The following is a 69,426-nucleotide window of genomic DNA, read 5'->3' on the forward strand; positions in this document are numbered from 1 at the left end:
AAGCGAAGGAAACTGTGGCAGGATGTAAGGATGTACCTCAAGCTTTTTTGGAAAACTTCAATGATATTTTAAGTCAAGATGAGAAGGTAGGCATTCATCCACAACCAAGAATTTATTTAGAAACTTTCAGAAGGTTTATAGATGATAATAGTTTAATAGATGTTGATCTTAAAGGCAGTAAATATACATGGTTTAGTAATCCTAAAAGAAATGTTATCACTAGGGAAAGACTAAATACAGTGTTAGTGAATTGGAAGTGGCTGCAAATATACCAGGATGTCACTTTAAAAGCCTCTCCGGCTATGAGTTCAGATCATTGTGCCTTAATTTTAGATATACAGCGGCGAGTTCGGATGAAAAAGGAGTTCAGATTTGAGGCCTATTGGGCAGAAAATGAGGAGTATAAAGAGGTGATCAAGAGGAGCTGGCAAATGGATGAAGGAAATGGAAATTGCTGGAATCAATTCACAAAAAAGAGAAGCAGATGCAAAAAAGAGCGGATGGAATGGAGTAGCAGGAAGTTCAAGAGAGCGGATAAAGAAATAGAAAGGAAGAAAAGAGAGCTACATCTAATTCAAGAGGCTGGTATGACGGAAAAGGAGCAGAGAAGGGAAAGAGATCTGAAAAACCAAATATCAGAACTTTGGAAACAAAAAGAAAAATATTGGGGGCAAAGATCAAGGCTGAAATGGTTAAAGTGGGGTGATAAAAATACAGCTTTCTTTCATGCAACAACTATTCAGATAAGAATTAGGAATAGAATTGATAAGCTGAGAGATGAGACTGGAAAGTGGATACAGGGGGAAGCTAATATTATGAGATTGGTAGAAAAACATTTCACTAAGCTCTTTACTTCGGAAGGAGATAGAAACCTGGAAGAGTGCGTAACAGAAATTCCTAAGAGAGTTACAAGAGAGATGAATGAGGAGTTAATGGCAAACATCACGGATGAGGAGATTAAAGAAGCAGTATTTAGCATGGGGGGTTTAAAAGCTCCAGGCCCAAATGGATTAAATGGATTATTTTTTTAACAACACTGGGATATTTTGAGTAAAGAAGTGTGTGGGGTAGTCAAACAAATTTTTAGAGAAGGCAGCTTACCGGGGGACTTAGGAGAAACAACGGTTGTGTTGATACCTAAAACGAGTTAGCTGGAAAGCCTAAATCAACTTAGACCTATAAGCTGTTGCAGTTTCATGTACAAGATTGTTACAAAGGTCTTGGTGGGGAGGTTAAGAAAAGTATTAGATGCTATTATTTCTCCGGTTCAAAATGCCTTTGTAAAAGAAAGACTCATACAGGATAATATAGTAATAGTACAGGAAGCTTTTCATAAATTAAACAGAAAAGGAAATCATGGAAGCAATGACATGGCCATCAAGTTGGATATGAACAAGGCATATGATAGGCTGGAATGGAATTTCCTACAAAGGGTAATGGAAGAATTCAGATTTAGCAAAGAGTGGGTCAGATTGATGATGAGCTGTGTGAAAAGTGCTAGTTATAGATTCAAAATAAATGGTAAGTTGTCAAACAAGATTTATCCACAAAGAGGGCTCAGGCAGGGAGATACTCTGTTGCCCTATTTATTTATTTTGGCTGCCGAGAATTTTACTATCCTCATGGAAAAGGCGAGGAGGAAAAATCTCATTTCCGGAATTAGGCTTGCTCCAACAGCACGGGTCATCACTCACCTCTTATTCGCTGACGATTGTATTATTTTTGCAGGAGTGCAAGAAGAGGAGATCTATCAACTTATCCAGATTATAAACAAATATACAGAGGCATCAGGTCAGAGAATTAACACGGACAAGTCCGAGCTGATTTTTGGAAGGCTGGTATCAATACAAAGGAGGGTGAACATTGAGGAGATCACTGGAATGAACTCATAGGAGGATCCGGGAAGATACATAGGACTCCCAGCGAGATGGGGAAGATCCAAGAATAAGGCATTGGAGTGGATACAGGAGAAAATGCTAGACAAGATGCAAGGATGGAAGGAGAAGCTTTTAAATCAAGTCGGAAAGGAGGTTTTAATAAAAGCAGTAATACAGGCGATTCCTGTCTATGCCATGAATATCATTAAATTTCCTAAATTCTTTTGCAAGAGAATTGAAGCAGCAATAGCCAGATTCTGGTGGAGGAACAATGGAAAGGAAACAAGCATTCGCTGGAAGAACTGGACAAAAATGACAAGGAGCAAAATAAATAGAGGCTTGGGGTTCAAAGATTCAGAATGCCAAAACATAGCACACTTGGCTAAACAAGCATGGAGGCTGTTTAATGAGGAGGATGCTATATGAGTTCGGACTCTAAAGGCAATTTATTACCCAAATTGCAGCCTATGGGATGCGGGAGTAGGAAAAAACGCATCGTGGATATGGAAAAGCCTACTGGAAGGAAGAGACTTTCTTAGAAGGAAGGGAAGATGGAGTATAGGGAATGGATCGGAGGTAGACATTTGCAAAGATAATTGGGTGGCTGGGACAGGAAAAATAGGAACAGGCGGAGTAGGCGGTATTAGAAGAGTGAGTGAGCTGATAAGAAAAGAGGAGGGTTGGGACAGAAACAAAATCATGGACATATTTTCGAGAGATGTAGCCGATCTAATAACTAAAACTCCCATAAGCCTGATCAATCAAAAGGATTTTTATGTTTGGCCGCACAAAAATGATGGGCAGTACTCTGTTAAAACCGGTTATCATGCAGCGAAGGAAGAGAAAGACTCAAGGGAAGAGGGAAGAATCTGCAAAGCTTTGACTAGTCAGGATTGGAGGGAGGTTTGGGAGGCTATTTGGAAACTACCGGTGCCTCAAAAGATTAGAATGTTTTTATGGAAAGCAGTGCATAGAATTCTGCCAGTAAATATGAACCTATATCAGCGAAAAATTACAAAGACACCCATGTGCAGCATATGCCAGAGAGAGGAAGAAACAATGGAACATGCGCTTTTATTGTGTCCGTGGACTAGAGCAGTGTAGTTCAGATCAAGCATTCAAATGGTGCCTACGGCCTCTAATGTAAGATCATTTGGAGAGTGGATAATGGATAAAATTAGAAGAATAAGAAGTGAAACAGAGAATGAACAAGTGAATATATTATGCAATCTAGGATGTGTGTGTTGGTACATTTGGAAAGGAAGGAATCAGCATATATTCCAACAATAAAAAATCAGCCCACTAAAGGTTATTATTCAATCAGAGGGTCTAACAGCAGAATTTCAGAAAGCAACACAAGAATCCAGTACAAAAAACAAATCAGAAACAGTAAGGAGAGGTGAGAAAAGGAGAATTACCTGGAGAGCTCCGCCTAGGAATAGGTTGAAAGAGAACGTAGACGCAGCTTTTCACAAGGATACAGGTACGGCTGCTCTAGCAGTGGTAGTCAGGGATTGGCAAGGAAAAGTCATCACTGGGACTACTGCAACATTCAAGACAATTTCAGCATTAACAGCTGAAGCTCAGGCATACAGGGAGGCACTCATACTCATAAAAAATCTACAAATACCCAAGTGCATAATTGAAACAGACTGCTTACCTCTGGTTCAGGCAATCAAGTCAAAAATGCCTATAACGGAAGCGGATGCAATCTTCCGTGACATTCTCCAATTGCTGGAAGAGACTCCAGAAGTAGGAGCTACCTGGACTCCAATGGATGGTAACAAGCTAGCTCACCAACTGGCAGTGATGGCAGCGTGGAATGACCTAGGGAGACAGTGGACAATGAATCCGCCTGATCAAGTTAGGAATACAATCAGAACAGAAGCAAGTTTCGCAACAATTTAGCACGTTCAAGGTATACAGCATCAACGTATGCAGATTCAAGTTAACATGGTTCCTGACACAACTACCCACCAAGAACTGCGAAGAAAAACTACCCACTAAGAACTACGAAGGGAGGAGAGATTACCTGGGAGGGCTGAAACAGAAACCCTAAATAAGCCACCAGCGGAAGATAAGGAGCAGAATCAACCCACAGTAGTTCACCAACTAATCAATAACAGCCACACTGAAGCCATTGTTATAGGAGACATGTGTAACGACCCAATTTCTGGTACGTCATGATCATACTAGAAACTGAGCGCTACCAACTTGTCTACCTAATTATTATCTATTATTTATTATATGAGCCTGATTCGTTGTTAAAAGCGTGGTTAATTTGCGAGGTATATTTTTTTTTGTTTGAAAACATTTCGGTTAATAGACGGAATCATACATAATCAATTCACAACTGATAACAGATAATACAGTTATAAACAACTACACATAAATACATCACAAGCAGTCCACAATATTCAGTGATCCAACTTTTATTTAAGTATAAACTTTTAGTTAGAACACCCCTAGATATAGCTAGATAATAACTATATACATATATATACATACAACATCCCAGGTCCTGACCTGTTCAAGAGGTCTCTAAGCTGGCACCCAGGCTAGCCTAGACTCTATGCTCACCTAGTCCCTCTAAACTACTAAAGCGAGGGAAAGTACGTTCTAAGTCTTCAAAACTCAAGTCAGGTGGAACGTCACCAAAAGGTAGAACATCGTCTGCTGCTCCTCTGCAGGATCAGACATTGCCATAGAACGTCTCTTTGGTACCACATCAAGTAGCCACACAACAGGAGTCTTGTATACGGGTTTTAGGTTAAGGTGCGCATACGAACCGGGTGCAGACGTTGGCTGGTCTCACAGTATATACATATAATCAGAGAACGATATTCACCCTATACTCAGAAGACTATCTAGCGTAGGATCCTCTTCGCAGAACCATCATCAACGAACTACGGTAAGGTACTCTTACTTCCATCTGGTTTTGCTGCTCCTAATTCGGTTAAACTTTCAGGTGGTCCTTAAGCACTTTTTCCTCCTTAGAGTTGCTGGAAATTCACGTTTCTTGGCCCTCAAGTCAAGTTAAGCATGATTCCTTATTTCAAGCCTTGATATGTTATATGGTTATGTAGAGGAAGAAGAGAGGATCATTTTGGTGAAATCGGAATTTTGATTTGAGTTTTAGTTCAGAAGAAATCAAGCTTTGAAGATTTATGAACCAAGAACTTTCTCTCCTTTTTCTCTTGGTGATTTTCGGCCACAATGAGCAAATGAGGCAGCCTTGGGGGTTTTGGGGGTGTAGGGTGAGCTGTGATTGGTTGGCTTGGAGGTGGGTTAAAATAATATTAAAATATCTCTGGTGTATAACTACTAAAACTAGGTGTATCGGAACACTTGTAAAAATATCTCTAAAAATTATTTTCTGAGCTACTAGCATAAATGACACTAGTAACATATTTAATATGAGAATAAAACATGAATAATGAGGCCTTAGCATTGCTAAAGTCATTAGAGAGTGCTGGTGCTAAGCTGCACCAGTAAACTGTGAACCCGGTTAAACCGATTTTCTGTTTTTAACTAAAACAGACCAGGTAACCTTATAATATCATTCAATCATCTTCTAATACTAATATAATGATAATATTATACTATTATCTCTCTCCTCTCATGAATCGAGTCCGGTTCGTCAAATAGAGACTATTTACGAAAATCAGAATCAAAACTGCCAACCGATACGATTCAAAAACTAGGTTCTTCGCGATTGCATTATCAAGCTTGCCTCAAAGGAGGTTCTAGCTTAAGGATGACATAATGATAATGAGGATTGAGATATTTGATGATATATCAAAGGTTCTCCTTTTACCGATCCTCCGGAGTTCTCCGTATCTTTAGAAAAGATCTCACGTACTCGAAAATTAGGGTTGTTACAACATGGACCGAGGAGGAGGCTCAGCCGAGCGGGCAGTGTCGCAGATTGCGTCAGAACAACGAAGGGGTAGTTATCGGCAGAATAGGGATGCGCCAGGGGATTCATGACAGTTCCGACGGAAACCCAATGAATGCGAAGCGGCACATGCAAAGGTGTTTGGCGGGAGGAGTGGTGAAGCAGGTCCGGAAGGGGCATCAGCGGAGAGGCGCAGCAAAGGCCAAAATCGAGAGGAATTCCGCAGGATTAGGGATGGCAATGACAGTGGGGTAAGGAGGAGCTTCGATCTAGGGACATGCACCATAGCTGAGAACGAAGATCAGAGAGGTGAAGATCTCTGCGCGAAGGAGGAAGAAGATCAAACTGAGGTGTATCGGGGCGGATCAATTCTGGGGCGGGCTTTGGAATAGGTTGGGGTGGGGAACTAATAGCTTCTATTGCTTTGGGCCGGGTTGGTAGTCTGGCCTAGAGCCAAGTCCAAAAAAAAATTCTTGCGTCAAGTCCGAATATATATACAATTCTATATAATCACAAGAATGTCCTCCTAATTAGTCATGTATATAAAAGAAATGTTTAGATACTTAATAATTTTAGTAGAGAAAAAAATAATTAACTAACATTAATTTAAATATCAGATAAAATAAAAATATTTAGTGCTTAATATTTTTTTATATATAAAAATATTTTTATAAAAAAATCATAAAATTTAAATTTTTAATATATCTATTATGTCTTTATTAAAATAAGAATTTAAAAGTTTTTATTAAGGTAAACTATTAAAATAGTAAAATTTTATATCAAAATTTATTTTACAGACAAAAGTAATTCTTAAAGATGTGAACGATAAATAAATATTTAAATGATCTGGATATTTTATATAAAAATATTTTTTTATTTAATAATTATATTTAAATATAATAATATAAAAATATTTATTATTTATTTATTATATTAAAAATATTTTTAAATATCTTTTTTAAAATTTATAAAAAAAATTGATTTTTTAATATTTTTATTTTTATTATTAGAATTTTATCAAATATATTAAACTATAAAAGTATTTTTTATTATGTTTTTTGAACAAATGAATGATACTTAGACAAGTTCTATATATATTAATACACATGTTTTTATCTTCTAAAACTTCTTTCTATTTTATTTAGACTTAATAATTTAGAAAAATTATCATGCTCGTTTGTATTGCGTAACACCTGGCATTCCTAGTAGGAACAATTTGTCAAGGTTGTATTTGTTTTGTAGTGACCAGTGAGATATACATGGACGAATATGTCCCTGTTGGAGAAATGCTTTTTCTCTCTCGGGGTCGTGAAGTGCTTTTTCTGTAATGAGCTAATGACTAGCTGAGTAAGATGTGTGTTCCTTGGCTTGAAGAGTATATATAATTTTTTTTCGGTCAATTTTGGATGTCAAGAGAAAGCTTGAAGATGCAAATAAGATATAAATACACATATATAAGTAGACATAGACATAATAATATATAATTTTTGGTTTGTTTAGTAAATAATACACTAAACAAACTACACAAATCCTATTTATATTAAAAGACAACATGTTGGTGAGAGTGAAGGATAAGAAGGGAACAGATGGCGGAAGAATGGTAGATTTGAAAAATTTACAAAATATTAGAGGTAAAAATAAATAAAAAATTTGTGTTCAACATAAAAAATTTGTGTATCAACTTCCTGAAAGGACACAAAATATACGTTTGTGCAACGTATACAAAAGTATTTTTTAAATGACTTTTATGAACAATGTGAATAATTGATTTTAAAATTAGTCTAACAAAAAAAAACACATTACACTCTAAATTATCAATCTAAATCTTAATATTAGGATAACTATATGCATATCTAGTAAATTGAACATCCGATATATTCATTGTTTACATTATTTAATATTTTTATTGTCTACCTATACTTTTCTTTATTTTTATTTTTAAGTAGATGATTATTTTTACCAAAGATGAGTGGCGTGTGGCAAGCCAAGCAGCGATGATGAAGTGAGATGATTATTGATGAAGGTGAGGTGGCCGTCGATTGAAAAAGAAGAGAGTACTGGAGTGAAATACTTTGCTAAATTAGGATTTCGGATGGTTATTTTTTTAAAAATAACTAACTGGATTTTTTAAAAATTTAAAATTTGAAATTGAGGATTTAAAATTTGAAATTTGATGTGACTGAATGAGACTTTTTGAATTTAGGTAATCTATGGGCTACATAACCAGCACATTGTACACATTATCAAATATTCTTTGAGTTAAATTTTAAAATGGTCCTTGAGATTGACGTTATGCACTAAAATCGTTCCTGAGATTCCAATTGCACCAATTACGTCCCTGAGATTGAAAAAACTGCACCATATTAGTTCCTGACCTATTTTTCATTAACGACATGATGACATGGCATAATGACGTGGACTGTAAATGACACGTGTCACTACATGATTTGGCCATGTGTAATGGTATGATGATGTGGTGACCAGTGACATGTGGCATGCTGACGTGGATGGTTGTGTCACGTGTCACAATGTTATTTGGTCACGTGTCCGTTTATGTCATGTGTCGTAACAGTATTCATCCATGTGTCATCCATTATGTCATCGTTGTATATACACCAAATTAGTCCCTCACTTTGTATTAAGTGACTCATTTTAGTCCTTGAAATTGAATGTCGTGCACCAAACTAGTCCCTTCACCAATTTTTTCTCATTTTTTTTAAATTTAAAATTTTAATATCTTGGATACACTAATTTCAACTCTATTTTTTCATATATTAAACAAGTACTTTCATAAAAATTTTTAAGATTTTAGTTTTAATTATATAATTTTTTTTAATAATTTAACATTGATAAATTTTGTAATATATAAGTACGTTATTATAAAAAAATAATTATATGATTGATTAGACACATTTTTTCCATAAAAAAATATGTTTTTAACAAGAAATTAATAATTAAAATAAACATTTTTTTCTTATGAAATACATGTTTTCGTTATGTGTAAATGAGTTAGATTGAAGGCACTTCAAGCACCCTCACTATATCTTTGACCTCTGCAGTCTAGACGAAAGAGATCGGAAATGGTAATGAGGGAAGCTTGAAATGCCTTCACGTCAACTCCAAGACGGCGGTTATTAGGGATATCCGCAAGAAAAAAAATATTTTATAAAAGTACTGAAGGAGGTCGGAGATGGTAGTGAAGATGTTTGAAAAGCCTTCACGTAAACTCCAAGTCGGCGGTTAAGGTATTCGCAAGAGAAAAAATATTTTATAAAAACACTTTTATTTGAAGAACATGTGAAAAATAGAATTAAAATTAATGCATTCAAAAATATTGAGAATTTTGAATTTATAGAAAAAAATGAAAAAAAATTGGTGAAGGGACTAGTTTGGTGCACGACATTCAATTTCAGGGACTTAAATGAGTCATTTAATGCAAAGTGAGGGACTAATTTGGTGCATATACAACAATGACATAATGGATAACACGTGGCACAAACAGACACTTGACCAAATAACATTGTGACACGTGGTACAACCATTCACGTCAGCATGCCACGTGTCATTGGTCACCACATCATCATATCATTACACATGGTCAAATCATGAAGTGACACGTGTCACTTACAGTCCACGTTATCATACAATGTCATCACGTCGTTAATGAAAAATGCGTCAGGAACTAATATAGTACACTTTTTTCAATCTCATGGACGTAATTGGTGCAATTGGAATCTCAAGAAACGATTTTAGTGCACGACGCCAATCTCATGAACCATTTTGAGGTTTAACTAAAGATTCTTCATTGTCTCATTATCAGGATTTCAAAAATAATCATTCCCATACTTAATAAATTGAACATCCAACATATCTTAATTATATATAACTAAATCCAATTCAATCAAAATAATCATCTATTTAAAATTAAAATAATTATTTGTATACTTATTAAGATGATCATCCTAAATTAACTATTAAAATAAAAAAGAAAGAGATAAATATATAATTTAATACATGAGTCTTATAATTTAATATAACCATAAAATTAGAGAAATAAAAAAATAACAATTTTGAACAAAAAAAAGAACATACTAATCTTAATTTTTAAAAATTTAAATTTTAAAATTAAATAATTAATAATTTAATTTTTTATTTTAATTTTTGTTAGGATAATTCATTAGGAGAATTATTCAACTCCATGTTTATGATGAGTGTTGCCAACGAAGAAGATGCGTAATCCGCTGTCACTCTAATCTTTGACCAACGCTGATTGAGATTTGAGAGCGTGCAGAAACAGAAGCAGCAGCAGATATGGACGACACCAAACGCAGAGAAGAAGAACAAGTGATGAGCAATGAAGATGATTCGAAGGGTTCAATCTGTGGCTACGACTCACTTCACCGGCTTCTCAAGGATAATCTCAAACCCCATCTCTTCCACGTAATACCCTTACCATTCCTTTCTTTTTCCCTTAGTTAAATCGACCAAATTTGCATTTCTTGTTGGTTCCCTAAATCCATCGTCAATTTGGAAAATTCGATTGATGATTTGTATTTTCTTGCATTTTAATCTTTGTTCATGCTTCTTCGAAATGGACCATACATATACTTGCAGGAAGTGAGCCGTTTGCTTACTGGTCTTAATTGTGGAAAACCACTTGAAACAATTGTTCTCCCTGAATTAGCTTCCACTCTCTCTGCCAAGCATGGATTTGACCTCCAGGTATGAAGTTTCTGCATTCACAGATGAATGGAATGTTGGATTCTTTCATTTATGCAGAATACACAAAATGAGTACATAAGACAATGTTGGATTCTTTCACTTTATCTATCCAGTTTTCACCACTGTCGTGTGTACTCACTCCATGGACTATGAACATGGGAATGACTAGTCTTTTGTTTCTTCTCTGGCTGTTGTGAGATGGTTTTAGATTAATGCTTTAATTAACTACGGCTTCTTTGTCAGAATAGAAAGTAGAGACTCTGTTGGCTATTTCTGCTGTACTAGTGGTTGCTCTGATGATTTTAAGTTGAATCTTTCAGGCTTTCTGCTTTCAAGCTGACAAAGAACTATTAAGAGAACCTCGTGTAGTGAGGGTTGGTTTGATTCAGAACTCCATTGCCCTTCCAACAACTGCTCATTTTGCAGACCAGAAGAAGGCTATCTTTGATAAACTAAGGCCAATAATTGAAGCTGCTGGTTCTTCAGGAGTCAACATATTATGCTTGCAAGTAAGTTTCATGATTATGAATGTTTACTGTTTGATTTATACTGTGATATGAAGTCTTAAATAGTTTTATATACTTTCATTGCAGGAAGCATGGATGATGCCATTTGCCTTCTGTACACGAGAGAAGAGGTGGTGTGAATTTGCAGAACCTGTTGATGGGGAATCAACAGAATTTTTGCAATTCTTTGCCCTCAAATATAACATGGTTATTATAAGTCCAATCCTTGAGAGGGATATTAACCATGGAGAGGTTATTTGGAACACTGCTGTTGTAATTGGAAATCACGGCAATGTAATAGGAAAGCATAGAAAGGTAACTGCATAAACTTTATGTTCCTAATTTTATTGCTAATGCATCTGTTGTGGCTATGTCATGAACACGTAACATCTTGGCAGAACCATATACCAAGAGTTGGAGACTTCAATGAAAGCACATACTATATGGAAGGAAATACTGGCCACCCTGTATTTGAAACAGCATTTGGAAAGATTGCCATTAACATATGCTATGGTAGGCACCATCCATTAAACTGGTTAGCCTTTGGCCTAAATGGTGCAGAGATTGTTTTCAACCCTTCTGCCACTGTGGGTGAACTCAGCGAACCAATGTGGCCAATAGAGGTCAGTTGCTCTATAATTAACTAAACTACTCTAAACCTCTCTGGTTCTTAAATTGAATCTGGCACATTTTTGTGGCATAATGTGGCAATAGCTATGATCTGATGCCAATGCCTATAAGTCAATAATCAGAACGAAATCAGTTCTTAAATGACTAATGAATGAGATAATTAACATACTACAATGATGCTGCTTAACCTTCTATTTTGATTTTGTACTGTTTTTTCAGTAGAGATTTGGTTTAAAAAGGTGTTACTGTTTTTCAGGCACGAAATGCTGCAATAGCAAATAGTTATTTTGTTGCTTCAATCAATCGTGTTGGGACTGAGACATTCCCTAATGCATTTACTTCTGGTGACGGGAAGCCAGCGCACGCCGATTTCGGGCACTTTTATGGATCAAGCCATGTTTCAGCACCAGATTCATCCTGCACGCCATCTCTGTCCCGGAACAGGGATGGCTTATTAATCACAGACATGGATCTCAACTTGTGCAGACAGGTGAAAGACCGGTGGGGCTTTAGAATGACTGCTAGGTACGATATGTATGCCGATACACTAGCTCACTATGTCAAACCAGACTTTGAGCCTCAGATAATCAGTGACCCCTTGTTGCACAAGAAGTCCTTGTAATTGTAATCTATGTAATATGGTCCTAAACTACAAATTATTATGTGTTTCACTGCTTTTTTTAGTTCTTTAGATTGTGGTCTCACGGTCTGCCGTGAGATTGCCAAGTGCGGCAACTCCAAATAAAATTTCTATGTTGCATATTGGAATAATAAAACCAGTTCCCAGAAAGAATTTCAAAAGCATGAAATTGGAAACAGGAAAAGATAGAGAGAAGGAAACAAAAGAATTTCCATTGCTGGCTACGTACAGGGTTTGTTATACGGGGGGGTTTGTGGACCTCGGGGTAATAGTTGTGGACTTTGTGGTCCTTGTTTTGTGTTAACTCAAGTCACACAGCCCAAATCTTAATGTCTACGAGCCTTGCTAAGTTGCTAGAACCTAGAATTGGATATTTTTCATGAGTGAAAATCTTTTTGTTTTTTTATTTTTTTTAAAAAAAAATTGATGTTTTTTATTTTTCAAGCTAATTTTATTCAAAATATTATAATTTGTATTGTATTGATTTGAATTTGTTTTTTTAATTCAATCTAATTTAAACTAGAGTGATTTAGATAATATATAATTTAAATTACAAAATTTCAAAATTTTTAAATTACAAATTATTAATATTTAAAATTTATATAAAATGTAAACCAATTCAATCCAATTCCCAATAATATCAACTGAATTAATTAAAGTCAGGATATTAAGAAAATAGCTAATGATACACTATTTTTGAAGGACTCAAAAACCAAATCTCTTTGTTGTAAAAAAGTAATAGTTGTAAATTATGTTCTATAATGGGTGCAAGAAAAATTTATCAAAATTCACCCTTTTAAATGAATATGAATTATATGATGAGTGTGACAAATAACATAAGGCCTACCTAATCAATGGTCTTGGCACAACTTATATCTGAATACAATATTAATTCCATATTGCCACCTGTTAACCCAAAGATTTCCAATTTAACACACCGAACACTTCAGGGGCCATATGGATTATGGAAAACAAATATGTTTTGGAATTTAGAGAGAGGAAAAACAGCTATCCCAGCAGCAGTTGCAGTTTCATCCTTATCCTAAAACAAATCTTTTCTCATCTATAAACAAAATTTTCACAGTCAGCTTCATAGCCTCATGTTTTGAGTTTCTCCCACAATCACAATTTTTCTCTTTTCCGGTATTAGATATTTCCAATTTTTTCCTCCACTAATATTAATATTATTAAGTGGTTACTCTCAAAACTACTTAAAAGGAGGAAAAAAAAGAAATATCAGAAAATATTCACATTCACATATCCACTGTTATTTCACCCTCAAACTGAAACCAAAGCGAAGCAAAGAAGAAATTTTGTGTCATGGTCATGGCTTCCATGTATGCACCCACAGCTCCGAAGCTGAGTTTCCCAAACCACAAGAAGCAATCTTCAATCCCTTTCACTCTCAGAAGGCCCTCGCTCATTCCTTTTCCTTCTTCCAATTCCCATTCCCTCTGCCGCTGCCTCAACGCCTCCGCTTCCGACGATGCTAACAGCACCTCCGGCGGCGGTGGAAACAACGTCCGATGGGACGCCATGGTCCAGGACTTCGTCAGTAACGCCATCAAGCAGTTCGATTCTCTCATCAGCTCGCTCTTGAAAGACGATGCCGCGATGGCGGCGGTTGAGGGTGGTGGTGAGAAGGAGAAAGAGTGGGATTGGGATCGATGGCGGCAGCATTTCGAGGAGGTCGATGAGCAGGAGCGTCTCCTCACCGTTCTTAAGGTGCCCAAATCAATTTTGATGTGTCTGTCGATTGTTAGAAAAAAGAGGGTGGTTTTGATTTTTAGTGTGGGTTGGGTAAAAACAAATTTTTGTGTTAAAAATATGTTCTTTTGGACTTTTTTATTTAGCTGCGAGGAATGGTCTTGTGTAGAATTAGGGTTAATATGAAAGGAGAGCTGGTTAATAACATGTGCACAAAATCCTAAAGCTAGACTATAGTGTACTAGCATTGCTTATTATTGTATCATTTAAAACTAAAGTATTCTTCAAGGCTTTATATTTGGGTTCCAAGTAATGAATGGAGATGCTTTTTTCTTTAATATGAAACCCTTCTGTGGAATAGAGGTGCAACCAAGTAATGCATTATGCATAGCAGTCAGCTGCTATTGTAAGCTTAGAATAGAGTCAATCATGTCATGACTTTAGTTTGCTAGAGACTGATCAAAATGGGAAATCATTTACTTCTAAGCAATCGTCTATTTAATAACAGTCGTGAAGGATTTTGTTTTGAATGGCAAAGCCATGATGTTCAATGAAGAGGCCTATTATTAATTGTTAGTGCACGAACTCCCATGCAATACTAAAGAGGATTTCTTTGAATCCCCCTTGTAATTCGATCATGTGCTGTCTGGTTTAATAATGTTTCATTGCTACTTTGGTTTGTGCTCCACAGGCTCGGTTAAGAGATGCAGTGTATTTGGAGGATTATGAAGATGCTGCCAGGCTTAAGGTGGCAATTGCAGCTGCCTCAACCAATGACAGTGTTGGAAGAGTGATGTCTTATCTCAATGTAAGAAATTTTAATTCAATGATGCTTTTCTGACAAGTAAAATCTTTATTATAACATATTTTCTAATACACCATTTGTTAAGGTATAACATTTATTTTCTAATCTTTCAGAGTGCCATAAAGGAAGAGAGATACACTGATGCTGCTTTTTTAAGAGACGAAGCTGGTGCTGGACTTGTGAGTTTTCTTGGAATTTGTTTAATGACAACTTGAATACATCTTTACTTCATCATGAGAATAGAATAGAATGTCGATTGTGATTTCAAAGTGTGACCATGTTAATACTAGTAGCTGTTTAAACTGGTGGTAATTTGATTTAAACTTTGTTTTCACCACAAAGCCTTACTTCCCTTGATCCTTTACTGACTATGAATTGTGAGTATATTTGGGTTGCTTATTATTGGTTTCCAATGTTCTAGTGGTGCAATTCTTTTACTACTTGGATCTATTACGTTTCAAATTTTACTCACTTATGAATTGGCGTATTGTCCTTTTTTTCCCCTTCAAATTTTGACTTTTTTTATGTACTGCAATATTTTGCAATGTTATTGTTAGCATCTGATTTTTTCACCAGTAATGTTGTAATGTCTCAAACCTGTAAAATTATTCAAAGTTGATGTATTTTTCTTCACAGGTGGGTTGGTGGGCTGGTAGTTCAAAAGACTTTAATGATCCACATGGTCTAATTATACGCATTACTCCAGAGCACGGAAGATATGTTGCAAGGAGCTATAGTCCTAGGTAGTTTTCTTTATGTTGATGATTATAACCATGTTAGGATTTTTGCTATCTTTCATTGATAAAGAGTATAAAAATAATTTTCTGGCAAAGGAAATGTGTCAAAATATTTGGGGCAGTATTCCTGTACCTCTAACTCTACGCTGCTTCAATTTCATTAGAGCTAGGATGTAAAGAATCATACCCTAGGTAACAGCTGTTATGTGTAATTGACTAACCATACTGTACCTAATCTTCCCACCAGTCTCTTCCTTCCCTTTGTATTATAATATAGACATGGGTGTACTCTATTATCACCGAGTTTCATTCAGAATTTATCAGACTCTATACACTTCCTTTCTGCTCTATTTCTGTCTGCTGTTTTTTCCTCTAACTCCGAGATTTCAACTCCCTCTTTTTCTAATTGTCTTTTAGAATTGAAAATTCATAGTATATGTTGTATTTCTTTGCTAACATTGACTGTTTTGTGAAATTTATAACCTAGTATTATCTAAATTGCTATGAGATTCGGTAGCTATAAGCTTTGACCATTTGGATGAGCCAGCAATTTATTGTCATGATTGTTCATATTAATGAACACTTCAGGTTAGTTACAAAATGATCCAGTTTTGAATGAAGTAATTAACTAGGAAAGGGGATTTCCCTAAATAACATGAAAAACTGTTATTTGGGGAGGGTAGGTTCTGAAATGTGTGAAGCTGATAGATTACGATTCTTATTCCAAGGTTGTAATTGGACAAAGCTGTATTCAGCTGTTCTCTGCGTGTTTTACATCCATTTTCAGTGCCATGTGTTTCACTTATATGAACTCTATCTTAACTTATGCAAATAATCTATTATCTTCGAACAGTTTTCACTTCTTGATGTGTTCTGAGGTGTTGCTTTAAATGGTATATTTTAGGCAGTCGTACTATTATCCGGTGTGTCTTCTAGTGTTGACCCTGTCACATATTTTTCTAGGCAACTTGCAACATCTGGTGCTGGTGTTCCTCTATTTGAATTTTTTCTTACTATGGATAGGAAAGGTGAATTCAAGTCTCAGGTATCACTTCTCAACTTATCACTATAATTTCCATCAATTTCTCCTTGGATCATTATAATGTAAATAGTAGTAAGTCATCCCTTCTCAACTTATCACTATAAATTCAGGGATTTACTTAAGATTGATTTCATGTGATTTTTGAAGAAAAATTTATCTTGACCATATTGCAGTGTTGAAACATCCTAATTTGCTCATTTCACCTCTCAGTTAGATAGAGATCTTGATATCTTGATATGTCTTCTATAGGTATAAACGAATGTAGAGTCCACTTAGTCAGCGGCATCCATAATAAATAAATGGTTCCAATTCATTTTCTTTTGTTAATCACTCAAACCAAATCATCGTTCTCTGTTCTGTTTGGATTTTGCTGTTTTAAGTTTTTGCTGATACCTTGTTTTTTTAAATTTACTGTATTCAAAGGTTATTGTCCATTTGCAGTAATGCAGTAGGGTTTTATTTTAATTTCAGGCTGTGTACTTGAAGAGAAGAGGAGGGGCCTTCCATGGTTCCCCAACAACCTCCCCTAAAGCATTGAGTGCTTCTGAGAGATTGGGTTCTGTGGAGTCAACTGATGATAGAAGTGAACTCTTTGTTGTGAGTACTGAAGATCCAGCTGATGATAGAAATGATGGCTCTGATCCAGCCGAGGGAATGCCTGGATTTCAAAATGTCATGAAAGATATGATTCCTGGCGTAAAGGTGAAGATTTTCAAGGTTACACACCCAGAGAAAGTAGACAAGGATATTATATCTAAGGTGATTGAGCAGATAATTGAGGAAGAAGAGGATGAGGATAACGATGAAGATGATGATGATGAAGAAGGAGAAGATGAAGATGAAGATGAAGATGAAGATGAAGATGAAGATGAGGAGCAAGACAATGATACAGGAAGTCTGGAACTGGCAGATGTTAAGTCTGAAACTGACCAAGAGGGAGATGATGAGATTGAAATAAATGATGATCTGGGAACTTTTGAACATGAAGAACAAAATGAAATTGCAGTCAAAATTGTCGTTCGTGGTCTTGTTCAGAAACTTTCCAGCAGTTTTCCCACCTGGGATTTGCTTCGAGTTCCTGCTAAGTTGGAGATGAAGGGACGTGGTTCATTTTCCTTTACTGTTGAAAAGGAAGTCAATCAGCAGGATGACCATGACAAAGGGAAATCTTTATCAGATAAATCAACCAGGATGCAAGGTCCACGAAAAGTTGATCATGTTATGTTTGACCTTGCTAAATTCATCGGGAAGGGAAAGGTACCTTCAAAGGTAGGTCTAAGTAGTAGAAGTGAAACTGCAATTTCTAATTATTTGACATTTGGTTTCATTGTGTCAGCATTCTGTTGTTAAATTCATCCAAAAGCTTCGTAGACCATAATGCTTCCATTCAATCTTCTAGGTGCTCAAAGAGGTGGGAGATTTGATAAATCTCACTTTAAGTCAGGCACAAAATCATCAGCCATTATCTGGGACAACAACTTTCAATCGTATTGAAATACCAGCTTCTTTGGATCCTCTAAATGGTGATTTACTAGAGCACTTGTCAATTTGATTGTTATGAGGTGCTAAAAATTAGCTGCCAGAAATGGGTTTCTAATCTGTACTGAGGAACAAATATTTTCATTTTGATAAGGTCTTTACATTGGTGCACATGGACCTTTCTCCTCTGAAGTTATTCAACTTAGTCGTAGAGTTGGTCAATGGCAAGAGGAAAGTGGGTCTAAGGAGCCTTCAGATCTTGAATTTTATGAGTATGTTGAGGCCTTGAAACTAACTGGGGATCCTTATGTACCAGCTGGTCAGGTAATATTGGAAATTTTATTTCATTGCATATACAAATTTGAAATTCTTTTGTATATATCTTTTTTTTTTCAATTTTGTGATATTAAAGCTCCTGCATGCGTAGAAAATGTAATGTTTGACTGTCAAGCTGAATGATGAATGTTGGTGCTTTGAAATATGCTGACATCTGAATCTCGGTTTAAACTGTTTCTAAAATATACATTTAGCATTAACAAAATCTAATATTATTCAAGTGTAATGAAGTATTTGCAATCTTATTATAATTACGTTTTTTTTCCTCAATAAATAAGAAACATTCCTTGATAAGTGTAATGTAGTATTGAACTAATTGTGTATAAAATAAATAAATAAGTAAAAATTTCGCACCCTCACTGTGAATTGGTGATGCTGGTGATGATTTGTATAGTAGGAAGATGAGTTCAAACAGCTTCACTTATGTAGCTAACAGGTCCTTTATGCAGCCTGTATTATACATCTGATTGCTTGTGTTCTATGATCACTTTAGGTGGCCTTTCGCGCAAAAGTTGGAAAGAGGTATCAACTTCCTCATAAAGGAATAATTCCTGAAGAGTTTGGAGTGGTACGGTTGTTTCCCGGTTACAAGGGGATCATATTAAGTCTCACTGCTTTCTACACCCCCCAATCCCACAAAACAAAACTCTCCAAAGTTTTTATTTACTTTCCAGTTTTAAAGGAAGAGATAAAATTATTGTTGTTCTGTAGTCTTTTCTCTGATGTTGTTGACACTATAGGTTGCTCGCTATAAAGGCCAAGGGAGGCTGGCTGAGCCAGGGTTTAAGAATCCTCGGTGGGTTGATGGTGAACTTGTAATTCTAGATGGAAAGGTTTGTCTTTATCACAGCTGTGACATTTGTTCAATATTTGTTACTGTAATTCCATTGTGAAATTATTGTTTATTACTTTGATGTAACAAACTTGTATTTGCAACTTGTCTTGCGTTGATTTTTGCAGCACATAAAAGCTGGGCCTGTTGTTGGATTCGTGTATTGGGCCCCTGAATATCATTTTCTGGTATTCTTCAATCGGCTTAGGCTTCAACAATAGGGCTTTGTCATTATGTCAGAGACATGTAAATAATTCTGATTTTTTGGTGTAAGTTCTTTACATTTAAGGTTTATGTGTCATGAAAGCATTCACTGATATCAATTTCATCCTCTGCAACTTTTTCTTTCTCCTTTTTTATTATACTGGTCTATTGAGCCGATGAACTGGTATAACTTAATTTGTGTTTGCTGTCAAAAGTGATTTGGGTTATTAAATACGTTGATTTCCTTGTATCAAAGGCAGATCTTTACTGCTACTTCATATCTATACTGATATTTTTTTAATTTGTTATATTAAAAAGAAACATGAATTTCCATTCCAATATACAAATATCCTTTATTAAATTGTTGTTTCTTATGTTGTTTGACCAGTGATTCACTGGCTAAGCCAGTGACTAAGCTCCTTTTCTGAGTTGCTAACTGGTCCGAGTTTTGCACCACTGTATTCGGGAGTATTGTTGGTGAGATCTTATGCTTTAATGGCGGATATACTGATCAATACAGCGTCTACTGTTAAGGTATCCGGTGTTCAATTATTTAATAGCTATTTCATGGATTTTTCTTTTCTCCAGTGGATACTGGATACCAATTTTATTCAGTGTTGATTTTCTTTCTTTTCCCTTTTCTTACAGGTTTAGAAGATTTTCACTATTAACCTTCCAAGCAGCATTGAAATTTAATTTGGGCATTTGAGGACCTTTCTAGCTCTAACTGCACTAACTCTGGTTATAGTAAGCATGGCTGCTGAACCTTTACTAACTATAGAATGAAAAAGAAGGGGTTCAAAGTATCAGCACTAGTCACTATTCATTCCATGTGTTATGGAAGTGCTGTTTTCACAGGGTATCTTTCATCAACTTTGTATATTAGTTCAAATTTTTCTTAAAAATTATAATATAGCCATGTATCATTAATATATAAATAATCATGCTTAGTTAATGTATGCATGGTTGATATGGTAGTTCTGTTGGGATGATTGAAATCTTTGGTTATCCAAATAGCATTATTTTTACACCTTGGAGAGCATCCATGTCTGTGGAATCAGAGTAACTGGTGTAATTTTAGCTAGCAAGAGCATTGGTACGAGTTTGATTGAGTTTAACCAAGTCAAATCAGACTGTTGATTGCTTCACCAGTTTTCAGTTGTTCTAATTCGGTTTTAATAACTGCTGCTGTATGAGTTTACTTCGATCCATGTCAAGCTTCTTTATATTTCATGCTAAGTGACAATTGAGAAGCCTTCTCATTTCATTATTTTACAGAAATTTATTTGATTTCACAACAAAAGGTCTCAGAAAAGATACTGCCAACATATTTTACATCTCAACCTTAGGGGAGCTTCCTGACTCAACTTCATACTGCTTAAATTACATTACATGTTTTTATAAATCTCACCAACCTTAGATAAGTGTATTTGAGATTTTTATTGAGGAAAAGGCACACACCAAATCATATCTTCTCTGCCACACCAAACAGCAGCTGGTTTGCTATCCTGGCTCCCCTTTCTTTGGCCATATACAGACCCACGTGATGCATAAACTCCTGCCATCAAAATTTAAACTCATGCCCTAGCTTTTACAATTATCATTTCTATTTTCTATTGTTTGTATAATATATACATAAATAATGTTACACATCCAAGTCTTTTTGTTAACCAAGTCCAATCAAATTAATCTAACATAATAAAAATCAGTTATGGCTTGCAGTATTCTAAGTCTTATTATGTAATTTGGTTAGACTTGGTTCATAAAAGGGTTTAGATGTGTAGCATTACTCTATATACAAACCTGAGGATGAGCTAGAGTTCCTTTGGTGTCATGGGCTACTTCAAGTGGGATATCAAAGGTTGCGCAGCCACGCGAATACACCACCACGCTCTCTAGAGGCTCCAGAAAGCCGCGGTTTTTAGCAGACATGGTTGAGCACACGAAATCCAACACGCAGATATCTGTGCATACGCCTAGCACCACCAGCTTCCCAATCCAAGCAACAAAAGAAAATGCATTACATCAGTGGTTATAACTTGTAATGATATGATATAAAAAATCAGCAGTTTACTTTGCCAGGCACAATCACAAATTACTCACTGTGTTGATCTTATTTTTCTTCACCCAATCTACAAAAACATTGGAACCGTCTTCTTCAATCGACCCCAAGTATCCGTCGAAACAATCCTTTCGTCTGATTGTAACGTTGCTTTCATTCTCTAACCATCTTAAAACTGCAATTCAATGCAAAATTATTCAGATCGTGCCATGTCATGTCATTCCTAAATCATTTGGACTATTGAGAGAAAGCTAAACAAGATTTGACAATCGGTAAACCTGGAACAAGATTTGATTCGTCAGTTCCAACAATACAGTGAGGAGGATAAGGGTCCTCTGACTTGTTAGGGTGGTGAGAATCCAGGAAAGCCATGACTGGCAATTTCTTGTCACAGAACAATCTTGCTAGCCTTTCTGATTCATTGATCATCCCTGATATCTGTCTGTTGGCTTCTCTTGGAGCCTGAAAAGCAAGTAATATCAATCACAAACACACATGCAGGGTCTCAAATCTGAATACTAGTTAATAAAGAGTACCAAATTTCCAGAACCAACAGTACAGAATCCATTTATGATGTCCACAAGAACAAGACCATTGACAGTGGCTTCGGTTAATAGCACTGACTCCTGCTCCAGAGGAATCTCATTCTTGAGGAGCTCAACTGTTTGTGACACCATACTCCCCTTTCCCGCACTTGTATTCACTTTACTGTAACACTAACATCAGAATCAGATATGTCTCTTACCGTATTAAAAAAAAAAATCAGATACGTCTCTTTGTATATAACTTTATATATAATAATAGGTGAAAATTTAAGTGGAGTCGACTTCACATAAAATTGATATCTAAGAGTCGTTAGATGAAAATTTAGTCAAATCAGTCAAATCATCTAACGGCTTTCGAATATTAACTTCACGTAAAGTTAACTGCACTGAGTTTTCACCATAATAATATAAAATTGAATCGGATGATTTTTTTGTTTTAAATAATTGAATTAAACCGCACCGCCAGTACCCCGTTAGAGAGTGTCGTGTGGCTTCAAGTCTCCTTCACTCAGTGTAATCCGTGAGACCGTGACCGTGACCGTGACCGTGACTCAATACACGGGAAGAGTCAAAACAAGTTTTCCAACCTTGATAAGGACGATAAATATCTTTCTTTTGATCCGCATTTTCACACTCTTTTTCTTCTTTAGTATCATTATTGGCATAACGTGATTCACACTATCTATATTGCTTTACTCTTTAGTGATATTTAATCATTATATACTTTTTTATATTATGGTACAAAAATAAAAAATTTCATATAGACTAAAACTCATACACTAAATTAACTACAATGTGTTTACGTATATTTATTCAGATTAATTTACATATTTTTTAATTAAATCATTAACTATCAAAATAATTGAAATTATCATAATAAAATAGTCAAATTTATAATAAATGAATAATTAAATTTATTTATAATAATATAATAATTTTTTTGTGAAATGTCAAATACGTAATTCTATATACAGATCCATAGTATTTTTTTGTGCATGTAGTTGAAGAAAATTTATTTAAATATATCTTGTTTACTCAAAAAATTCTTATAAGTTTCAATATTTAAAAAAATGCTTAACAAATCTGATTGCATGGGTGTATATACCGAGAGATTTTATGTTAGCATACTCAGATAAAAGTTAATAAATTCATAATAATGGATGTATCTTAAAATATAAAATAAAAAATTAGTTAGTTTTATTTTATTCTGTTTGAGTATACTTAAAAAGTTATATGTTAAATTTATCATGAGATAATCTCACAAATATATTTGTTAATTTTTTTCTAATAATATTTTGTAGATAACACATTTGTTTAACGTGACTTCTGAAATTACCAAATTAAATAAGGAACCTTTTTTTTTTAATCTCAATGAAATCCATATAAAAACCCCTCACTTTTCATTTTTCACTTTGGATAACAAATTAGTGATAATAAATATACGTAAAAAAAAATCAATGCTTACCAAAAATTAAAAAAAATTAAATTTTGTTTAATTTATTTTTTATAATAAATTTTAAATGTTTAAATATTATTTATTTTTATATTTTTAAATTAAATATTAATTTATACTATTTTTAAGTTAAATACGGTCTTTTAAATACTATAACAATCACTATAAGAAAAATTATTACCCCAATTGTATTATTAATATTTAGTATATATATTAGCAAAAATATTAAACAACCAATTTTTTTTTTAACTAAATCCAACCAAATTAATTTTAAGTACATGCATTTTTTTATATGTTTTTTTTTCTTCTTTTTCTCCTCGTCTTCTTTTTTTTTTCCGATCATTGTCGTCATCATGATAATCATCATTATCACTTACACTTCTTTCATCTTCTTCTCTTTCCCTTTTTATTTCGTATCATCATCACCATCTTCTTTTCTTTCATCATCACCTCTTTTTCCACTCTTCCTCTTCCTTCTCTTCTTCCTTTTTTTTTTCATTTTTTTGTGTGTAATTCTTTTTCGACATTGTCATCATTGTCATTGTCATTGTCATTGTCATTTTCTTTTCTTCTTCTATTTCACGTTTTTTCTTCCTCTTCTTTTTTTTTCTGCGTAATTCATCTTCAACATCATTATCGTCGTCATCTTATTCTTCTTTTTCTATTTTGTGTGGCACAATTAAAAAATTTTGATGTCAAAGTTAAAAAATTTCTATAATGTGAACTCACATTAACAATTTCGATGTTATTTTTTTACTATATATTTTTTCTATCAATTCATTTTTCTCCTTCTTGTTTTCATAGTTTTTGTTTTTCATACTCATGTAATTATCATTATTTTGTTTTCTAAAAAGAATAAAAACAAATAAATAAATAAATAAATAAATAAAATTATGCAATTTTTGGTTTCATTTTTTGGTTTATCCTTTTTATCATGTACAAAAAATTTTAAAAAATGTAATTTTTAAATAAAAACACAAAATTTTGCACGAAGAAAGAAAAAAGAAAAAGAATAAGAAGAAAAAAAAAGTTGTATGTCACGGTAAATTTTAGAAGGTTAGATTTAATAGTGTTTGTATAGTTTTCTAGAGTATTTGAGAATGCTCTAGATGGTTTCGAAACGTTCTAGAATGTCTTAGAAGATCCCTAAATAACCTAGAAGGTTCTAGAAGACTATGGAAGGTTATAGAGTATTCTAGAAGAATGTAGATGTATATAGGAGTATGAAGAGTAGTATGGAAGAATCTAGAAGTATTTAGAGAAATATGAAAGGATAGATATTTGTAATGAAGGTTCTAGATGATTATTCTAGACCGTTGATTAGATTTAATCCTAACCATCCAATGAGGAGGCGGATGGCTATAAATAGGTGAGAGTTAGTGTGAGTTATATGTGAGTCATTTGAAATAAACACTTGAGTAATAAAGTGTTCTTTCCACCAAAGCTTCCCTTCTCTTGTGTTCTCTTGTGTTCTTAGCTTTCTTGCTAAATACTGAGGGTTAGGCTGACTTGGTCTTAACTCAAGAGGTTGAGTAAGTCCGAGTACCGGCACGGTAGCATTAGAGTGTGTCCAAGGCTGTGACAATTTGGCATCAGAGCAAGGTTCGAGAGGGAGCACAAGTGGTTTGTGGGTATGGCTTCTAGTTTAACCATGGAGCATGTTGAGTCTCAAAGGGGAAAGGATATTATTCCTTCTCAATGGGGAAGCAAGAAGGTGCGCTCTTCAAGTGAGTCTAGAGGTAAGAACTCTAACTTCTTAGAAGAGAGAGTTTCTATGTTGGAGAATGTTCTATCTTCTATGGATAAGCGTTTCCAAAGGATAGAACATGATAAGGAGACCCTTGAGGCTCACGTGTTAGGAGAACTAGATGCTTTCAAAGAAAGCATGCTCCAAATCGAAGAGAAACTTGATAATTTCTTGAAGTTATTTGAGGAAGTTCGAGTTTGGCTCAAGGAGGCAAAATCTCGACCAACCATTATAAGAGAGACGACAAAGATTTATCTTCCAAAGCCAAAGGAGTTCAAAGGCGTGAAGGATGCTCGAGAGGTGGAGAACTTCTTATGGCAAATGGAGAGGTACTTTGAAGGCCAAGGGGTGGTCGAAGAAGCAATAAAAGTACGCACTGCATCTCTCTACCTTTCTGATAATGCTACTTTGTGGTGGAGAAAAAAATGCGTAGATATGGAGAAGGGTACTTGCAACATAGCCACATGGAAAGATTTCAAAAGGGAGTTGAAAAGACAATTCTTCCCTGAGAATGTGGTCTATGAAGCAAGGAAGAAGTTGAGGGAGTTAAAGCACAAGAGTACGATTAGCGACTACGTAAAGGAGTTCATTACTCTTATGTTTCAAATTTCTAACTTAGCATCAGAGGATGCATTGTTCCTCTTCATTGATGGACTCCAACCTTGGGCAAAGCAAGAACTACAAAGAAGGAATGTTAAGGATGTCGATAAGGCTATCGTGGTGGCCAAATCACTCACTGAATATCATAGGGAAGACTCTAAACCTAAGTATTCTTCGAAGCCTATTTCTACTAAAGGTGGGGGAGACAAGGGAAAAAGTTTATCAACCAAGAAGAAAGGAAAATACTCTTCAAAGAAAGAGTACGAGAAAAAGAAGAAGGCTTTCGTTCCCAAAGAAGGATGTTTCGTGTGCAAGGAACGATACTAAATAAAGGACTGTCCCAAGGGACTCTGGCATCTATCGCCGAGGAACGAGAGGCTCAAACTCAAGTAATTGAGTATGTTGGATCTATCCAACATATGAATGCTGTGAAGCGCAAAGAGGCAAGCACTGCAGAAAAGAAAGGCTTGATGTATATCAAAACTTTTATCAATGAAAAACCTATCATGGCTATGATCGACACTGGTGCTACACACAACTTCATCATGCCTGATGAAGCAAAGAGGCTTGGGTTGAAGATCATCAAAAAGAATGGTTGGTTCAAACCCGTGAATACCAAGAGTGAACCCCTTAAGGGAGTAGTAAAAGGGGTTGAGATGACTATTGGTTCTTGGAAGGGTCTTGTGGATTTCTCAGTAGCACCCCTGGACGATTTCAAAATAGTCATCAGGCGTGATTTGCAAAGAAAGACAAATATAATACCTATGTTATACTATGACATAGTATGCGTCATGGAGAAAAGGGTCTCCATGCATGGTCTCTACAGTCTCTATATTTGGAGGACCACCGATGCTCTCTGCTATGCAACTTTCAAGAAAGGAGAGATTACATATTTGACTCTATTATACAATAGGAGTCAACACCTGAAAGAGAAGAAGTTCCTCTCGAAATCAAGGAAGTCCTTGAAGAAAATAAGGATGTGATGTCTTCCGAGTTGCCAAAACAACTACCACCTATAAGAAAGGTGGACCACAAGATTGAATTGGAGTCAGGAGCAAAGCCACCTGCCCCAATACCTTATAGGATGGCACTGCCAGAACTTGAGGAGTTGAAGAAGCAACTCAAGGATTTTCTAGATGCTGGGTTCATCCGTCCATAGAAGGCACCTTATGGCACACCAGTCTTGTTCCAAAACAAACATGATGGTTCATTGAGACTATGCATCGACTATCGAGCACTTAACAAGGTAACCATCAAGAACAAATACCATATTCCTTTGATTACCGATTTGTTTGATCAATTTGGTAGAGCCAAGTGGTTCTCAAAATTGGATTTGAGGTCAAGATATCACCAAGTGAGGATTGCTGATGGTGAAGAGCCTAAGACCACGTGTGTCACGAGGTATAGATCGTATGAGTGGTCAGTGATGCCTTTTGGCTTTACCAATGCTCCTGTGACCTTCTGTACCTTGATGAACGAGATCTTTCGATCTTACCTTGATCGGTTTGTAGTGGTCTACTTGGATGACATTGTTGTTTATAGGAATACCTTGGAGGAACATGTAGAACAATTACGAACTGTATTCAAGATCTTGCGAGAGAATAACCTATATGTGAAGAAGGAAAAGTGCTCTTTTGCAAGGGATGAAGTCCACTTCTTGGGACACATCATTAAAGGTGGAACTCTCTGCATGGATCAAGGAAAGGTGAAGGCTATCAAAGAGTGGGAGCTGCCAAACAAGGTATCTGAATTGAGGTCATTTCTTGGGTTGGCTAATTACTATCGAAGGTTTATCAAGGGATACTCCGCCATGACTGCACCATTAACTGGTCTTCTCAAGAAGAATCACTCTTGGGAATGGTCAAAGGAGTGTCAAAAGGCCTTTGATGAGTTGAAGGTTGCTATCATAGAAGGATCAGTACTAGCACTACCCGACTACCCAAAGGTATTTGAAATCCACACTGATGCTTCTGACTATGCTATTGGAGGAGTTCAGATGTAAGAAGGGCATTTGATTGCCTTTGAGAGTCGCAAGTTGAATGATACAGAGAGGCAATACACCGTCCAAGAGAAGGAGATGACAGCGGTAGTGCATTGTCTGAGAACTTGGCATCACTACTTGCTTGGTTCACACTTCATCTTCAAGACAGACAATGTAGCTATAAGCTACTTCCAAAATTATAAGAAATTAAGCCCCAAACAAGCTAGGTGGCAAGATTTCTTAGCGAAGTTTGATTTCGAATTTGAACACATGCCTGACAAGACTAATGTGGTAGCAGATGCGCTGAGCCACAAGGCCGAGTTGGTAGCCATTTCCATGGTCGAAGGAGATATTGTACATACCATCAAGGAAGGGTTACATCATAATCCATTAGTCAAGAAGTTGGTGGAGTTGACTAGAGAAGGTAAGACCAAAAGATTTTGACTAGAAGACGACCTTCTCTACACTAAAGGGAGAAGATTATACGTCTCTAAATGGGAAAATTTAAGAAAAAAATTAGTGAGAGAATGCCATAACACCAAGTGAACTGGTCACCAAGATCAGTGAAGGACCTTGGCACTCATTGAATCTTCTTATTATTGGCCTTAAATGAGAGATGAAGTGGAGAGCTATGTGAAGACTTGTCTTGTGTGCCAACAAGATAAGATTAAAAACAAGACACCAAGTGGATTGTTGGAACCTCTGCCTCCATCAGAGTGACCGTGGAAAAGTGTCTCTCTAGATTTCATCTCTGCCTTACCAAAGTCCGAGGGGTTTGGATCTATTCTCATGGTAGTGGATCAATTTTCGAAGTACGCTACTTTTATACTTGCCCATACTGACTACACTACAGAGGAAGCAGCACGACTATTCTTCAAGAATGTGGTGAAGTACTGGAGATTGCCTAAGAGCATTATTAGTGATCGAGATCCACACTTCACAGAATGACTATGGACAGAGCTGTTCAAACTCCTTGGGTCGGAACTTCATTTTTCAACAAGCTTCCATCCTCAAACCGACAGGCAGACTGAGAGGGTGAATGCCTTACTCGAGTGTTACTTGAGGCATTTCGTAAGCGCTAATCAGAAGGATTGGACAAAACTCCTAGACATTGCTTAGTTCTCATATAATCTACAAAGGAGTGAGTCTACATGGAAGAGTCCGTTCGAGATTGTGACTGGACAACAGCCACTTACACCTCACTCTATTTATTCCTCTTACTCTGGGAAGAGCCCTGGAGCTTATCATATGATTAAGTCATGGGAAGAACAAACAGATGTCACTCGTCCTTACCTCGACAAAGCTGCAAAGAGGATGAAGAAATGGGCAGATAAGAAGATGAGGCATGCAAGCTATCAAGTGGGAGACAAGGTAATGATCAAACTTCTTCCACAACAATTCAAAGCCTTTCACAAGGTTCATAAGGGTTAATCCGTAAATACGAAGGGCCATTTGAGATCATTGGACGTGTTGGGGAGGTTGCTTACAAAGTACAACTCCCTCCCTTTATGAAGATCCACTCGGTCTTCCATGTGAGTATGATTAAACTATATCATGAAGACCAAGATGAACTGAGTAGAGGTGACTCGAGTCGTGCTCCGCCTGTGGTGATTAGATCCTTTGATAAAGAAATTGAAGAGATCTTAGCTAATCACATCGTGCGACGAAGAGGAGTACCACCAAGTATCCAATATTTGATCAAGTGGAAAGGACTCCCGATAATAGAAGCTAGTTGGGAAGCTCGTGAAGATATGTGACAATTCAAGAACACCTAGAGCGCTATCATGAATAGAACGCGACGAGGACGTCTGCGCATTAGGTGGGGGAGAATGTCACGGTAAATTTTAGAATGTTAGATTTAACAGTGTTTGCATAGTTTTCTGGAGTATTTGAGAATGCTCTAGATGGTTCCGGAACGTTCTAGAATATTCTAGAAGGTCTCGAAATACCCTAGAAGGTTCTAGAAGACTCTGGAAGGTCATAGAGTATTCTAGAAGAGTGTGGATGTATATAGGAGTATGGAGAGTAATATAGAAGAATCTAGAGTATTTAGAGAAATATGAAAGGATAGATATTTGTAATGAAGGTTCTAGATGATTAATCTAGACCATTGATTAGATTTAATCCTAACCATCCATTAAGGATGTGAATGGCTGTAAATAGGAGGTGAGAGTTAGTGTGAGTCATGCGTGAGTCATTTGGAATAAACACTTAAGTAATAAAGTGTTATTTCCACCAAAACTTTATTTCTCTTGTGTTCTCTTGTATTCTTAGCTTTCTTGCTAAATACTGAGGGTTAGGCTGACTTAGTCTTAGTTTAAGAGATTGAGTAAGTCCAAGTGTCGGCACAATAGCGTTGGAGTATATCTAAGTCCGTGACATGTAGCATTAAGTCCAAAATTTTGAAAAAATTTAATATCAAAATTAAAAATTTTTTATGTTAAAGTAAACAATTTTTATGTTACAATTAAAAATTTTAGTATTATTTTTTTCGTAAAAAAAAGAAATATATAATTTCACATGTACATCTCTCAACAATTTTTGTTAAATTTAAATGAATATAATTAAACTTAATTAATAAAAATACTTAAATATATAAAGTTTATAAAACTTTATATGATAATTACACTCAAATTTGGCCTATACTCGTATTTTGTACATTAAATTTACTTAAAAAGTAAAATATGTTTTTTTCTTTAAATAAAAAATTATTTATTTTATATTTTAAAAATATATATTAAAATTATAAATTAAAAATTTTTTATTAAAAATATAAAAATTATGTATTAAAATTATAAATTTAAAAAAATTATTAAAAATATAGAAATTTAAATTTTTAATATATTTATTTTATATTTATTAAAAATAATTTAAAATCTTCTCCTAATAATATTCGTATCATATACTAGGACACATGTTAGTGATATTCATAAAATAATTCAAACATTTTTTATTTTATATTTTTTATATTAGAGTAGCAATCACATTTTTTTAAATGTAAACTGATAGTAAATCAGCCCAAAAAATTTTTATTAAAAAATTAAAAAATTTAAAATACAAAAATCGAACTGTCCAGTTTATATATTACGACTTTTATTTCTATAAGCAAAAAAAAAAAAAATGTCTAACATTTTCCAGTGTAGTGATTTATCTACCACCGAAACTGTATCAAAGGATAACACTTTGATGAAGCCCAGATAACCTTACATAATATGCAGTCAGCATCAACAACCTTGTACCAACTTCCCAGTCTCCGGGGAAAGTTTCAAACTTTGCTATCAAAAGCTCAACTTTTTCCAGTGAGGAGCTTTTTTTGCAGACCAAGAACAAGGCCTTCAGTTTCTGGGTCTGGGATGAGATCAGTGATTGCCTTAAGTGGTTCTTCTTCTTCTTCGTATGCAGTTGATGATGGGTTTGTTACACTGATCGAATATGTGGGCAAAAGAGGAATAAATGTGGAAGATGGTTTGGTGGTGTTGCTCGATCACATACAATATGCTTGCAAGAGAATTGCAACTCTTGTGGCTTCTCCTTTCAATTCCAGCCTTGGCAAGCAAGAGGGTATTGGTGCTGCTTCTGGTTCAGATAGGGATGCTCCTAAGCCTCTTGATATTGTCTCGGTAAGTTTTTCTTCTGTGATTACTACAACTTAAATAGTTAAATCCAATGTCATTTTATAATCCTTCAGTTTCATGTGATTGATTTGGTGCCAAATTTGGTTTGGGGGATTGATACTGCTCTGTGGTTTCTGTTTCTGAGAGTGTGGTTGATTAATTGGGTTGAATATGGTATGCTCGAAAATGAGAGAGCTAAAAAAGAACCGAATGGATATGGAGTTAATCATCATTTGCATTCATCTTTTGGATAAAAAATTATGTATTTTCCAATTAAGATAGACATGAGATGGAAGTGGAAACATAACTATATTCTTCCAGGTCTCGGAACTTGCAAGTTTCAATTCATGACTTTATTGTTCACAAGAATTGCAGCCAAATTGCCAATCTTTTGAATGCTGATAGAGAGATATACTTAAATCTTTTAAAGCTATTGTGTTCTTTGGATTACATCCTATAAAGTAGTTCAGTTTTAAGTTCTGTTCTTGCCATTTTATGTTGTTCATAGCTATGCAATTTCGTTTACTAACAGGATATCGAGGAATTGAGAAGTTAGTTTATTAATCAGTACTTCCATCATGTATTACTACAGAATGAAATTATCTTGTCATCACTCCAAAAGTCTGGAAAAGTTGCTGTTATGGCTTCGGAAGAAAACGATGCACCAATTTGGATAAGTGACGATGGTCCATACGTGGTGGTAACGGATCCCCTTGATGGTTCACGAAACATTGATGCATCAATTCCAACTGGTACAATCTTTGGTATTTATAAGCGCCTTGAGGAACTAGATGATCTACCCACTGAGGAGAAAGCTATGCTGAATTCGCTCCAAAGTGGAAGTAGGCTGGTTGCTGCTGGATATGTTTTATATTCATCTGCAACTATACTGTGTACCACCTTTGGTTCCGGAACTCAGACATTCACTCTTGATCATTCAACAGGAGACTTTATCCTCACGAATCCAAGCATCGAAATTCCTCGCCGTGGTAACAAGTGTAGATAGTGTCCTTACTAATTTGCTAGTTGTTTATAACTTAACATTTGATTCTCCCTTATTATGTATCAACTTTACTTTCTTTGGTTTGCTGTTGAGTATCATTGTTCATTGCTATCTCTTCTTCTATACTTGTGTATAAAACTTGAGGTATATAGCTTAAAGATTTAATGCTTGATAGATTATGTTCTTGACAGGGCAAATTTATTCGGTGAATGATGCTCGGTATTTTGATTGGCCTGAAGGATTAAGGCGGTATATAGACACAATTAGACAAGGAAAAGGTAAATATCCAAAGAAGTATTCAGCTAGGTATATATGTTCCCTGGTGGCTGATCTCCACCGAACTTTGATGTATGGGGGCGTGGCGATGAATCCGAGGGATCATCTCCGGCTTGTGTACGAAGCAAACCCTCTTAGTTTCATTGTAGAGCAGGCTGGTGGAAGAGGATCTGATGGCAAAAATAGAATTCTTTCCCTTCAACCAGTTAAATTGCACCAAAGGCTTCCTCTATTCTTGGGGAGTTTGGAGGATATGGAAGAGCTAGAAAGTTATGACGATGTTCAACAAAGAGTGAATCCAGGTTATGAGGTTTGATAATGTGGCACAAAAGTTTTCAACATTGGTGTAAATCCAATCTGCTTCAGGAATTGTGATGCAAATATATTTTTCCCTTCTCTTGCTATTCACTTTTCTTGACTCTGCTTCCTTGAGATGACTATGGACACTGCTTACAACACTGTAGGGATATAAATTAATATGTCATCTATCATCTTATTTTGATCTGTTTTGGTCTTTGGCTGGTTTAAGTAGCAGAGTTTGGTGAAACTATATCATTCAGCAATAGCATAAATATTGCATGGTATGATATTATAATTTAGCAGAAAAATTACAATATTCAGAAAAAAAACCTAGTAATCTAAATGAATGCGTCGTCATTGTACACATATATAGAATAATAGTGGAAATGGCTTTAAGGTTTAAGCATATCAATATTTACATCCTGACCACCAAAAAAGATTACAACGAAAAAAGGGGCAAAGAACAATGGATATTCATCAAATATTCCATAAGTGGCACTAACCGCAGTAATTGCTTTTTCACCGCGCGCATTTTAGCATGAATCTCGGTGTCACTCTCCCTCTCTTTGCTCTAATGAGTAATCTAATCTCTGCAGCTCTCGTCATCTGTTTCCACTGCCACCAGCTGACCAACTAGGGAGAAAATATATAAAAATAATAAAAGAAAAGATGCAAATAAATACAAAACCATGCAATAAAAAGTAACAGTGAAGAGTTCTAGAAGGAAGAAGAACATGAAGAATTGGTAAGCTACTAGGCTACTAGCTAGTGGCAGGCAGATATTTTATATTGTGAAGTTGAGAGAGGCGATTATGGCAACGTGCTATCCGTCTCCATCACCAAAACGACATAGTATCGCTCCGATGGCCGACCCCAATTCCAATCCGAAACCTAGCTACTCTAACGGCCCTTACAGAGCCCCCAAGTCCAAGCCTACACCGCCTCCCCGCCACGCCACCTTCCGTATACTCTGCCACGCGTCACGCATCGGCGGCATCATTGGTAAGTCCGGCAACGTCATCAAGGCGCTCCAGCAGGCCACCGGCGCCAAGATCCGGGTCGAAGACGCCCCGCAAGAGTCCCCCGACCGGGTCATATTCGTGGTGGCGCCAGTCTCTTCCTCCGCCGGCGGAAATGGCGGTGACGGCGATGCTGGAGACGGTTCGGAGGAGGTCTCGCAGGCGCAGGAGGCGCTGGTGAAGGTGTTCGAGAGGATACTTGACGTCGCAGCCGAGGGTGATAGCTCGTGTTTGGATGACGAGAGGGTTGTGTCGTGCCGTCTTCTGGCGGAGGCGGCGCAGGTGGGGTCCGTGATCGGGAAGGGTGGGAAGGTGGTGGAGAAGATCAGGAGGGACACCGGATGCAAGATTAGGGTTTTGAACGACCGTTTGCCGGCGTGCGCTGCGCCCTCCGATGAGATTGTTGAGGTCAGTGAGTTTTCCTTTTTGTTGCATGATGGTACATTGTGTCTGAGTAGCGTTGCTGTGCTGAATTGTGAGATTCTGCATGTGAGTAGTGTTTTTGGATTACTGGATTTGATTGTGAGCAGCGTTTTTGATTGGATTTGACTGTTTAGGATTATGAATGCTGTAAACATAAACCACTAGGATGGAGGATTAATGAGGATTGTATGCTATTTATGCTGAGAAAATACCTTTTTGAGTTGTTTTAGGTAGAAGGCTGTGCCTCATCAGTAAAGAAGGCCCTTCTCGCAGTCTCTCGTCGGCTTCAAGATTCTCCCTCGGTCGATAAAACAATGAAGACGATGGGAAGCAGACCTTATGAAGTAGTTCAGCATGGAGCTTCCGGAGTTCTGCATGAGACTTCGACTGATCTGTGGCAAAGGACATCGGCATTATCGAATTTGTCAGGAGGCTCTAACTTCAATTCCAATGGAGTTCATACGTGGCACCCTGAAGTCAATAGAGCACCAGTCTTGGATCCAAAAGCAACTCAGCAGGAAGTTATGTTTAGAATTCTTTGTTCGGATGACAGGGTTGGTGCTGTCATTGGAAAAGGTGGCAGTATTGTAAGAGCTCTTCAGAGTGATACAGGAGCCAATATAAATATTTTTCCTCCGTTCCCTGATTGCGAGGATAGATTAATTACTATTACTGCTATGGAGGTTTGTTAAATGCAATTGCTTTTATTTTACTTTTTCTTGCATCTTGTAGTTGTATGCTTGTATTCTATCATATTTTCTATAGTTATTAACTTTTCTTTTCCTGATGGCTCCATTCTTTGCAGAATCCTGAAACGAGATATTCCCCAGCACAGAAGGCTGTTGTGCTTGTTTTCTCCAAGTCGGTAGAAGGCATTGTTGAGAAAGGGCTAGACTTGGGATTTAAAAAGGAGTTGTCTGTTACTGCACGTCTTGTAGTCCCATCAAACCAAGTGGGCTGTTTGATAGGGAAAGGAGGAGCAATAGTATCCGAAATGCGGAAGGCAACAGGGACTAGCATAAGAATAATTGGTGGCAACCAAGTTCCAAAGTGTGTATCAGATAATGATGTTGTTCAGGTGCGGAGATGATTCTTTATTTGGCATTGCTCAATCAAGAGTTGCCGAAGAATGGTTCTTATTTCTTCACTACATTATTCTGTGTAACTTGTAATGCAAAGAAACCAACTCCTCCCTAGGCCTGAACAGTTTTCTTTTTCTCATCAGTCTTTCTGCTATTTTGTGTACTTAAATGGTGCCAGTTATACCTTGACTTATCTTCAAAAAGAAAATGTAAGCCATACATCTTCCGACCATTTCCTTTTACTACCAGTTACACCTCTTTCCTTTCCTTAAACAAAACATTTTCCTTTGAGTGCCATATTTGTTTCTCATGGAGAATGAGGGTTTGATCTTAGAGTAGGAGCTGTTTATTCTCCATTCCCCTTAGCTTGCAGCCTAACTATCATTGACCAACCAACCATAATAGTATTCATATTTCAGTTTCATGTTTCATCTAATCTTTGGACTCCCAAAAGAGATAAAGGTGACATGATTGATACCCCATGGTCTCTAGTGTCATTCAGTTTCACTTATATGGCTTAGCATATTTGGAGTTGACAAGAGAAACATCGTATTTCGTAGAGTATTTCTATTTACATAAAAAACTTATAATATATTTTTGCAGTGAATTCATCAGGACAAATCTTGCAATGATGTTTATGGATTTGTTAATTACTATATTTGTGTTTTGTTGCCAGATATCAGGAGAGTTTTCAAATGTTAAGGATGCATTGCATAATGTAACTAGTCGACTGCGGGATAATCTTTTTGTTAGTGTGCGAAACAGTGCTGGAGGACGGAATCTTTCCTCTGTACCAGCTGAGACCAATCCCTATGGGAGACCGAGGGATCATATTCCTCTTGGAGGTCCACCAGTTCTTGGTGTTCCTCATAGTCTAGGTACACATTCTCTGTCCCAAAGCTTAGATCATCTTTCACTGAATCCAAATTTAGATCATCCTTCACCAGGGTCATGGCCACAACAGGTATATTGCTTTTTCTCTGCTGGCTTCTGTTCCATTTCAAGATCTCCTTTTAGTATATGATTAAATATGTTTGCAGAGAGTGGCTGGAATAAATTCTAGAGGCACCAATGATGTTGTCAAGGGGTTGACTTCTCGAAAAGGTGGCTTAGAACATGGAAGGTTGGTGATGTCACTTGATGCACACTGGAGTTGCATATATTTTGATTAGTATGAAGTGCTATTTATGGATCAATATACTCACTCTTGTTTTTGGTGGCATACACCACCCTTAAAATATGATCAGTTCATGTACTTGTATGAGATTGCTGGTTTATGTTGATGAGCTCATATTGTCATATGTTCTTAGAAAACCAGTTTTCTGGTGTCATGCCCCCTTCTTTTTGGTGGCAAACCATTACATGAAATTAGTCTCTATTGTTCTATTAAAAAACTTCAATATTGACTATTCTGTTATCATTGGTCATTTGCATAATTTTGAACCCTGGCATTGAGGTAAGTCGTGGACTACTATAACATATTTTATTGTGTTGATAGTGAATTAATTTACTTAGTAGACCTAATGCATATTACAATATTTAGGTTCCCATCTAAGCATGTGATTGATAGGTGATCATCCCACTATAAATGCTTGCCTAGGTTGATTATTTGCTGTGGCCTATGGAATAAGAAGAGGCTCCTCCTCACTCTAAACATTTTACTAGCAAAAATATATGTTAGAAGAAAACATAAACGAACAAGAGGAAGCAATTTCTGATAAAGTAATGGAAGTGGTTATTAATACTCATCTTTCCTCTGCAGTGGGAGTAAAGCCACCACGGTGACCAAGAGAACTGTGGAAATTCCGGTACCTGATGATGTTTTTGGCTCTGTATACGGGGAAAATGGGAGCAATTTGGATCAACTGAGACAGGTACCTACCCTGAGATATATGATGGGCACATGTTTGATTTGTTCTTTTACTTACTAGGGTGTTATTTTTTTTATCACTAATTTGATTTCATAATTGGTTTTTGTTTAGCCTTCACTAGAGAAAAGGTAAGTTATGGTGCTTAAGCCTTAAATCACTTGATATTTATGGTAGAACCGTAGAAGTATATGTCGAACTTCTTCTCTATACTAGGTGTGTAGGCTATTTTTACCAACCCCCACCATCTTTTTCTTGAATGTGTTCTGTTCTTTTATCAGATTTCAGGTGCTAAGGTTACTGTCCAGGAACCGCGTCACAGTACAAGGGACAGGACTGTCGTGATATCTGGTACGCTTGACGAAACTCGAGCAGCAGAAAGCCTTCTCCAAGCTTTTATTCTCAATGGGTCACCCTCATGATGACTATCTCATTAATATCCCCATTAATTTTAAAATTGATTTAGTTATTTTAGCATTTTTTTAAATTATTTTTTTTACCCCACCTAAAAGAAGCAATGTACACTACATTAGGAAAATAGGGAGGCCATGTATACTACAGTAAACTTTTGCTAAATTAATGTCTGAGGCAGTTCACTGAAGGGTAGTGTACTGACTGGAACCTCGTTAACGTTTGGGGTATATCTACCTCAGTAGTCAGTAACAAGAAGCCTTCCATTAATCAACATTTGCCGCATCTTTCGTTGATCTAGTTGAACTGGCTTAATTACCCCTAATTTTAATGTGCGTGAACATATCTCGATGAATATTTTAATGATCTCTCACATCTCAGGAAAGCAAAAAAGCATGTCAATTGTTCTTCGCCAATCCTTAAACGCTGTGAGCGGTGATTTGTCAAAACACTAATTTTAAAATTTGGGTGTCCTTTTAAAACAGAAAAAAAGTAATATAGCAGTTTTGCACTGTGAATACTCAATGGAAGGCTTCCTAATAGTTCCATAAAATCAAGGAAATCGATGTTGAGAATTATTGCATGTCAAAAAGATCACCCACGTATAGTGTGAACCAGAGATAAACATCTCAACGCTTATCCACATCATGTAAATTAGTGTTAAATGAATCATTAAAACAAGTTGGTGACCCTATCGGAAAAAGCATTCAAGTCCAAAGTGTAACAATTGAACAGCTGCAGCTTAAGGGGTAGGATTAAGAGTGATCTCCACATTGTCATGGACTCCTTGCAGGAGTAACTCTCCGTCATACGATACCACTTTCCGTTTTTTGGCTGCCCTTAGCGTTCCCACAAGTGCTTCAAATATATTTGCGCATTGATCATCGTTAAATAGTGTTCCAAATGTAACCTTCATAATACAAGCCATACTGTGGTCATTTAGATTATGCAATGCATTAGGGTATATGACATGAAACTTACACATACATGATACACGCTCATATACAGGCAAATAAATTCACTGCTATTTGCTCTGACATCGTCATGGACTTGTGCAACCAAAATATCACAATGCACTTGTTGATTACTATATTTTCTAGTGTATTACTGTGTGAGACAGTTTATAGCATTCAAACAGAACAAATTTCAGGTTTCTGTCAAGACTTCGATTACAGTTATGCACTACTTGTGCAGTCCTTTTCATTTATTTATTTTTGTCATTGAATATTTCAACTTCATTGTCAGCTTCAAAATTTCATAAGACATAATGAATCAAATCTATACGTTGGAGACTTGAAATGATAGCTTTCCCAAGAAAAACAAAACTATCTTCTTGGCTACTATCAAGTAAAATTCATGCATTTGGCACAACCAGAACTGATTATCATCCCTTCTGTTTTCATTTCGAGTGGTAGGCCTAGATCCATAGTTAGATACAAATGAATGAACATGAACATCTATTAGCGAATTAAAGTTATTAAGAATTTAAGATCCCATTTATATCACCAGAAGATCTAGAATGCTTGCATTGCATACACAAGTATGATGAAATGACTAATATTTTGATATTGGAATTCCATATTATTATATATATGGATAAGGAAGATCAAAATAAAAGAAGATCCGAATTGTAGACCTTGTAAGAACCATCTGTTTGGACCTGACCGAGCCTCTTGATCTCTTCTCTGAGGCGTTGAACCTCTTCTTCTACATTCATGATTGCAACAACAATATCTTCTCCTCAGGTTAGGATTTAGGAATTAGGATCACCACCACACACACAAGAAATTATCCTTTTTCACCGGGTGAACATTCTCTTCAGCCTCGCACTATTTTATACTTGAATATGCACTTTGTTATTAAAGTATAAAATGCATGGTGGACGTACGTAATTAACTATACACGATCAATAGTAAAAATGATTAATGCACTAATTATATTTATCCCAACATCTATCATAAAAAGCAATAAACTTGATAATAGAGGAAGAAACAATTTTTATAACTCAATTATGATTATTAATGAGAAATAATATTAAAAAATATCATATGACATTATATAAAGATAAATTATTACGAAGAGATGAAAATATAATAAAAATTTTATGATATAATACAAAAATAAAAGATTATGCCAACTAAAAAAAATCTTATGTAACAACATAAAGTCATAAAATAAAATTTAAATATCTAAAAATAATTGTAAAAATAAAATAAAATAGATGGGTCTTCTTAAAAAATAAAATAAAATGCAAGAAAAAAAAAAAAAAAACGTTCACTGCACGCATTTCTTACCTTGTGTGCAAGAAATTTCCTCTGGAATCAAACTCGTATCATTCAAAAAACCCCCCTCGCAGCTCAGAACTCACTCTACAACAACCACCATTCCGTTCTCTCGGAAATCCTAACCCTTTGCTTTCGATCATCATCCTCCTATCATGGCCGAAGACCATCACGGTGTTCCCTTTTCTCCTCCGTCGTCGTCCTCCTCGTCATCACCGGCTCCGCTTGGCTCGTCGGTGATATCTCTGGTGAACAGGCTGCAGGATATTTTCTCGCGCGTTGGGATACAGAACACCATCGAGCTGCCGCAGGTGGCGGTGGTAGGGAGCCAAAGCAGCGGTAAGTCGAGCGTTCTAGAGGCGTTGGTCGGACGCGACTTCCTTCCCCGCGGCAACGACATCTGCACCCGGCGGCCCCTCGTTCTTCAGCTTGTCCAGACCAAACGCCATCCCGACGGCACCGAAGAGGAGTTTGGAGAGTTTCTCCACCTTCCTGGCAGGAGGTTCCATGATTTCTCACAGATTCGCAGGGAGATTCAGGTATTTTCATTTTCATCATTATCTTTGAGTTGGAATGAATCTTTCTTTCTTGTTTAAAATTTATTTTATTCTATGTCTTGCATTTCTTGCTGAATTTTGAATCTGTGATTATGAGACGAAGTTGTAATGAATTAATGATGATGATGTTCTGTAGTTTTCTGGGTTTATAAACAATGAAATGGAGCAAACAAATGGTTGAGTGAATGCACAGTTTCAAACTAGAGGGAAATGAGTGTGTGTGGGTTTTGAATGTGATGTTTGGTGGATGATCACTGTTAGTTACTATGATATCGGTACTTTTGGCGGCTTATTGCTGTCTTGCTTGAAGGTTTGTTACTTTCTCTAACTGCTCTTTTTAACCGGGTTTAAGCTCGTGAAATAGAAACAGTTGAATTTGGAATGCCTGTGATTTTGGATGTTCTCTACTGTGTAATGCTCTTGATGGATTGATGAGGTACAGATGATGCGCTTTCTGTTGATTAATTGTCTTTCCTTTACAGCTTCTTTTAACTTGTGTATTTCCGTTTATCAACTTTTGAATTTCTTATGCCATGATAAACTAATTATTGTCTAGTGTGCATTACTCTTGATGGATTGGTAAGGTATTGACTGTGCGATAAATGTCCATTAGGTGTCTTTTCTTTGCTGCTTCTTTTAACTTGTATATTTTCCTTGATTAACTTTGTTTTATATTATTATTATCTATAGGCTGAAACCGATAAAGAAGCAGGAGATAATAAAGGAGTCTCAGATAAGCAGATTCGTCTAAAGATTTTTTCTCCAAATGTTCTGGATATCACACTTGTTGATCTTCCAGGCATAACAAAGGTTCCTGTTGGTGACCAGCCATCTGATATCGAAGCCCGAATCAGAACAATGATCATGTCATATATCAAAGTTCCCTCCTGTCTCATTCTAGCTGTCACACCAGCTAATTCGGATTTGGCTAATTCAGATGCTCTTCAGATGGCAGGAATTGCTGATCCGGATGGTGTGCTTTTGCTTCCTAATGCCTTAAGCTCTATTCTTTTCACATCTCTGTGATTGCTTTAAACTGTTTGTTGTTCTGTTGCAGGAAATAGAACGATTGGTGTAATCACAAAGGTCCAGTATACTCTTCCAACATACATTTGTGAAATATATAATATTATTTCCAAGTTCTAACAAGCTTAGGCGCTTGTATGGCCTGTCCTGCAGTTAGATATCATGGACAGGGGTACTGATGCCCGGAATCTGTTACTAGGAAAAGTTGTTCCTCTTCGACTTGGTTATGTGGGTGTTGTAAATCGTTGTCAGGAGGTAATGACACAATCATACTATGGTGAAGAGAGTGTTTGGTATTTTGGTACATTTGTCCGGTGCATATATTCTAATTGTTCAAATAAGTGACTAAATACACTTGTGCACACGAGCATTGATCTTCCTTAGAGAAAAAAAGAAGGCCCTAGTAAATTCCTTGATTAGCATGCTGGTCTTGCTGAAATCTAGTTGTCTATGTTCTCTCATCAAACCAGGATATTCTCTTGAATCGAAGTATAAAGGATGCTCTTGTTGCTGAAGAGAAGTTTTTCCGCAGTCGTCCTGTAAGGATGCACCACTTATTATTACTTTTGTTGTTGTTGATGCTGTTGTTTCTTGATTCACTTATTTTTCTTATTCTGTTTGTAGGTATACAGTGGTCTAGCAGACAGCTGTGGAATTCCTCAATTGGCAAAGAAATTGAACCAGGTTGAATCTCTGCAACCTTGAAAGCACAAATCAGCTTTGTATTTATTTGTGTCTATCTTCTTACTGAAAGACCGATCCTGCAAGACCAAACCATAAATTCTTATAAGATTGTGATTTCTGGACTTAAACTTGTTATATTTTCTCTTTACATATCTCTGCAGATTCTTGCACAGCATATAAAGACTGTTTTACCAGGTCTGAGAGCTCGTATAAGCACTTCGTTGGTTGCACTTGCCAAAGAGCATGCAAGCTATGGAGATCTCACAGAGTCCAAGGCATGTGTCAATATACAAAATTACAGAAGTGTTCCTATGACTTTCTTAAATATACTGTATAAAGTCCTTGTAAATAAAAGCAACATGCTTTCTTCTTTCACTGGGAAATTTATCTTATGTTATCTTGTATTTCTTTATCTCCAATAGGCTGGTCAGGGTGCTCTTCTCCTGAACATCCTTTCAAAATATTGTGATGGTACCTAATTATCTCTACTGTTTGACTTTTTATTCTTTCTTCAACCTTCACATTTCTTAGCTCCTTCAATCTTATCAATATTTTGTTTTCTTGTTGAAAACAGCATTTTCCTCCATGGTGGACGGGAAGAACGAAGAGATGTCCACTTCCGAGCTATCTGGTGGGGCAAGGATTCACTATATTTTCCAATCCATCTTTGTGAATAGTTTAGAGGTATAATCTGGTATTTACATGTGGCATAAAGCTCTAATAGGAAATGAGATATATCTATAAAGTGACACAAAGATGAGGATATGGATATTTCTAAGTTTTATGGCACCACATGACAAATTAGTATGAAATTAACTCAAAAACAAAGTTCTGAAGTTAGTTAGTTATTATAAAAATGTTTGTATTTATCTAGATACTATTTTCCATCTATCTAGCTTTAAAATTAAGTGTGAAAACTTGTAGTTAATAATGTCTAGTAGTGTCCATAAATTGTTCAACTTCTTTGCTCCACACATAACACACACATCAGGGGTGACAGCCTCATGTGGCCTTTGAACCTTGAGAAATTATATCTTGAGCGCTAGTTGCTCAGTCCTATTATGTTATGTGACTTTGTGTTATCCTGCAGGAGGTGGATCCATGTGAAGATCTGTCTGATGATGATATTCGTACTGCCATACACAATGCAACTGGACCTAGATCGGCATTGTTTGTTCCAGAAGTAGGTCTTTAAACTCTGTTATTTTATTGATGTTAATCTTCAAAATTTCCGGAGTTGAAGCTGATTTTTATTGATTCTTGTTTCGCATTTGTTTAGTTGAGACTACATTTCTATCCTATAATTTTTTCTTTCCTTCAATTTTGAGAACATACTTATCAATTATATTCAACTAATTAGGTCCCATTTGAAGTCCTCATAAAAAGGCAAATATCTCGTCTATTGGATCCGGGCATTCAGTGTGCCAGGTTTATATATGATGAATTAATGAAGGTATGTTTGATGTTTTCCATTGTCTCTCTCTCATTACTATCTTACAAGCATGCACCAAATTAAAATTATTTCTCTTCAGATCAGCCACCGCTGTATGGTCACTGAACTGCAGCGGTTTCCTTTCCTGAGAAAGCGCATTGATGAAGTTATTGGGAACTTCTTAAGAGAAGGACTTGCTCCCTCAGAGACAATGATTGCACATCTGATAGAAATGGAGGTTCGCCAAGATATTTAACTATGATGGATAAATGCATACTATCTCTACCTTCGATTGCAATTAAAAATAGTAGATGCTCAAATTCAGTTATGCAATCCATTTTAGATATGATTTCACTATGTCATCATCCTTGATTGCTGATGTCATAAATAATAACCTTTGCATTATTCATGCCATAACTTAAATATACCCGACTAAAACTGATTTATGTCATAATTGATATTGAAGGCAAATGTTGGAATGGAAATTATAGTAGTTTCACTGTTGATGTACTTCTGAATTTCAACTTTGGTTATTTCATGTATCTCTGATTTTTGTTGAAAACAGTTCCTGTTTTCCATAATCCTTGATATTTTCTTGCTGAATAGAATGAGTCAATTATTTATTAATTCTTAATGAAGTAGTTTGGGTGTAAAGTGAAGCCTTCATTTATTCAGATATGTCTCACTTAAGATTTTAAATTGATGGGATTCATAAATTTCATCTCTATTGGAATGAGTTTTACCCTTTGCTTGCTTCCTTGGTCAGTCATGGCTTGGTGTGCCATCTCAAAGTATTGATGATTTGTATTCTTTTGCTTGAAAATTCTAAGAATGAATATTGATTATGTTCTGGAACTTACAAGAACAATTTAACACTCCATGCCCCATGAGTGAATACTTATTCCATGTTCATCATGTCTTAGTCCATGTTCCAACTACTTGAATATACAGATGGATTACATAAACACTTCCCACCCAAATTTTATTGGTGGAAGTAAGGCATTAGAACTTGCAGCGCAACAGACGAAGAATTCTAGAGTTTCTCTGTCAGTTGCTCAAGTGAAGGTATAATTCTTATTATGGACTCTTATCCAGTTATGCTACATGCTTTTCATGCTAGCTGTGAACAAAAATTTATGCTCTTTTCCTTGTTCTAAAATTTTCTTATTAATTTTCAATAGGATGCTCTGGACTCTGATAAGGGACCAGCATCCGAAAGAAATGGGAAGTCACGAGGTATGCTTCCTCTTCCACGACAACCTAATGGAGTTGTGATTGATCCGGTGTGTAACTTTATCCTGTCATATATATGTACCTAAACCCTAAACCAAGATATGTATGTGTTTCTTTAGTTAGAAACCAAGGTATGCTAAATTAGTTTCTTGTTCTGGAACATCTTCGATAAAACACAGGGCAACCGTGTTCATTCAGATGTTGAAAAAGTGATACCTTCCGGTAATTCGTTTTTCTATTTGATGGTTGAATTTGTCTAGTAGACGTATGTGTTAAATTTTTTTATGCTTGAGGCTTTTTATCTCCAGGAAACGCTAGTGGTGGTGGATTGGGTTGGAGGCTCCCATTCGTGTTTGGTGATGGTGACAATCGTCCAGTTGTGAAGGAGAATACAGCTAGTAAACAACATATTGAACCAGTTCATGGTATGGAGCTATCATTCTCCATCATTCAATTGAGAGAGGTATGCAGATATGTATTGGCATATCATCTTTAGCTATATCAATACCTTCCATGCAGACACACACAGACACACATATTTTGTTTATTCTCAATGTGCTTTGGTTTCTGTAGCCCCCTCCTGTCTTGAGGCCATCTGAGAGCAGTTCGGAGACAGAAGCTATGGAAATCACAGTAACAAAGTTGCTTTTGACATCATACTATGACATTGTCAGGAAAAATGTCGAGGATCTTGTTCCTAAAGCAATTATGCACTTCTTGGTACTTCATATTTTTATTTCAATGTTTGCAAAATTTTGTTTTCAAATTAGATGTTGGAATAAAAATGTGAGAAATTTGTGATCTCCTGCTTTCTAATAGAAAAGGATGTTAGTATACAAATACAAAATTATACATATTCCCAATTTTCCTAATAAAATGGGACAGCCCAGTGCACAAGCGTACCGCGTTAAGGCATCTCTCTCCTATCAAAATTAGTGATATTTGATAGAAGGTTTTAAATTTAAAACCCATTAGATGATTTCTCCTAAAGCTTACTGCTTGTAGGCAGCCTTGTCTTTAGCATGGCCATAAATGTTGTAATTCTTGTAACATCTCTTGTTGATATCAGTATATCATTTGTGTGGAATTATTTTGGGCCAGGAGCCTATGAACTTTCATAGCATCCTATGAGATTCTATTTGCTAGTTGTTTTGAAGTGTATGAAGTAACATAACATAATGTTGATTAGGTAAATAATACCAAGAGAGAGCTACACAATGTGTTCATTCAAAAGCTGTACAGGTAACTGATGGTGATTTTGTCCTGCTAACTCAGATTGATTCTGGTGTCCATCTAAAAATTGTCTCTTGTATGCTGATTGTGTTTGTTGTGTTACATACGTACCAGAGAGGATCTGTTTGAAGAGATGTTGCAAGAACCTGAGGAGATTGCCAAGAAAAGAAAACGATGCCAAGAGCTTCTCCGTGCCTTTCAACAGGCTTTTAGGGTGGGTGATTTTCATAATTTGGTCAGCGTTGTTCTGTTTGTGTGCTGTTTTACAACATATTTGATTCTCTCTAATGGTTGGTCTCTTTGATTTCTGTGAAGGTGTTCATGTTCTTTGGTGTAAACATGAACTTCGCATCCATACTGGGTTCATATATTGTTTCATAAAATTAGTTTGGTTCACGTTGATTCAAGTTGTTGAATGTTGTTTCACTTTATATTCTAGGCCATAATAATGGCTAGCCTTGATTTCCCCTTAATCGTTGGCCATGGTTTTCTGTTGTCTGATGACTGTACTTTCTATTGGCAGGACTTGGACGAACTACCACTTGAAGCCGAAACAGTAGAAAGAGGATACAGTTTGGCTGAATCAGCTGGCATGCCTAAAATTCATGGACTGCCAACTTCATCAATGTATAGTTCGGGGGATTACTATTCAGCTTCTCCCAATAACCAGAAGTTTAAGAAATCTTCACATTCTGGGGAACTTAGATCAAGTTTAGATTCAAATGGAAGTTGGGGAGCATATATGTAAGTTTTTCCCTCCCGCATGTGTGACGTATGAAGCTAGCTGAAGCCCTTGTAGGTAGTAGTATCTCAAAGGAATTTGACTTGAGCCATTTTTATTTTTTCATTTGTTTAAGCTGTGGCAATTTTTTGGGTTTTGGAACCCTTGACTGCCGAAGCTAGACTTACATTCAATTACCGTTTCTGAATAAAATGGTTATTGAATGTTGGTCACTGCTCATTTTTACACTAGAGTTTTCCTTTTTTCCAATGTTCTAGGCTCCTGCAAAGAATAAGGGGAGCGTATATGACCTTGCACAGTTTCCACTATCGTTTTCATTAAACATCCATGATAATCTTTTTGTTAAATAGTCAGAAATTGTTCATAGCGTCCTTTAGTATGTATGGATGTTGTTCGGTACAATATATATATAGCAGACATATTAACTGTTAGACGGCAAATTCAGACTATTTTAATCCTCTTTTGCTGTAACTTCTGTTTTTAAAATTTTTAAGACTAGTGTTATTGTTTTAGGAGTAATCTTCTCTCAGATTTAGAATATTTTCTTCTATTTTTTTTCCGTTTTTTTTTTCCTTTTGAGAGGGTCCCATGTTGACGATCATTAGTGATTTATTCTGGGATTCATCTCTTATGAATAACTTCTATTTTCGTCAATAAGAAAAGTAAATGCAGTGGAATATAAATGCATGTAAAACTCAAGAGACAATAACTAGTTGCTGTATATAGGGAATGTATTTAGCTGAAAAAGTTATTGTCAGATAAAAAAAAAACTATTTGACATAAATTTATAATGCCATATAATCTATTTTTAGATCATTTTTTTATTATAAAAACTAGTTGATAAATGACATGAATGACATGTCAATTTTTTCACTGATTACTGTTATAAAACTAATTTATAATGTCTGTTAATCACATAAGATTTTGAATAACTTTTTAAACAGTAGGTGAAAGAAATATAACATATTGATCTGTTTTTATTGACAACGGGGCCCAAAATGCAAAAAAGAAAAAAAATTGTAATGAAACAATCTTAGGACGATGCACACCCCGAAATATAAACTCAACAGCTAAAGAAAGAAAAAAAATGGGATGGTATAAATAAATCCGTGACATGACCAAGTTATTTTGATAATAAAGTTCAAGTAAGTTTAGCAAGAACGGATCCAAGAGCAGAGGGCCTTGGCCCTCTTAATGTTTTTGAAGAAAAGTTAACAATTTTAATTATATAAAATTATTATTGTTCCTACCCTGGCCCAATAATAAAGGCTCAGGTCCAAATAAAAGGCCTAGTCCAGAGGATTGAGCCTTACTAAGCACCAACCTTCACGCTAGAAGTCGGTGCCAAACTCGACTTACTCCCAAGAAGTCGGGACGAAGAATAGTTGGCAGAGAAGCACTCATTCAAACGAGTAACTGCCCCTAAAATCTCTCTAACCACTTTATCGAGCCATATCTTAACCTCCCTAAGATAATGGGACGGTTAACACCCTAAAAATATGGCACTACTCCAACGGTGGTTATTAGCTCGCCACTATAAATACACTGACACCCCTCAGGTATCTCTAAGCCCAATACTCTCTAGACCTGCTCACACCCTTGCTAACTTAGGCATCAGAGTGTCTTTGCAGGTACCACCCCCATTCATTCACGAGCACAAGTCAGAAGGAGGCTCCAACGTGCAAACTAGCTCAGAAGCCACCACCCGCGGACGATTGGGCCATCCAATTCCATCCAGTCCATCAATCTCTGGTTACCCACCGTAACATTGGCGCCGTTGCCGGGGACCTGAGAGATCATCCAACGATGGCAGATAGATCCCACGAAGAAGGCCATGTGGAGACAGATTCTGAACAAGAGAATCTGGACACAGGCAACAACGATGTGGACCTCACCCTCCACCAAGAAATCGATAATCAACACAGGGAAGGCACTTCCGGAATAAAGAATCCGAAGGTAAACTCCTCAGAAGGGCGCGAGTCAGAAAAAGAAGGACCACCCCATGTAACTGAACTCATGGGATTAGTCCACAGCCGCCTGGAACAATTAGAGCAGGAGCGAGAGCGACAAAAGGAAACTGAAAAGAGCCTAAAAGAGGAGATGGAACGACGAAAAGAGTTAGAAAGAAAGCTCTTACAGTTGGAATCCTCCCTCAAAAGTCGCAACTCCCGCGACGAACAAGAAGAACCACCCTTAGGTGGGGAGGATCCCTTCAGCGAGGACATCATGAGGGCTAAAGTTCCGAGAAACTTCAAAAGCCCTGATATGGACCTCTATGACGGGACCACGGATCCAAAGCATCACCTGAGCAACTTCAAAAGCCGGATGTACATAGCTGATGCTTCCGACGCTACACGATGCAAAGCCTTCCCGACCACTCTATCGAAAGCAGCGATGAAGTGGTTCGATAGCCTCCCCCCGAGGTCGGTTACTAGTTTTGAAGACCTCTCAAGGAAGTTTTTGATGAGGTTCTCAATCCAGAAAGACAAAGTGAAACATGCACCGAGCCTCCTGGGAATAAAACAGGAGATCGGAGAATCTTTGCGAGCCTATATGGAAAGATTCAACAAAGCATGTTTGGAGATTCAAGACCTGCCCACAAAGGCAGTCATAATGGGATTAGTCAATGGACTCAGAGAAGGCCCCTTCTCGCAGTCCATATCTAAAAGACATCCCGTTTCTCTAAGTGATGTACAGGAAAGAGCTGAAAAGTACATCAATATGGAGGAAAACGCCAAACTAAGAGACCTGAGTTGGCGACCTGGGCCCCCTCCCTCAACAAAAGAGAGGGAAAGGGAAACCAAGAAAAAGGAAGAACTCGGTCTCAAAAGGCCAAGAAAATATCACTCTTATACTCCTCTGAAAGTCTCTATAGTGGACGTATACAGAGAGATTTGTAACACTGAGAGATTGCCACCCCCTAGACCCATTAAAAATAAAAAAGGGGGAAGCCGCAACGATTACTGCGAGTACCATAAGATATATGGTCACTCCACAAACGACTGTTACGACCTTAAAAATGTGATAGAAAAGCTGGCTAGAGAAGGTCGGCTTGATAGATATCTCATAGAAAGGTCGGACGGTCACGGAAAGAGAAAGCGAGACGACATGGATAGAAGAGACCCACCGCCGCAGACACTAGAGAGACATATCCACATGATCTCAGGAGGGTTCGCGGGAGGAGGACTCACCAAATCCTCTCACAAAAGACATCTCAAAAGAGTCTATCAGGTCGGGGAAGAGTCATCCGACCTCCCTACCATTTCATTCACAAAAGAAGATGGGCAAGGAATAATCCCTGGACATGATGATCCAGTAGTGATAACCATGATCCTAGCAAATGCCCATCTCCACAGAACCCTAGTAGACCAAGGAAGCTCGGCGGACATCCTTTTTAAGCCCGCTTTCGACAAACTAGGGTTAGATGAGAAAGAATTAAGAGCCTACCCCGACACCCTATACGGATTAGGGGACACGCCAATAAAACCACTAGGATTTTTGCCCCTTCACACTACTTTTGGAAAAGGGGAAAAATCAAAGACTCTGAGTATAGACTTCATAGTCATTGATGGGGGGTCAGCATATAATGCTTTAATCGGCAGAGCTACCCTCAATCGACTCGGAGCAGTGGTATCTACTCCCCACCTCTGCATGAAATTCCCAACCTCATCCGGAATAGCAACGGTAAAGGGAGATCAAAAGTTGGCAAGGAAGTGCTACAATGAAAGCCTAAACCTAAGAGGAAAGGGCAGAGAAGTTAACACAATAGAGCTCGGTGGCACAAGGGCCAGAGAAGAGCTGCGACCACAACCGGGAGGAAAAACCGAGGAGATACAGGTTGGTAAAGAGGAAGGGAAGAACACTCATATAGGAGCCAACCTAGGGGAAACTCTAAAACAAGGGTTGACTAGGCTCCTAAGAGATAATTCCGACCTCTTCGCCTGGAAGGCCTCTGACATGCCTGGGATTGACCCCGAGCTCATGTCCCACAAGCTCTCGGTTTATCCAGGATCCCGACCTGTACAACAAAGAAGACGCAAGCTCGGTCCAGAACGAGCCCTAATAGTAGAAGAACAAGTACAGGCACTCCTGGAAGCTGGCTTCATCAGAGAAGTCAAATACCCAACATGGCTAGCCAATGTAGTGCTAGTCAAAAAACAGAATGGCAAATGGAGAATGTGTGTCGACTACACCGACTTAAATAAGGCATGTCCCAAGGACCCTTATCCCCTGCCAAGTATTGATAACCTAGTAGACTCTAGCTCGGGGTACCAATACTTATCATTTATGGACGCCCACTCAGGATATAATCAAATCCCAATGTATGAGCCAGACCAAGAGAAAACATCATTCATCACACCCAGAGCTAATTTCTGCTACGTGGTCATGCCATTCGGATTAAAGAATGCGGGGGCCACATATCAAAAGTTGATGAATAAAGTGTTTTCCCCTCATCTGGGGAGCCTAATGGAAGTATACGTCGACGACATGCTGGTAAAAACAAAGAAAGAAGACGACCTCTTGACAGACCTCTCGCAAGTCTTCGACACCATAAGGCTGCACGGGATGAGATTAAATCCCGCAAAGTGCGCCTTCGCAGTGGAAGCAGGGAAATTTCTAGGGTTTATGCTAACACAAAGAGGGATCAAAGCCAATCCCGACAAGTGCAGAGCCATCCTAGAAATGAAAAGTCCGACTTGTCTGAGAGAAGTCCAGCAGTTAAATGGCCGACTTGCAGCCCTCTCCAGATTCTTGGCAGGTTCGGCACTGAAATCCCTTCCACTATTTTCCTTATTAAGAAAGGGATGCCAGTTCGAATGGACTCCTGAATGCGAGGAGGCATTTCAGGAGTTCAAAAAGTTTTTAAGCCAACCTCCTATTCTAACCCGACCCGTACTTGGGAAAGACCTCGTCCTGTACTTATCCGTAGCAAACAAGGTTGTCTCGTCAGCCCTGATAAAAGAAGACGAGGTCGGGCAACATCCAGTCTACTTCATCAGCAAAGTTCTACAAGGCCCCGAACTAAGGTACCACAAACTAGAAAAATTTGCTTACTCCTTAGTAGTAGCCTCACGAAGGTTACGACCTTACTTTCAAGCTCACACCATAAAAGTCCGTACGAACCAACCCATGAAGCAAATCCTCCAAAAGACGGATATTGCAGGGAGAATGGTTCAATGGGCAATAGAGCTCTCCGAGTTCGACTTAAGATATGAAACTCGGACAGCGATCAAAGCTCAATGCCTCGCCGACTTCGTTGCAGAATACGCAGGGGATCAGGAGGAAAAACCAACTACATGGGAACTCTATGTAGATGGATCCTCCAACAAAACGGGAAGCGGTGCAGGCATAATATTGGCGGATGAAAGAGGAACCCAGATAGAGGTTTCCTTAAAATTTGAATTTCCGGCTTCAAATAATCAGGCAGAATATGAAGCCTTGATTGCTGGACTAAAACTAGCAGAAGAAGTCGGTGCTACAAAGGTGATGATATACAGCGACTCACAAGTGGTGACCTCCCAGATAAGTGGAGAATATCAGGCAAAAGACCCAAATATGAAGAGGTACTTGGAAAAAACTTTGGAGTACCTTGGGCGTTTTGAGGAAACCGAGGTCAAACACATAACTCGGGATCTAAACAGCAGAGCAGACGCCCTATCCAAGTTAGCAAGTACCAAACCAGGAGGGAACAACAGAAGCCTGATCCAAGAAATCCTCCAGGAACCCTCAGTAATAAAAGATAAACAAGAAGTACTTGAGGTAGTCGGTTTAAACCTCGGATGGATGAACCCCTTAGTTGAATACATGAAATTCGACATCCTCCCTAAAGAGGAGAAAGAAGCTAAAAAGATCCGAAGGGAAGCACAACACTACACCTTGGTGAGAAATATCCTCTACAGAAGGGGGATATCAACATCATTGTTAAAGTGTGTACCGACCTCAAGAACCACCGAGGTATTGGAGGAAATACATAGCAGAATCTGCGGAAATCATCTCGGAGCAAGGTCACTAGCCAGGAAAGTAGTCCGAGCTGGATTCTATTGGCCGACCTTGTAGAAAGATGCCACAGAATTTGTGAAAAAATGTCAACCATGTCAAATGCATGCAAATTTTCACGTGGCTCCACCAGAAGAGCTTATCAGTATCACTTCTCCATGGCCTTTTGCAAAATGGGGAATGGATTTGTTAGGTCCTTTTCCCCAAGCGCCTGGACAAGTCAAATACCTGATCGTGGGAATAGATTATTTCACAAAGTGGATAGAAGCAGAACCATTGGCCACCATCATCGCTCAAAGAAGTCGGAGGTTCCTCTACAAAAATATCATCACAAGATATGGGATACCTTATTCCATCACTACGGATAATGGAACCCAATTCATCGATGCTACCTTCAGAAGCTTAGTAGCCAGTATGAAAATCAAACATCAGTTCACCTCGGTGGAGCACCCACAAGCCAATGGGCAAGCCGAGACAGCCAACAAAGTCATACTGGCAGGACTAAAGAAGAGACTGCAAGAAGCAAAAGGAGCTTGGGCTGAAGAGCTCCCTCAAGTGCTATGGGCCTACAGGACAACACCCAAATCCGCCACGGGAGAAACACCCTTCCGACTAGTCTATGGTGTGGAGGCAATGATACCAATAGAAATCAATGAGCAAAGCCCAAGGGTAATTCTCCATGACAAGATCGGAAACATACAGGGGCACAAAGAGGAGCTCGACCTGCTCCCCGAAGTCCGAGAAGATGCCCAGATAAGAGAAGCAGTGTTAAAGCAAAGGATGACTGCAAGGTACAACAAAAAAGTCATTCGAAGAACATTTGCTCCAGATGATTTGGTCTTAATCAGAAACGACATTGGAGTCAACAAATCAGGAGAAGGAAAGCTCGCCGCAAATTGGAAGGGACCATACAAAGTCAATGAAGTTTTAGGAAAAGGTTATTATAAAATAATCGACCTGAACGGCACTGAGCTCCCGAGGTCGTGGCATGCTTGTAACATGAAAAGGTACTACAGCTAAAAGCGAACTCTACTCCCTGATGTACTCTTTTCCCAACTTCATGATTTTTTCCCAAAAGGGTTTTTTCCGGAGAAGGGTTTTTAACGAGGCATCATAGTAGAGGCTAAGGGAAATAGACTATTAAAACCCTTAGTAGCAAAAAGGTACCTCCCCGATTAATAAAGATCTTTTTCATCTACGATATCTCTTATAAAATCCTTTTCAGTTTTTATTTTCTAAGTCTTTCTACGAAATGCGCCGACTTAAACTCGACAAAACGTGAAAATCCCATGAACCGACCTAAATGGTCGTCAGGATAAAACGACGAGGTACAAGTCGGTGTAAAGAGGTTATAAGAAGTCGATCGTAAGAACTCGGGAAAAAATCCGACTCATAAGTCGAAACGAGATCCCGAGTAGAAAAGCTCGGGAATACTTCGATCCGTAAATCGGAGTGAAGGACCGAGTAGAAGAAAAACACATCGCGAAAATAACCTAAGTCATGAGAACTCACTAAAACTAAGTTGAGTATGAGGGATAACGAAAAGAGATAGGAAAACCTAGGAAGAAGTTTAAAGGCTGTCCCAAAAGTCCTTAAACAAAAAAGCTCAGAAAAACAAATGAGCCAAAAAGAAAGGTTTTCAAGAAAAAGTCAAGGGGAATTCAGAAAATCAAAAAGACATACACGCATAAGGTAACTAAAACCCTTATCCAAAAAAGGGTATTTATTTTGTTAAGTTAAAACCCTTATTAAAAAGGGCACGCATAAAAATTTTTTTTTGTTTACGGCCTCAAAAGGCCAAAGAAAATTGTTCAGACTAGAAATAAATAGAGTTTAAAAAACGGGGGCCCACAGGCCGGACCCCAAATAGCCACAAGTCATTTTTTAGAAAGATCACCACCACCGAAATCAGGAGGAGCGCCACCAGAGGTATCCATGGGAGATGAAGAGATAGGAGGAACTGCTGAAGAACTCGGAGCGTCTTTGGAATGAGGAGGGGACTCAATAATCCTCTGCCCCCAAGTCTTCAATTCTGACTCGGAAACAATTACGGGGGCAGGAGGATCCACGATGGCACCATCAATAACAACTTTGTCAGGATGTAAAAGAGAAAGATCCAAGTCGGGAGCAATCACCCTGACTTGCTCCAAGAAAATCCTCCAAGACTCCTCGGCGCCATCAGCAATTGAGTCCTCCAACTCATCATATGCCTTCCGAGAATTCAGCAGATCATTCTTCACAGACACAAGATCTTTGAATAAGCTTTGATAGCTGGCCTGCGCCGTTTTTCTCAACTCCATCTCCATGTTGAACTGGGCCTGCAAAGCCTTCCCTTTCTCCCAGAAGGTATCTCTCTCCTCCCTCAGCTTGGCGATCTCCTTCTTCAACTCTCCCTCATGCTCCTGATATGAGTAAAGCCTTCCCTCTAGCTCCTCGACCTTCGAGGTCGTCCCTAAAGAGCTGAGGGGAGCCTTCTCAAAGATATCCAAGAGCTTGCCACAAACCCCCGCCGCCTTGAGACTCTCCTCGACCATAGTGGTAAGGTGGCCCCGAACAGACATATCATCCATGTCTATACGAACATGGGGATAGATATTCTTTCGGACAAACTCAATAGCATCCGCCTTAACCTCACCAGAAGCACCAGACTCTAAAGTCTTGCGCTTCTTTGGGTCAGGGGAAGGTCGGACGACGGGGAGCGACTGAGGGGGAGCTGAAGAAGAAATTACGATAGGCTTGGAAAGAGTCCCAACGTTCCGAGGAGGAGGAGGAGGAGAGATAACCCTGGCACCACCGGCCCGAGCGCGAGACTTGGCCTTGGCCTCCTGGACTCTCTGGAAAGATTCTTAAGCATTTGTCTTAGCCATTTCTGAAAAAGAAAAACAATAGCTAAAGAATCAAACAAGTCGGAATGATCAGTTGGTAAGTCGGAAATTTAAAACAAGAAAAAGCTACCTAGCTGCGCCTGGACAAAGGTCAGAGACCCTTGGAGAAACTTCTTAGTATCCAAATATGGGATCCTTCCCCACACTTCTCGGAGGAACCCCACAATGGCAGCCTCTACTTCATCCAGGTCATCCAGACCATATTTCTCACAAGGGGAGGCCTCCAGCCAGTATAAGGGAAAGCGAGGAGAAGAGTTATCATCCAGAAAAAAGGGGTGGTGACCCTCTACAGCTTGCACTTTGAAAAAATAATTTTTGAAGTCATGGAAGGATTCGTCAAAAAGGGTGAAAATCCTCCGACCTTGTATGGCTCGGAAGGACACCCACTGCTGTTTGTTGTTTAGCCCACTAAAGGGCTTAGTCATGTAGAAAAGAAAAAAGAAAATCCTCAAGGAAGTCGGGAAGTCCAAAGCTTGACTAATAAATTGATAAATTTTCAGAAAACCCCAAGAGTTGGGGTGAAGTTGGGTAGGGGCAACTCGACAGTGGTGCAAAACAGACATTTCAAAATCCGAAAAAGGAAGAAAGATACCCAGACGGGTGATCATACATTCATACATAAAGAAGAAATGAGAAGACGCCTCATTGGCCCTCCCAAAGCAAACCCGGTCTTCTGGACCCGGGACTACCAACTCATACTTCGGCTCGTCCTCCTCAGAAACACAAATCCTGTGATGAGTACGAAGATGAGTAATAAACTCCGCATCAACCAAAGGTTCCTCTCCTAGGACTGTGACATCAACCCATTGAGAAAGAGCCTCTACAGAAGACATTTTTCTAAAAATACGACGAAAACCTATAAAGGAAAAAAGAAAAAGAATAAAAAACGAGAGTCCCTAAGGGGATGCGAAAGCCTACAACGTCACTTCTCCCTCTCCAAAGAAAATAAAAGCATGCAATCACAAAGCATGTCATAAAAGTAAAACGCTAACCTTTATCCAAAAACGAAGGTTGAAAGAAGCAGAGGTCTCCGAATGCAAGAATGAAGCACGAACAAAGCAAGAAGAAATTTGAAAAATTGCAGAAACGAAAAAATGAAAGAGAGGGAAAGTATTTATAAACATACCAAGGGGCATAATGGTAAAAGCGGGGCAGTCTTTAATGAGAATGCACCGTTACCAAAGTCTACGCACATCCCTAACGGACACGACGCTTGATTAGACGTAACCGTCAGAACCGAAGAGACACGGAAAGTCACGTCGGTTTCAGAAAATCACGTCGGTCCTCCAACAAGTCGACTACGACCCCGAGTAAAATACTCGAACCCAAGTCTTATAAAGATCTTGGGCTCAAGTAGGGGCACTGTTCCTACCCTGGCCCAATAATAAAGGCCCAGGTCCAAATAAAAGGCCTAGTCCAGAGGATTGAGCCTTACTAAGCACCAACCTTCACGCTAGAAGTCGGTGCCAAACCCGACTTACTCCCAAGAAGTCGGGACGAAGAATAGTTGGCAGATAAGCACTCATTCAAACGAGTAACTGCCCCTAAAATCTCTCTAACCACTTTATCGAGCCATATCTTAACCTCCCTAAGATAATGGGACGGTTAACACCCTAAAAATATGGCACTACTCCAACGGTGGTTATTGGCTCGCCACTATAAATACACTGACACCCCTCAGGTATCTCTAAGCCCAATACTCTCTAGACCTGCTCACACCCTTGCTAACCTAGGCATCGGAGTGTCTTTGCAGGTACCACCCCCCATTCATTCACGAGCACAAGTCGGAAGGAGGCTCCAACGTGCAAACTAGCTCAGAAGCCACCATCCGCGGACGATTGGGCCATCCAATTCCATCCAGTCCATCAATCTCTGGTTACCCACCGTAACAATTATATATTATATAATTTTATTTTTTATTTAAAAAATAAAATAAGTAATTATCTTATATAAATAATTAAATTATTAAATTTTAAAACAAGTAACAATCCTTAGATCGAGGAAAATATTATTTTCAATCACTTTTCGATTAAATAAATTTTTAAATCTTTAAATATTTACACTTTTTTTAAATATATTTTTTTTAATTTTTACATTTATTATCATATAAAAATATTTTAATATTTATAATAACATCAATATTTAATTAGATGTTAAAAAAAATTTATATATTATAATACATGCATAAAAGTAAATCATTTTAAAATTTATTTATTTATTCATGATAATAAAATTATAATATATTAAGTAAATTTATTAAAATATTATATTTTATATATTTTATTAATTAATATATTTTAAATGTATATAACAAAGTTATTAGAACAACTTATTTATATTATTTTGTTGCATGTTATTTTATGATTTGAAGCATAAAAATATAATTTGCAGTCATAATAATACTTATTCATATTTTGTCCCAAAAAATATAGACGGGTCCAAATGAATAGAGGCACACTCAGTAAATCTAACTACTACTATACCTACCCAACTCATTTCTACTTATTTTGATAGGTAATTAACTCTTAAAATATCTCTCATTTATTTAGAAGAGAAATCTCAACAATTTTTTTTAGGAAAAAAAGAACAGTTATCCACCATTAAAGGTAGAACTACTCTCAAAAAATAATTATCTTTTCTAAATACTCTTAGGTATATGGAGAGCCCAACCTACTAAAAACCTGCTTGAAACTCTTATTAACTCAAGTATCGAAATTCCTTGCAGATACCATCCTCATCTCCTCACGAAAAACTCAGACGGCGACACCAAGAAACGTTGAATGCTGCCCCAAAGGAACTTAGACCTCACGTTCAAGTCCAAGAAACAATCCGCTTTTAGGTAAACAATACTCAACAAAATAAACTAATTAAAAAATAGATAATTTTTATATTTTATCAAATTCAAAATAATAAAATTATAAGAACTAAGTTAACTTTTTTATATAACAAGTACTTATTAATATTTTTTAATTAAAAAATATTAAGCATGATTATATATTACTAAATATATAATATTATATTTAATTATATAATATTTTAATTTTCAATTTTTTTTATCAAATTTCTGGATTCGTCATTAGAACTTAAGGATTAATTATAAAAAATTTTAATTAAAAAAAAAGAAAACACAAGAAAAAGAAATATTTGATCGGACTCACCTACAATATGTAATAAGTTTTGAATCATCATTTTGTTGTTGGCCAACTTTGGCGAGGATATCATTGCAAATATTTACCTTGAGATATGATTGATAACGTATTCTAATTAAACTCTATTTTTATTTTAACGATGGAAAAAAAAAATTCAAGACTTCCTGATTTGCAATCGTATATGAAGCCAAAAATGATTGATGCATGCCTTTTATGATCATAAAGTTTTGCCACCGTTACAACTTTGATTGGGTTAATTTACCAAACTTGGCAATTTTTCCTTCCTTCCCATACTATGTCTCGGCAATTTGTGGACAAACCTATATGCTTCTTTTGGAGGAAGAGCACTTCCTTTTTACACTAAATTATTGATAGCACTTTGCCCATACATTATGAAAGCCTGAAACGAATAAAAAACCCTTTTCTTTCTATCTCCATTTCTCGTGGTTTTCTCTTGCTCCTTTAAATGATGAAAAATTCTTAGTATAAAATATATTAATTAATGGTATAAATTCTAAAAAGTATAAGTATAAATTATATTGATTAATGTGTATAAATTTTAGTTTTAATAAATATAAATAAAATTATATTTTTTTTATAAAATTCTTATAAATATAAATACAAATAATTATTTATTAAGTATTAACTAAAAATAATAATATTTACTGATTATATAGTATTGCTTTTAAATTATATTGGACTACACGGCGAGATCATAAATTACGTGCATTTACTACTCAGTGGAAATTAAAGCGCCCATCAAACTGAACCATTACGAAATTTTTGTCTATATACATACACACATGAATCAAAGTAAGGCTCAGTTAGGTCAAATAGCCTTATTAGAAAGAGGCCTTTTTTTTCTCTTCCTTTTCCCTCTAATGCGTAGTGATTTGGAAGTGGTTGATTTGTTTTCCTTTAATTATTGTTTCTTTGTGGACTATGCACTCTACTTTGTGAATTCTGATTGTTTAGGATCAGATTTCTCTTATATTATTGTGTCTTCTTTGTGCGGCACTTCTTACAGAATTTTAATATATAGAGAGACATATATAAACTCAATCAACGTTTTTCCTTACGCGATTGTCTTTCTTTATTTTGTGGTGCTCTCCTTTCATAAAGGATCTTGTTATCTTATATATTTGCCTACCTATTTAGCACTTTGTTTTTTTAATTCATGTTAAGCCCATTCTATTGTTTTCTTTGAAGAAAATAAGAAATATAGTATTCCAAGTTTCCAACACACACTACAGCGTATCCGCCGCTTAGCAGCGGTTTTCAGGAGCACTAGCGGCGGTTTTTAACCGCCGCAAAATGAATTACCAGCGGTTCAAAAAACGTTGCTGTATAGGGCGTGGACATTTGATTTTGCAGCGGTTTTATTGAACCGCTGGCACAACCGCTGGGAAACCACTTGATTGGCGTCGTTTGATTTAGCGGCGGTTTAAAACCGCCGCTATTTTGCTAACAGGAAATTCGAATGCATTTTCCGGCGGTTTTGAACCGCTGCTGTTCTCTTGACCGTTGTGTTTTGAAAAATGTATTCTACGGCGATTTCAAACCGCCGCTATTCGATTCTTCCAAAAATTTAAATTCATATTCGGCAATTTGATAACCGCCGCTATTATTCCGTCTAAATGGCAGCAAAATGACTGTATTTTGCACCGAAAATCAGCCCTCTTTTAATTACCGTATTATTTTTTTGGCTGTTTTTAAAAAAATTTCTGATATTAGAAAACTTCATTATTTTTTAACTAAATGACTAAATTGATGGGAGAAGAAATAAAAATCAAAATTGATAAAATTATTCATTAAATCCAAATATCAATAAAGTGTATTCCTTACTAAGAGTTGCATAATCAACAAAAAAAGTTTATATTTAACTTAAAGAATAAATGTCAAATTCCTAGATCTACTCTCTACTCTGTCCCTCTAATGAACTCATCCATGCAGCCACGTTTGGTGGTAGCTCCCCGCCTTGCCCTCGAACTAGACACATCAGAGCACTCTCCATTGCCTGCCGTCTCGTCTTCTCGGCTGCTACTTCATCCTCCATTGCCTGCCATCTCGTCTTCTCGGCTGCTACTTCATCCTCCATTGCCTTCCTTTTTAATTTCTCAGCCGCCAGCTCTGCTTGTAGTTCAAGCAACACCCTTTGGGTCTCCTCCCTTTGAGTTCCAACGCTCGGTTGAGTTGAATTTGAACCGAACACTTGACTAGCAGTCGGTCCAATTCCCATGCCACGCACTCTACCTGGGTGCTCCTTGCCAAGAGCTTGAGCAAGTGAATCACTCTGAGACAACACCCTAGATGATTCATCATGTTGCTCAATCTCCGCAATTCTTTCCTACAAAATTAGATAAACAAACACAAGCATTTATTAGCTAATTTCTAACCAAAGAAACTTTGGACACAATTTTAACAAACAAAACCTATGAGAAACAACATTTCAATTTCCAACACTTTACTTACACCAATAGCCCGGGCTGCATCATTGATATAGGATCCATTAGATCGTTTGTGCGTTAAGACAAACAACTCCCCCCTACTAACTGGACGCCCCTCTCGTTCCGACTGCAACAATATAGCTTAAATAATTAATAGGTCTATATAGAGAATGTTCAAAAAGTAGGTTAAGAATAAATTACCTCTTCTTCTTCGAGCCTTGCTAAGCTTTTCGATCCGCCAGTATGAGTATATAACTGCTTCGATCGATTCTCAGCATTTTTCCTACACTTCTCCTGTTATCCCATCAAACATAAGTGCTACTAGACACTATTTTTGACTAACTCAATATTACATAAATAGATTTTTTAAAATGAGATAGAAATAAACTACCTTTGTTTCTTCATTGTTGCGATAATCAAGGAACCATCTCCAATGATCCGCAGTAATTCCCGGTGGACGGCCTCTAATGTTTTCTTCAAGGGTCAGATCTTCGTCGTAAAAGCGATGATACAAATGATTCCTCGTATCCTTCCAAGCCCTTCCTAGCGATTTTAAAATATTACGCTTGATAATTCCTCGACTATCCTCTTCAAAATGGAACAATTCCTGCAAGAGTAGAATTAAATTGTTGGTAGGCGTCGAATTAAGCAACCGGGACTTTTTAGAAATATAACAATTTACCTTTACACATTCATTATATATCTTTTCCTTAGAGTGAACCTTTCTCCAGTCCCTCTCGCAGATTGGAAATTTAGTGTAGTCAGATCCCAGCATTCCAAGAACGCCGCTTAGTATACCAGCTTCATTTCCAACTGCTTGCAGTCTATTGTTGAATCTCAGTACGATCTTTCTACCATTAGGTGGCTTCATAGCCTCTCTCACACTTAAATGAAGTTGCTTGATTGTCCCATTGGACTCTGTTTATCATAATTAGTCTGTGTGAGTAACCACTGTGGCCAAGATGCAATGAAATTATAAAGAAATTATTCATAAAAAAATAAATGGGATAAATTATTGTATACCAATTGTTTTAACGTCCCAAAATTCGGTGGTCTTACGTCTCTTGCGCTTCAGAGCCTCTGTTGCAGCAAATATGTTGTCAATGTGTTGTTCAAGTGAATCTACCTCATCTGCCTCTGGGTCCAAGTCCTGATCAAGCGGTTCCATGTGTTGAGCACTATTCGTGGGAGGCGGTGGAGCAGGTGGTGGTTCGATACGGGGCGGTCGAAAGGGTCGTAAAGATGAGGTCAGAGCGGCACCAGTACCACCAGAAGGGGGAATTAGGCCATCCACTTGGGGTACGGACGAAGCCGCAACAGATCCTGTTTGCATTTGCTGAGATACTGAGTCTACCTTTGATTTCTTCGTGAAACGACCTACCCTGGGCATCTTAATAAACTTGGTACCACCAACAGTATCACTTAATACTATTATCAAAAAGTGAAAGATAAACAAAAATTCAACAGCATTAATTAACTCAAGAAATATTTAGATACGTATAGCAATTATATATATATGCTAAAGCTCGTAATAGAAAAGAGCAATAGGCTTAAAATTACTGGAAGTGACATGCCTTTCCAATATCTATGTCATGCGTATAATTAAGTGACCAAACAGGTGCAATATAAATTAATAATAATGCATGCAGTTCAAATAAGGAATTTTATATACTCTATGAACTTTTCCACACCCGGAGAATTGACCAAGACGTGACGGTGAGCTTGAAATTTCTCGGTTGGTGTGAGATCGTAAAATGAAGCAGCCCCAACAGCCTTTCCTACCACTGGGAACATGGCTGCACTTTCACTCTGGTTAGGTTCACACGGTCGATCGTCAACACGCATTGGTCGATTGATCCTACTCTCGACATTATCGAGGTATCTTGAGCAGAACACGAGAATCTCCTCTGATAAGTATGCCTCTGCGATAGAGCCCTTCGGTTGTGATCTATTACGCACGAACTGCTTGAGACGACATAGATACCTTTCAATTGGGTACATCCACCGATATTGAACTGGGCCACCGAGTCGCACTTCCTCGACCAGATGTACCGTCAAGTGCACCATGACAGTGAAGAAAGATGGGGGAAAAATCATCTCCATGCGGCACAGAGTATGGATCACATGATCTTGAAGGAGAGGAAGTTGTTCAGGGTCAATGGATTTACTGGATATTCTGCGAAAAAAGGACGATAAATCCGCCAAGACAGAGGATACTGGGGCAGGCAAAGCATTCCTTAACACAATTGGCATGAGATGCTCCATCAGAATGTGGCAGTCGTGGCTTTTCAAACCCGACATCTTGCGTTGCCGTAGGTCAACACAGCGGGAAATGTTGCTAGAGTATCCATCTGGAAAGACCACATTCTTGATAGTCCTTAAAAAGACATCCTTCTGTGAATTGGTCATAGTGAAGATGGCGGATGGGTACTTTCCATCTTCCCGTGGCCACAAATCATGCTTGATTCCCATCAATTGGAGGTCCTTTCTTGCCTTAAGGTGGTCTTTAGATTTGCCTTTCTCGTTCATTATGGTGAAAACTATGTTGTCGCACACATTCTTTTCTATGTGCATCACATCAAGGTTGTGACGCAATCCATTGTTTTCCCAGTATGGTAGCTCAAAGAATATACTCCTCTTCTTCCAAGGGGACTCGTGATGTACGGCGGTTTACTGTCCGCGTGTCCTTTTCCCAGTAACCGATTGCACTTTGCCAAGTTGGACATGTACATCCTGTATTTGTCTTGCAATGTCTCCACCAGACAGTTTGACAGGTGGACCTCTATCCTCTATCTTTCCATCAAATCTATCCCGGTCCTTTCTATATCTGTGGGTAGGATTCAGAAAGCGACGATGGCCCATGAAACACCATTTCTGACTGTGTGTGAGCCGGTGAGTCTCAGCATCCAAATTGCATACAGGGCAAGCTCTCCCACCGTACGTGTTCCACCCGGACAAGTTGCCTAAACTAGGAAAGTCACTGATTGTCCACATTAACGCAGCATACATCATAAAAGTTTTTTTCGTGTAAGCATCGTACGTTTCAACACCAACCCACAACAGCTTCAACTCATCGATCAAGGGCTGTAAGTAGACATCTATATCATTTCCAGGCATTTTAGGCCCAGGAATAATCATGGAGAGGATAAAAGAGGAGGGTTTCATGCAAATCCAAGGGGGCAGATTGTACGGAATAAGAATCACCGGCCAAATTGAGTACTTCGAGCTCATGTTTCCGTAAGGGTTAAAGCCATCGCTAGCCAAGGCTAGCCGAACACTGCGCGGATCGCTGGAGAAGTCAGAATAAGTTCTGTCAAATGCCTTCCATGCGTCGCCATCCCGAGGATGCCGATAAATACCGTCAGAGCTATGCCCACTCTTATGCCACAACATGTCAGCGGCTGTCTTACCAGACATGTAGAGCCGCTGCAATCGTGGAATAAGGGGGAAGTAGCGAAGAGTTTTCGCCGCTTGCGGTTTTCCGTTCTTCTTAACAACCCTGTTGATCCTCACTCTGGAGTTCTTATTAGACTTTTGCTTCCATCTTGATGTCCCACATCACTTGCATTTAGACAAGTCTTCGTCGCTGCCCTGGTATAGCATGCAGTCATTTGGACATGCATCTATCTTTTTGTATGCGATACCGAGCTTTCTTATGATCCTCTTGGCATCGTGAATATTGCTCGGAATCTTTGCAAGCTCAAAGGCATCCGCCAGCAACTCCAGTATCATTCCAAAGGCCTTGTCGCTCACTCCGCACAGGGATTTTATATGATATAGCCTTACCAAGAAAGACAGCTTGGAGAACCTTGAACATCCCGGGTATAGCTCCTGTGCTCCATCTTCGAGCAAGTCATGCAAGTTGCGGACCTCGCGACTACTTTCATTTGATAAGTATGGCAACTCCTCCCTATCCCCTCCAGCGTGTTCATTCACTGAATCGTGTTCGTCGCCATGAAATCCAGGGAAGTTGAACGCCTCCTGAACCATGTCAAGCATTGGGTCTTTGAGGTTTCTATCTGGTTCTACTTCTCGATTTTCAATAGTGCTCTCTGCCACGCGTCTCTCCCCGTGATGTACCCAAAATGTATAAGTAGAGGGGAAAGGTTTTATTATCAAATGATCATACGCATCCTCCCTAGTTTGGAGAAGGCGGAACCCACATTTCGAACATGGACAATGTATCATCCCATCGGATGATGCATTGGCAAATGCGAAATCTAAGAATCTGTTCAAACCGTCCCTATACTCTGGACCAATTCGTGGCTTTGAAATCCAACTCTTATCAAGGTATACTTCAATGATATAATAGAACACCAAAAATTCAAAAAAAAAATTCAGCTTATAAAATAAATGCTGTCAATAACTCTTAAAATAAAAAACACAAAACACGGATAATATCCTTCAGAACAATACTCATCACACAAGATAATTTATTGAAAGTTGCTTACTCATTGGGAAATTCTGCACTTTAGAAAAAAATTACTGGAATAAAGAAATGCTGGTCCCAAAGCCAAAAAATGGAAATGGAAAATGAAACCTTATAAAAAAAAAAGAAAAAGAAGAGAGGCGTTATAGTTAGAGTTAAAAATCATACTTGAGACAAAAGCATCAAAGAACTAAACATAAGCATATAAGAAAAAGGAATTTTAATAATTTTACAGTTAAATAAATAAAAAAATGAGAGTCGATAAAATCTGAAGAGTAAACATAATGCTGCTCAAATACATGCACCCACGCTAGCAACAATAAGCTAGAAATAAGACACACTAAACCGGAAATATCTACCAAGTTTTAGATAAATTAAGCATTACCAAACCTGAGGACTTTTTTAATATGTAGAAAACACAAGTTAAAAAATCAAACTTTTTGGAAACAACATTCAGTTGCTAAATATAAATTTCGAAACACTTGTAGCAGAAGCTCAGTGTAACATATTATTTAACAAATCAATATTAGAATAGGCAGCATATGAAATGGTTGCTGGGTCGTTTTAATAGCTCAGAGAAACAATACCAAATATTTTCTGTCCCATTTTCAATTTCTATAATAAATAAAATAATTATATATACATTGTAAGTGACAAACTAAAAGATGCACTGCCTATGGATACATTTCAATAACAAAATCAGGGTAATCTACCTCTCTCAATGTCATTTTATCCCACACTCCTTGTAATTTCACATTTTATTTTAACTATTTCCTTTTTAATCATTCAAAAAAAAAAAAAGACGCAAAATACAAAAGGCATGACTTTATAAGAATGCAAACTCGATAGAATCTTATCACCATATAGTTCAAAACTTCCAAAGCGTGTTTTATCAATTAATTAACAATAAAATAACACTTCAAGACACATGCATACAGCTTAATTATTAAACAGAATATTTCTTTAAGCATATTCTAGGAAACATGAAATTCCAATTATAATCTTATATAAATAATAAATAAAATTGATGGTTGAAGAGTTGATTAGTGTTTGTTACTTACAGAGGTATGAGCAAGGCTTTTAGAACTAAACATGTGTATAAGTTAAATTGTATTCTTTTAGTTGAATAGTATTTCTGCACTGTTATGGTTAATGACTATAAGCATTTTTATTTGAAGGTGTTTCTTTTATTAAATAACTATTCTCTGATAGTGGAAGGAATCACCCTGAATGATGCAGTTACTTTAAAATATGAAAAGGGTTGGAAGAGTATAAAAGGCTAATCAGTACCTTGTGATTTTTCAGTTTTCATTGGTTATTATCTTCATTCATTTTGTATTATGGAATGGACAAAATTGTCATAAAGACTCATTGCTGGTTTTTACTTAATTTTGTTCTTTAAATGCAACTTTCCTATTATTATCAAGAACGTCTAAACATAGATAAGTTTTATTTCAATACCCTGTTTTCATTTATATGAAACAGCATTCATCATTCTTATATACTGAGACAAGAGGAAGGAAAATGTAAGTAGTGAAATGGACAAGAAAAAAGGATCTTATATTCACAAATCATCCTTGACAATTATGCAAGCAATCCTAAGCTATCATAAAAGTGCAACATAATCATCAATTATGGACATAGCTGATGATTTGTATCCAGAACCAAAGAGATTATAGTGATTTAAATAATGTTATATGTTAAGATAAAATAGCAGCAAAAATACTCAATTCACAGCCAGAATTATACTTATGTGGATACATTTCAGAGTCAGACTTTTTAAAATAAAAACACACTTACATAACATGGCTTTAAGTGGTTTTGAGTAGCAAATCAAACTATATAGCTAGCCTAACATCCATCCTCACATTGCAGCCATTATCATCCATATATTTTCAGCAAAGAATTGGGAATAATTAAATTGGGGATAGATTAGGGACCGAATTGGGACTGAGGTTCGAACCAGTTTAGGGACCAAATTGGAAATTGATGGGTAAACAAATTTGGTACAGATAGATCCGATCAACAATCAAAATTATTCAATTCAAACAAAGGTACCAGACCAACACATGAAATTGGAAGAGCAACAAAAGGGGGAGAGAGCTGACCTGACAGCGAGGAGAGAGGGCGGTCGAGCGGCGCAGAACAGGGTATGGGGAGAAGGTTGAGGATGACGACACCGGGGCGGACGGGAAGCCTCGCGAGGACACCGGGACGTGCACGGCGGAGGAACGAACAACGGACGTGCGTATCCACCCTCCTTTCGCACGCAGGAGATATGGGGCAGCTTCAACAAATCTGTGACCCAGAACGATTGGCGGCTGCAGCTGATGGAAGGAATGTATACCGCGGGCCCGCAAAAGCTGTGAGTCTTGGATCCTGGTGATTGGCGCCTTTGCCCCCTTTTGGGTTCGCGCGTAAACGAGGGAAATTGGATCTGGTTTCCTCCAATCCTTGGTTGTTTTGTCACAGAAGAGTTTTATGTGATTTGCTGCGTTTGAGGCACAAAACCGCAGCTATGGAGTCCGGTCTTTGACGGACCCAAGATCCGCTACTAAAACCGCAGCTCCTCCATCAACCTGCAGCGGTTTGGGGAGACGCTGGAATTTGGGCGCTGCTAAGGAGCGCTTTTCTTGTAGTGACATAAGTTGCATTTATTTGATCATAATTATTATCATACTCTAATGTATACCGTACTTTTATTTATCACTAAAATAAGATCATCAGATGCAAACTACCTATACTCACATTTTTTAGCTTTATGGTAGTTGATGTTGGAAAAATTAAAGATAAGAAGATTTATCTTGAGATATAACCAAAATAATGGTGAATTAATTTAAGAGTATTTATCTATTTTGGTTCTCAAAAAATTTCGAATAAGATATTTTAGTCTTCAATTCAAATTAATTACTCGATTGGTCCGTAATAATTAATTCCGTCAGTCACTTAGGTCATTGGTTCCGTCAACACTAGCAGGAGATGAAATGGTTCCTGACAACTCTAACAGGGGACAAAATAATTCCTGACCTCTTTGTTCAAAATCAACACTGTTCTTCCCCAATTTTTATTATATCTCGCATAATCCTAATATTGATACTCTCCTTTTTCATTATCACAGTTTTATTTTCCATCTTTTTCTTCCTCCTCTTCAACTCCAAGATCAAGTCATGGTGTAACTGCCACATGTATCGTACCTATCTCAACATGTCATGGACCACACACTTCCTAAATCTCTGTGACTAGTACACCCATCTCCTCCGTACTTCACCCACCAAAAGCATCCACTTCCATATCCTCGATAATAATAGCATCACTTTCAACCCCGACAACGTCTATCACATCCTCAAGACCAAGTTCTACACTACCCCAAGGACACACTTTTCTCCATTCTCCGACAAGAAATATAGATTGTTGGGCATTAGGACATCATGAGAAGATTCTCCTTCTGCATCATATGCAAATTTTCATTTGAAATGGACCCCTAGTGCTTCATTCATTTTTTTTCAGAGTCCAAGTTGGCAGACAGTTTTA

General features: G+C 37.4%; 8 protein-coding genes across 11 annotated transcripts; 5 read left to right on the forward strand and 3 right to left on the reverse strand.

Annotated features, from left to right (window-relative positions):
* The first annotated feature begins 9,969 nt into the window (after positions 1-9,969).
* LOC130965328 (beta-ureidopropionase) lies at positions 9,970-12,409 on the forward strand. Its single transcript, XM_057890095.1, has 6 exons — positions 9,970-10,215; positions 10,390-10,497; positions 10,818-11,006; positions 11,091-11,318; positions 11,402-11,626; positions 11,890-12,409. Exons 1-6 carry the CDS (start codon positions 10,087-10,089, stop codon positions 12,253-12,255), a joined length of 1,245 nt encoding a protein of 414 aa, XP_057746078.1. The 5' UTR covers positions 9,970-10,086; the 3' UTR covers positions 12,256-12,409.
* Positions 12,410-13,261: 852 nt separating this feature from the next.
* On the forward strand, positions 13,262-20,445 carry LOC130968197 (protein EXECUTER 1, chloroplastic). Of its 3 annotated transcripts, none has more exons than XM_057893354.1 (13): positions 13,262-13,998; positions 14,672-14,788; positions 14,899-14,964; positions 15,422-15,528; positions 16,486-16,567; positions 17,036-17,833; positions 17,964-18,087; positions 18,198-18,367; positions 18,873-18,947; positions 19,120-19,212; positions 19,340-19,599; positions 19,804-19,949; positions 20,064-20,445. In XM_057893354.1, exons 1-11 carry the CDS (start codon positions 13,594-13,596, stop codon positions 19,430-19,432), a joined length of 2,130 nt encoding a protein of 709 aa, XP_057749337.1. In that variant the 5' UTR covers positions 13,262-13,593; the 3' UTR covers positions 19,433-19,599; positions 19,804-19,949; positions 20,064-20,445. The 3 variants fall into 3 exon arrangements, with proteins under 3 accessions (XP_057749337.1, XP_057749335.1, XP_057749334.1); XM_057893352.1 differs by having other exon boundaries at positions 19,340-19,457; XM_057893351.1 differs by having other exon boundaries at positions 13,263-13,998; positions 19,340-19,480.
* Positions 20,446-20,655: 210 nt separating this feature from the next.
* LOC130968198 (nicotinamidase 1-like) lies at positions 20,656-22,239 on the reverse strand. Its single transcript, XM_057893355.1, has 5 exons — positions 22,014-22,239; positions 21,756-21,939; positions 21,519-21,652; positions 21,219-21,404; positions 20,656-20,973 (listed from the first exon to the last, which is right to left on the reverse strand). Exons 1-5 carry the CDS (start codon positions 22,152-22,154, stop codon positions 20,881-20,883), a joined length of 738 nt encoding a protein of 245 aa, XP_057749338.1. The 5' UTR covers positions 22,155-22,239; the 3' UTR covers positions 20,656-20,880.
* Positions 22,240-30,931: 8,692 nt separating this feature from the next.
* Positions 30,932-33,213, forward strand: LOC130968145 (fructose-1,6-bisphosphatase, chloroplastic). Its single transcript, XM_057893250.1, has 3 exons — positions 30,932-31,423; positions 32,010-32,406; positions 32,612-33,213. Exons 1-3 carry the CDS (start codon positions 31,016-31,018, stop codon positions 33,010-33,012), a joined length of 1,206 nt encoding a protein of 401 aa, XP_057749233.1. The 5' UTR covers positions 30,932-31,015; the 3' UTR covers positions 33,013-33,213.
* Positions 33,214-33,686: 473 nt separating this feature from the next.
* LOC130968144 (KH domain-containing protein HEN4-like) lies at positions 33,687-38,075 on the forward strand. Its single transcript, XM_057893249.1, has 7 exons — positions 33,687-34,423; positions 34,669-35,121; positions 35,244-35,516; positions 36,197-36,484; positions 36,561-36,643; positions 37,283-37,394; positions 37,670-38,075. The coding sequence occupies exons 1-7, from the start codon at positions 33,809-33,811 to the stop codon at positions 37,808-37,810; spliced, it is 1,965 nt and encodes a 654-aa protein (XP_057749232.1). The 5' UTR covers positions 33,687-33,808; the 3' UTR covers positions 37,811-38,075.
* Positions 38,076-38,541: 466 nt separating this feature from the next.
* LOC130967576 (costars family protein) lies at positions 38,542-39,516 on the reverse strand. The gene is made up of 2 exons (XM_057892498.1): positions 39,436-39,516; positions 38,542-38,709 (listed from the first exon to the last, which is right to left on the reverse strand). The coding sequence occupies exons 1-2, from the start codon at positions 39,514-39,516 to the stop codon at positions 38,542-38,544; spliced, it is 249 nt and encodes an 82-aa protein (XP_057748481.1).
* A 579-nt stretch (positions 39,517-40,095) lies between these two features.
* On the forward strand, positions 40,096-47,335 carry LOC130968972 (dynamin-related protein 3A-like). 2 transcript variants are annotated; one of them, XM_057894504.1, is made up of 20 exons: positions 40,097-40,620; positions 41,329-41,611; positions 41,696-41,724; positions 41,818-41,919; positions 42,135-42,203; positions 42,289-42,348; positions 42,510-42,623; positions 42,771-42,819; positions 42,923-43,032; positions 43,439-43,531; positions 43,709-43,801; positions 43,881-44,018; positions 44,732-44,845; positions 44,962-45,063; positions 45,193-45,235; positions 45,322-45,476; positions 45,587-45,733; positions 46,203-46,255; positions 46,361-46,460; positions 46,770-47,335. In XM_057894504.1, the coding sequence occupies exons 1-20, from the start codon at positions 40,237-40,239 to the stop codon at positions 46,992-46,994; spliced, it is 2,463 nt and encodes an 820-aa protein (XP_057750487.1). In that variant the 5' UTR covers positions 40,097-40,236; the 3' UTR covers positions 46,995-47,335. The 2 variants fall into 2 exon arrangements, with proteins under 2 accessions (XP_057750488.1, XP_057750487.1); XM_057894505.1 differs by lacking the exon at positions 45,193-45,235 and having other exon boundaries at positions 40,096-40,620; positions 44,962-45,016.
* A 16,801-nt stretch (positions 47,336-64,136) lies between these two features.
* LOC130966923 (uncharacterized) lies at positions 64,137-65,654 on the reverse strand. The gene is made up of 2 exons (XM_057891743.1): positions 65,029-65,654; positions 64,137-64,965 (listed from the first exon to the last, which is right to left on the reverse strand). Exons 1-2 carry the CDS (start codon positions 65,652-65,654, stop codon positions 64,137-64,139), a joined length of 1,455 nt encoding a protein of 484 aa, XP_057747726.1.
* Positions 65,655-69,426: the final 3,772 nt, after the last annotated feature.

Source organism: Arachis stenosperma, chromosome 3 (assembly GCF_014773155.1).
Source record: "Arachis stenosperma cultivar V10309 chromosome 3, arast.V10309.gnm1.PFL2, whole genome shotgun sequence".
In the NCBI taxonomy this organism is placed as follows: Eukaryota; Viridiplantae; Streptophyta; class Magnoliopsida; order Fabales; family Fabaceae; genus Arachis; species Arachis stenosperma.

Excerpts from the sequence above, each read along its gene's own strand:
- LOC130965328 (XM_057890095.1), top strand. The coding sequence starts at position 10,087 with ATGGACGACACCAAACGCAGAGAAGAAGAACAAGTGATGAGCAATGAA. Across the intron at positions 10,216-10,389 it reads TCAAACCCCATCTCTTCCAC|GAAGTGAGCCGTTTGCTTAC; the intron begins GTAATACCCTTA and ends ATATACTTGCAG. Across the intron at positions 11,319-11,401 it reads TAATAGGAAAGCATAGAAAG|AACCATATACCAAGAGTTGG; the intron begins GTAACTGCATAA and ends ACATCTTGGCAG.
- LOC130968197 (XM_057893354.1), top strand. The coding sequence starts at position 13,594 with ATGGTCATGGCTTCCATGTATGCACCCACAGCTCCGAAGCTGAGTTTC. Across the intron at positions 14,965-15,421 it reads ACGAAGCTGGTGCTGGACTT|GTGGGTTGGTGGGCTGGTAG; the intron begins GTGAGTTTTCTT and ends TTTTCTTCACAG. Across the intron at positions 17,834-17,963 it reads AGGGAAAGGTACCTTCAAAG|GTGCTCAAAGAGGTGGGAGA; the intron begins GTAGGTCTAAGT and ends TCAATCTTCTAG.
- LOC130968198 (XM_057893355.1), bottom strand. The coding sequence starts at position 22,154 with ATGGTGTCACAAACAGTTGAGCTCCTCAAGAATGAGATTCCTCTGGAG. Across the intron at positions 21,940-22,013 it reads CTGTTGGTTCTGGAAATTTG|GCTCCAAGAGAAGCCAACAG; the intron begins GTACTCTTTATT and ends CTTGCTTTTCAG. Across the intron at positions 20,974-21,218 it reads GAACTCTAGCTCATCCTCAG|GAGTTTATGCATCACGTGGG; the intron begins GTTTGTATATAG and ends TTTTGATGGCAG.
- LOC130968145 (XM_057893250.1), top strand. The coding sequence starts at position 31,016 with ATGCAGTCAGCATCAACAACCTTGTACCAACTTCCCAGTCTCCGGGGA. Across the intron at positions 31,424-32,009 it reads AGCCTCTTGATATTGTCTCG|AATGAAATTATCTTGTCATC; the intron begins GTAAGTTTTTCT and ends GTATTACTACAG. Across the intron at positions 32,407-32,611 it reads CATCGAAATTCCTCGCCGTG|GGCAAATTTATTCGGTGAAT; the intron begins GTAACAAGTGTA and ends TGTTCTTGACAG.
- LOC130968144 (XM_057893249.1), top strand. The coding sequence starts at position 33,809 with ATGGCAACGTGCTATCCGTCTCCATCACCAAAACGACATAGTATCGCT. Across the intron at positions 34,424-34,668 it reads CCTCCGATGAGATTGTTGAG|GTAGAAGGCTGTGCCTCATC; the intron begins GTCAGTGAGTTT and ends GAGTTGTTTTAG. Across the intron at positions 36,644-37,282 it reads GGTGGCTTAGAACATGGAAG|TGGGAGTAAAGCCACCACGG; the intron begins GTTGGTGATGTC and ends TTTCCTCTGCAG.
- LOC130967576 (XM_057892498.1), bottom strand. The coding sequence starts at position 39,516 with ATGAATGTAGAAGAAGAGGTTCAACGCCTCAGAGAAGAGATCAAGAGG. Across the intron at positions 38,710-39,435 it reads AAACAGATGGTTCTTACAAG|GTTACATTTGGAACACTATT; the intron begins GTCTACAATTCG and ends TGTATTATGAAG.
- LOC130968972 (XM_057894504.1), top strand. The coding sequence starts at position 40,237 with ATGGCCGAAGACCATCACGGTGTTCCCTTTTCTCCTCCGTCGTCGTCC. Across the intron at positions 44,019-44,731 it reads CACATCTGATAGAAATGGAG|ATGGATTACATAAACACTTC; the intron begins GTTCGCCAAGAT and ends TTGAATATACAG. Across the intron at positions 46,256-46,360 it reads TTCATTCAAAAGCTGTACAG|AGAGGATCTGTTTGAAGAGA; the intron begins GTAACTGATGGT and ends CATACGTACCAG.
- LOC130966923 (XM_057891743.1), bottom strand. The coding sequence starts at position 65,654 with ATGATACATTGTCCATGTTCGAAATGTGGGTTCCGCCTTCTCCAAACT. Across the intron at positions 64,966-65,028 it reads GAAGACTTGTCTAAATGCAA|GGTTGTTAAGAAGAACGGAA; the intron begins GTGATGTGGGAC and ends GAGGATCAACAG.